The sequence below is a fragment of the Homo sapiens genome, chromosome X, assembly GCF_000001405.40.
Source record: "Homo sapiens chromosome X, GRCh38.p14 Primary Assembly".
Classification (NCBI taxonomy): domain Eukaryota; kingdom Metazoa; phylum Chordata; class Mammalia; order Primates; family Hominidae; genus Homo; species Homo sapiens.
In genome coordinates, this window is record NC_000023.11 from 46,488,130 (window position 1) to 46,549,077 (window position 60,948).

Below are 60,948 nucleotides of genomic sequence, written 5' to 3' on the forward strand. Positions count from 1 at the left end.
ATAAGAGTTATGTGGAATATTAATTTCAGCCTCAGTATCTACTAGGCCCTCAAAACTTTTTTCCTTGAATGTGTATGGTAAAGGTGGGCCATTGTTTAGAAATTACATTAATCTACTAAGTGGCCTTTTCACCACCAGAGCCCATCCCAGGGCCACGTGTGTTATCTCCTTTGTTTAAAACGATATTAGGTAGTAAAAGCAATTGAGCTTGTTTAAAGGTAGTAAAAGAAACAGGAGCTTGGCCTGGGGCGCGTAATTTATCCCAAGCTCTCATACACACCTTTGTTACTTGTTTTGTGGTAAGAGCATCAAAGCCTAATTGGGCATAAGTATCAGAGAAACTATCGGAGCCTGTGAGCTGAGCCTGAGTAGTTAGAATGCCATTAGTCCGATTTAGCTGAGCCTGCAGACGGGCCTCCTCTGCCCACCAGGCTGAGAGGGGGTTAGAACAGCTTTTGCCAAAAGGTCCGAGTGTAAAGGAAGCAAAGTGACCTCTGTATAAAAAGTTTACAATACCATTTTAACGTAAGGAGAAGTAGGACTCTACTGAGTACAAGCATCTTTAATTGTTTTAAAAAAGTAAGATTAAGTGGCGCATATTGACACAGACCAGTTGAGGAACTGAAACGACAGGAGGGTGAGGGGCTGTAGTGGATCGGGGAGGGCCTGGAGAATTATAGGTAAGTTGTAGTTTGGTCTTGGAGCCATTAGCTGACACTGGAGGTTTGAAGAGAGAAGAATTAGCATATGTATGGTCCCAGGCTGTGTGAGTCGCGGCCGCGGGAGCTTCAAGTACCGGCTCTTCATGAAAAGAAGATCATTGGGGGTAACGTTAAGCCAAAGTTACCAGAGTTAGACATTGAATTTTTAGTATTGTTAGGTGGGGGAGGAGTAGGCGAAGGGAGAGGCTGAGCAGATAACAAAGGCTGTATGGGAGAGGAAGGCTGAGGAAAAGGCAGAGAAACTGAGGAAAAGGCAGAAAACTGTGACAACTGCAGGGGGTCACGGGATCGGCACACCACCAAGACGGCACGCACCAAGGCCCAACCACCCCAAACAGTGACGATAACATAATTCCTTGCCGGGACCAGCTCCCAGAATGTTGAACCAACATGATCCCATACTTTTACATATACGGTTCCTTTTTCAGGAAACCAAGGACAGTATTTTTCCACTGCCCTGAATAGAGTGACCATATTTTCCATGGTTACTCGGACCCTTCCCTGTTTCAACAGGTCTACATCTAAGGTTCCTTTTTCAGGAGACCAAGGACAGAATTTTACCACTGCCCTGAATAGAGTGACCATATTTCCCATGGGCACTTGAACCTTTTTCTGTTTTAACCGGAGTTTAATATAGAAGAGATAAGTATAATTTTTATACTCCGTGTGACCCATAGTTAACCGGGACCATACACAGACTACTCACCAGTCGTCAGGGAGTCGAACACGTGCATCTGTGGACCCAAACCAATGACATTTCTCCGCACCTACCAAAGGGAATCGGGTTCCCACATGCACTTAGGGAAAAAGAAAGACCATGTGGGCGCCAGATATTGGGCGAAATTCACCCCCGATATTTCACGTAGGTTCTTTTCTATTTTCCCTAAGTGTCGGCCGGTCTGAGAAATAAAGGGACAGAGTACAAAAGAGAGAAATTTTAAAGCTGGGTGTCCGGGGGAGACATCACATGTTGGCAGGTTCCATGATGCCCCCAAGCCATGAAACCAGCAAGTTTTTATTAGTGATTTTCAAAAGGGGAGGGAGTGTACGAATAGGGTGTGGGTCACAGAGATCACATGCTTCACAAGGTAATAAGATATCACAAGGCAAACGGAGGCAGGGCAAGATCACGGGACCACAGGACCGGGGCAAAATTAAAATTGCTAATGAAGTTTTGGGCACACATTGTCATTGATAACATCTTATCAGGAGACAGGGTTTGAGAGCAGACAACCGGTCTGACCAAAATTTATTAGGTGGGAATTTCCTCGTCCTAATAAGCCTGGGAGCGCTACGGGAAACCGGGGCTTATTTCATCCCTCAGCTACAAGCGTAAAAGACAGCCATCCCCAAAGTGGCCATTTCAGAGGCCTCCCCTCAGGGATGCATTCTCTTTCTCAGGGATGTTCCTTGCTGAGAAAAAGAATTCAGTGATAGACCCTCTTCATTGTATCATTCCCTCCACAGTTTGAGTGTCTGGAGAACCTGTGAATACAATAAAATATCACTTCTGTGATTATGTTACTTTAAATGGCCAAAGGCAGATTGTCTGAGTGGGCCTAATGTTTTCACATGAGCTCTTTAAAAGCAGAGAACTTTCTCCTGTTGGGTGGCAAAAGAGGGAGTCACAGATTTGAAGTACAGGAGGGATTAGAACACAAGGGAGATTCTGTTACTGATATGGAGAAGGCTCATAGTAAGGAACTTTGAACAACCTCCAGGATCTGAAAGTAGCCCTTGGCTGACAGCCAGCTAGAATGAGGCCCTCAATTCTACAATCAAAAGAAATAGAATTCAGCCAAGAACCTTAATGAGCATATAAGCAGATTCAACCTCCAGATAAGATCCTAGCCTGGCTTACATCATGATTTCCACCTTGTGAGACAGAACTCGGCTAAGCCCATCTGTAATTCTGACCTACAAAACTATGAATTAATAAATGGGTGTTGTTGGCTGGATGCAGTGGCTCACACCTGTAATCCCAGCACTTTGGGAGGTTGAGGCGGGCGGATCATTTGAGGTCAGTTCAAGACCAGCCTGACTAACATGGTGAAACCCCATCTCTACTAAAAATACAAAAAAATTAGCTAGGCATGGTGGCGTGTGCCTATAGTCCCAGCTACTTGGGAGGCTGAGGCAGGAGAATTGCTTGAACCTGAGAGGCAGAGGTTGCAGTGAGCCAAGATTGTGCCATTGCACTCCAGCCTGGGCAAGAGAGTGAGACTTTGTCTCTAAATAAATAAATAGGTGTTGTTTTAAACCACTAAGTTTTTGGAGGTTTGTTTTGGCAGCAATAGAAAACTAATGCAGAAAACTTAGATGATTTTAATACTGGAATTAGCCAAAAGCACTTTAAATTACCATTAATATAACAGATGTAAAGGAAATGGATTAAAATATGAAGGATTTCAAAATATTTGTAATATCTAAAAATGAATGAAATATTTATGCTACAAACTGAAACAAAATACAGTACCCAGGAACTTACTGTATGGGTTTTAACAGCAGATTGGACACAACAGAAGACAGGATTCATGAACGTGAAGACAAGTCAATAGATTTGTCTCATGGGGAGGGAAAAAATGCAAATAACACAGACAGTGTTAGGCATTTGGGACACAGCCAAAAGGTAAAGCACATATAACTGGGGTCCCAGAGAAGAGAGAAACATTGGAACAGGAATAATATTTGAGACAATGGTTAAAATTGATAAAAATCCAGTGAAAGAGATCAAACTATGGGGTCAAGAAGCTTTGAGAATCCCAATTCAAATAATATACCAAAATTCATTTCCAGCCATGATGGAGTAATCAGGTCCAAACTTACCCACCTGCTATAAACAACTAGAAATAATATATATACACTATATGAGGTAACAGTTTTTGTATATTGAACAAAGGCAGCACAGGATTATAAAGCTGAGAAAAGGAAAACAAATGAGGTGAGCTCTATGATTGCCCTGGCTTCCTGCCTGGAGGTACTTTGCAAAATGTGATACAGGGACGGGGGTTTGAAGAAGAACATGATGGTTCACAGAGTTAAGAGGTCAGTACTCAGGAAGTCCAAAGCTACTGGAAGTTTCAGCAGAAAAGGGAGTTGTTGACAAGAGAGAATAAGAGAAATCTGCATGAGGTCCCCTTGGGTTTGTAACTGAATATTAAGCTGTGTATAGTGGAACTCCACAAGGCAAGGGAAAGAGCAGTTGGGGAGCTGTAAGCTGAAGAGTTTCCAGAGGTCACACAGGGATGGAATGTGTGAGTTCTAGCAAGTCAGAGTGGAGAGTTCTTGTCAATCACCCCCAGGCAATCAGTGGAGACCCCACGGGAGTCATGTCTTAGTAGTGGGGATAAAATAGCCCTCGAAGGGAATGGGAGAAAATTTTTGCAATCTACCCATTTGACAAAGGTCTAATATCCAGAATTTACTAGGAACTTAAACAAATTTACAAGAAAAAAAAAACCATCAAAAAGTGGGCAAAGGATATGAACAGACAGTTCTCAAAAGAAGACATTTACGTGGCCAACAAACATAGGAAAAAAAGCCCAACATCACTGACCATTAGAGAAATGCAAATCAAAACCACAATGAGATACCATCTCAGGCCAGCCAGAATGGTTATTATTAAAAAGTCAAGAACAATAGATGCTGGTAAGGCTGTGGAGAAATAGGAATGCTTTTACACTGTTGGTGGGAACGTGAATTAGTTCAACCACTGTGGAAGACAGTGTGGCGATTCCTCAAGGATCTAGAACCAGAAATACCATTTGACCCAGCGATCCCATTACAGGGTATATACCCACAAGAATATAAAGCATTCTACTATAAAGACACATGTACACATATGTTTACTGCAGCACTAGTTACAATAGGAAAGTCATGGAACCAACTCAAATGCCCATCAATGATAGACCAGATAAAGAAAACATGGTACATATACACCATGGAATACTATGCAGCCATAAAAAGGAATGAGATCATGTCCTTTGCAGGGACATGGATGAAGCTGGAAGCCATCATCTTCAGCAAACTAACACAGGAACAGAAAACCAAACACTGCATGTTCTCACTCATAAGTGGGAGCTGAACAATGAGAACACAGGGACACAGGGAGGGGAACAACACACACCAGGGCCTGGTGGGAGGGAACTTAGAGGACGGGTGCAGCAAACCACCATGGCACACGCATACCCATGTAACAAACCTGCATGTTCTGCACATGTATCCTGGAACTTAAAGTAATAAATAAATAAATTAATTAATTAATAAAAATATCCCCAGAGGGAAGGATACCATTAAACTTACCCTAACAAAGGTACAAATTAGTCTTGAAAGAATGAAGCATCTTAACCACTTGCTAGAATGAAGTCCAACATTCTTTAAAGGAATACAACAAAATCTAGCATTCAACAATGTAAATTTATTATGTAAATTTATTTAATATCCAATCAGATATTAAGATGTGAAGATATAGGAAATGTGATGCCTAGCTAAGAAAAAAATCAGATAATGAAAATAGACCAAGAAATTACAAATATGGTGGACTTTTAAAAATCTATTAAAATATTAGAACTATTCTTGAAGATTGAAAGGAAAGGTGAGGAATGGAAGATAACTTCATGTCAGAAATGATGCAACCCAAAACACAGAGGAATGAAAGCTTTAAAAGGCAGAAAGAAAAAACAAAATTGTTGATATTGAATTCAAAACCCAGAAAAAATATTCAAAAATGAAGGCAGGCCAGACACAGTGGCTCACACCTGTAATCACAGCACTTTGGGAGGATTTAAAGAAGGATTGCTTGAGTGAAGGAATTCAAGACTAGCCTGGGCAACACAGTGAGACCCCATATCTACAAAAAATTTAAAAAGTAGCTGGGTGTGGTGGTGCATCCCTGTAGTCCCAGCTATTCAGGAGGCTGAGGTGGGAGGATTGCTTGAGCCCAGGAGTTCAAAACCAGCCTGGGCAACATAGGGAGACTGTTTCTACAAAAAATTAAAATATTAGCCAGGCGTAGTGGTGCATGCTTGTAGTCCCAGCTACTTGGGAGGCTGATGTGGGAGGATTGCTTGAGCCCAGGAGGTCAAGGTTGCAGTAAGCCATGGTTGCACCACTGCACTCCAGCCTGGGCAGCAAAGTGAGATGCTGTCTTAAGAAAAAGAAATAAACCATGATCATCTCAATGGTTGCAGGAAAATCACTTGGAAAGTTAATATATATTCATGAAAGAAAATAAACACCTCTCAGTAAACTAGGAATAGAAGGGAAATTCCTCAGTCTGTTAAACAGCAGCTACAAAAAGCCACAGCCAACATCATATTAAATAGTGAAACCCTGAACGCTTACTCTCAAGCTCATTAATTCTATTATTTAAAAAAAATTTTTTTAGAAACAGGGGGTCCTGCTTTGTTGACCAGGCTTGAGTATAGTGGCATGATCACTGTAGCCTCCAATTCCTGGGCCTAAGCGATCCTCCCACCTCAGCCTCCCAAGTAGCTGGGTCTCTCTCTGTGGTGTGTGTGTGTGTGTGTGTGTGTGTGTGTGTGTGTGTGTAGAGACGGGTTCTCACTTTGTTGCCCAGGCTAAGCTGGGAATGTGTGTGTGTGTGTGTGTCTGTGTGTGTCTGTGTGTGTGTGTGTGTCTGTGTGTGTCTGTGTGTAGAGATGGGTTCTCACTTTGTTGCCCAGGCTGAGTCTCAAACTCCTTGCCTCAAGTGATCCTCCTGCCTTGGCCTCCCAAAGTGCTGGGTTTACAGGCATGAGCTACCATGCCCAGCCTCAAGCTCATTAATTCTTTTCTCAGTTGTATCAATTCTGCTGATAAGCCTGGCATTCCTAAGAGTTAAATTGATGGGTACCCAAAAGGTCAGCTATTTAATATTACAATCAGAAAAAGGAAAGATTCAAAGAGCAGGTGTCTGAGGACAACTACCTCAGTAAAATATGAGTGTTCCTTGCTCAGTTCCCAGACCTGAGCCAATCTTCAGATCTAGAACCATTTGTCTACAGAGTTGTCCATGTGCCTCAGAGGAAGAACCTTAGTTTTATGGCAGGCATAGATTATAATGCTTACCCTAGTCTCTCCCCAAAGTAACCTATGGCCATTTATTTGGGTGACTATACACTTGGGAAAGGAAATACCAAGAAATTTTTAGGACTATCAGAAACAGCTTTCAAAGTTGACATCAATACACAGACACTGAAACCATCATCATGGCCCTCCTATCATGTGGGGACTTAATGGGTCCAGGCAATAATGGTGTCCTGGCCAAGATGGTAAATTTAAAACAATATTGCACTCTAGGGGATGATAGTGTCACCATTAAAGACCTAAATGATGGAGTGGTGGTTACTATTATATTTCTGTTTAATTAATCATTCTGGCCTTTTCAAAAACCAGATAGATCCTACAGAATGACTGTAGACTATCGCAAGCTCAACGAGACCAAGTTTAATTTTGCAAAAGAGAAGTACAGCCCATGTTAAGCCTCCTTGGGATCTAAAGGTAACATATCACACGTCTAGAAGTGCTTCTCTGGCCCATATACCAAGTGATACAGAAGGCTGCCAGCTTTGAGTGGGGCCTAGAGCAGGAAAGGCTCTACAGTACACAGTCTTGGTACACACAGCCTTGTTGCTTAGATCATATGATCTGGCAGACTTTGGGGTGGAGGTGTCAGGGGTGGAAAAAATGAAGTGGGAGAGCATCCCTGGGATTTTGGAGCAAGGCCATTAAATCTGCAACAGAGAATTATACTACTTTTGAGAAACCACTCCTTGTGTTAGGCGCCATAAACCTCATTTTGTCATGCTGCTCCAGTCCATTTACTGACTAACCCACAAAATTGCCAATTTTCACTGTGGCCCAGAGCAAGAATAACTTTTAAACAGACCTGATCTGTCATGCACACTGTCTCTTGGGCCATATGACCTAGCATATCATATGGAGCTGACATGTCTGTGCCAGATGGAAATGTTGTATGACACCCTTGGAAAGTCCCTGTGTGTCACAGTACAATCCATTAGGATTTGGAAGCTGTATTAATCCATTTTCATGCTGCTGATAAAGACAGACCCGAGACTGAGCAATTTACAAAACAAAGAGGTTTAATGGACTTACAGTTCCATGTGGCTGGGGAGGCCTCACAATCATAGTGGAAGGCAAGGAGGACCAAGTCACATCTTACATGGATGGCAGCAGGCAAAGAGAGAGAGCTTGTGCAGGGAAACTCCCATTTTTAAAACCATCAGATCTTGTGAGACTTATTCACTATCACGAGAATAGCACGAGAAAGACTGGCCCCATGATATAATTACCTCCCACTGGGTCCCTCCCACAACACATGGGAATTGTGGGAGATACAATTTGAGGTGAGATTTGGGTGGGGACACAGCCAAAGCATATCAGAAGCAAAGCAATATCATCCTCTGCAGATAACTTTTCTATAGAGAAGTTTCTAGCTTGCTATGGAGCCAGTACCTTTTCTCTAATCCAGTCCCACCCCTCAAAGTTAATAACTATCCAGAATTGTAATGCCAAAGAAAAGGGAAGTTCCATAAATTAGATGGTATATTTGAGACCCTAGACAAACAAGAAAATAAACTCCAGGAAAATTTTTAAATAAGCATAAATGATTATTGAAAATAATTCACATTTTCTTATGAATGTTATATATTTCCTTGACCATATTATTCAATTATTTTAGAATCCATGATTCATAGCTTTTATATCTGAAAGGCCTGTGGGCCTGCTTCTATTGTCCACTTTTTTCTTCTGACTCTGGGTATACCTGGCAATTTTTGATTGAATGCCATTGTGCATAAGAAATTGTAGAAGCTCTAGATGAGCTTTTGTTTCTTTTGTTTGTTTAGAGACAGTGTCTTGCTCTGTTGGCCAGGCTGGAGTACAGTGGCACAATCATAGTTCACTGCAGCCTTGAACTCCTGGGCTCAAACAATCCTCCCACCTCAGCCTCCTGAGTAAATGGGACTACAGGTGTGAGCCACCACACCTGGCTACTTTTTTATTTATTGTAGAGACAACGTTTCACTATATTGTGAGGCTGGTTTCGAATTCCTGGCCTCAAGTAATTCTCCCACCTTGGCCTCCCAAAGTGCTGGGATTACAGGCATAAGCCACCACACACAGCCAAGCTTTAGTTTCTGAAGGTAATTATAGCAGGAGCAAATTACCTGAATTCAGTTAGTGAGCTCATTCAAGGTGTGGTATCAATCTTAAGATCTGGTCTATGTTTACTCCTTCCTAATTCCTAGGTACAGTCCTTCAGAGATTCCAGCTGAAAGCCTGTGGTATTTAACAAGGCCCATCATCACTGGTGGAATCTGAACTTCAAGTCTGATTTCCTTGGCACATAATTTTCTACTAAAAGCTCTGCACCTGGCTGCTGTGAATTTCCAAATCTATCCCAAGTCCCTGTGTGTCACAGTACAATCCATTAGGATTTGGAAGCTGTATTAATCCATTTTCATGCTGCTGATAAAGACAGACCCGAGACTGAGCAATTTACAAAACAAAGAGGTTTAATGGACTTACAGTTCCATGTGGCTGGGGAGGCCTCACAATCATAGTGGAAGGCAAGGAGGACCAAGTCACATCTTACATGATCTTGCTGTCTCAGTGGTGGCACATATGGAAGAAAATCCACATATAAGTGGACATACACAGTTCAAACCCATGTTGTTCAAGGGTCAACTATGTACACACTCAAACCTGTAAACTCAATCATATGGAAAACAAATAGGCAATATGTATACATATGTGAAAATGGGGTCATTTTAAGAAGAGAATGATGTTACATATTAAAGACAAAGCTGAGTGGCAAAATGGATGGGAAAAGAAAATAAGCATGCGTAATATACACTTTAAACGATATACTTTATTGGTGATTTCTGGAGACTACAATCAAAAAAATTTTTACACATCAATAATCCCCACATTCAAATGCCAATTTACTTAATAATTTGGTGTATTTCTTTCCTAGCTTTTTCCCTCCACACTACACAGATATACCTAACTTTTTGTTCCATGTGTTTATCTATACACACACACTCACCTATGAAATAGGTGAATACAAATTTATACTTAAATAAATACAAATTTATACTTATATGTGCATATAACTTTACTCATCACAAAATTTTTATATGTCAACCACCCAGAATCACTGATATAATGGTTCATATACTTCCTGTTTGTACAATATTAATCATATGGTTATTGTTTTATAATATTTTTTACCTAATGATTTACCACGAACATTTTCCCAAATTTGCCAGTAGTCTTAATTGGTGCATGTTATTTCACCTGACATACCAATTTTTAATCATCTATCATTGGATATTAAATTGTCTTATTTTTTCACTACTTTAAATAATACTGCTGTTATGGAAGATACTCTGAAAATTTTAAATCTTATATTGCTTCACCATAAAATTATTACTCTTTATTAAAACATGGAGAATTTTAAGTTCTAAGCACTGTTCCTAAGGAAAGTATGTAAAAGCTTACTATGTGCCCTTTCTGTAATGGCTTTGCATTTTTGCACTGAAGATATTGATGAATAATATACGTAAGGTCTCCTGTTTGAGATCTTTGTTTCAGGGATCCTGATGACTCATCCTCTCTTACCCTATTTCAGGAAGCATTTTTTCTATTTGTTTAGGAAAATAATCTGGGAGTTTGCCCCACATGGGATATTTTATGCTTTATACTGTTCTTTTAAAAATGTCATACTCACTGAGCGTGGTGGCTCTCGCCTATAATCCCAGCACTTTGGGAGGCTGAGGCGGGCGGATTACCTGAGGTCAGGAGTTCGAGACCAGCCTGCCCAACATGGCAAAACTGCGTCTCTACTAAAAAAAAAAAAAAAAAAAAAGAATTAGCCGGGTGTGGTGGTGGGTGCCTGTAATCCCAGCTACTTGGGAGGCTGAGGCAGGAGAATCACTTGAACCTGGAAGGCAGAGGCTGCAGTGAGCCAAGATCGTGCCACTGCACTCCAGCCTGGGCGAGAAGAGCGAAACTCCATCTCTAAATAAATAAATAATCATACTCTACTCCACAGTGAACATATCTTAAATTTATAATTGTTTGCCACCTCTACACCTCTTCCACAAAATGTTTGGTAAAGAACATGGTAAGTGTGGTGGCTCATATCTATAATACAAGTGCTTTGGGAGGCAAAGGTGGGAGGATCAATTAACGCTACGAGTTCAAGACCAGCCTGGGCAACATAGCAAGACCCTGTCTCTATTAATAAAAGAATATAGAGCATGATTCCTCTCATTTATACCATGGGTTTGTTTATTTATTTATTTGACAAGGTCTGGCTATAATGCCCAGGCTGGAGTGCAGTGGCACGATCTCAGTTCACTGCAACCTCTGCCTCCTGGGCTCAAGCCACCCTCCTACTTCAACCTCCTGAGTAGCTGGGACTAAAGGTATGCACCACTACACTCAGATAACTTTTGTATTTTTTGTAGAGACAGAGTTTTGCCATGTTGCCCAGGCTGGTCTCAAACTTGTGAGCTCAAGCAATCTGCCCACCTCAGCCTCCCAAAAGTGCTAGGATTACAGGTGTGAGCTACGTACCACGCCTGGCTACCATGGTTTTATAAGCTCACTAAATTCTTAGTTTTCCTCGGCATACATACTCTGATAAACAGTGCCATTTAAATTATTTCTGAAGGCTTTCCCACATAACTACATTCAGTTTTGCCCCTTTTGAATTATTTGACATACAGTTCTTCACTCCTGGGTGAAGAATTCTGGGTGAAAAAACTGATCACATTTATTGACACCTCTGGAATTATACTTTTGTACTTTGTATTAAGTTAAATGAACATTAACATATGAAGAATTTCCAATATTCTGGACATTTATAAGATTACTCGCCATGATTATTTGACAAATAATGAGACTAGTAATAGTCAAATGACAAATAACTACTAGTATAATTATCCCACTCTCAAGTATAATCATAGGTTTTTATCTCCTGTGTGACTTCTCTGATGTTTAATGAGAGTTGACTTCCCACTGAATGCTTTCCCACAGTCTCTGCATTCATAAGGTTTCTCTCCTGTATGAGTTCTGTGATGCACAATGAGAGTTGATTTCACACTGAAGGCCTTCCCACATTCACTACATTTGTAAGGTTTTTCTCCTGTATGAATTCTCTGATGTTTGATGAGAGTTGACTTCCTACTGAAGGCTTTTTTACAGTCAGTGCATTCATAGGGTCTCTCTCCTGTATGAATTCTCTGATGTTTAATCAGTGGTGACTTCTCACTAAAGGCTTTCCCACATTCGTTGCATTTATAGGGTTTCTCTCCTGTATGCATTCTCTGATGTACAATAAGGGTTGACTTCTCCCCAAAGGCTTTCCCACATCTTCTGCATTCATAAGGTTTCTCTCCTGTATGAGTTCTATGATGGACAGAGAGGTGTGACTTTCCACTGAAAGTCTTCCCACATATACTACATTCATAGGGTTTCTCTCCTGTATGAATTCTCTGATGAACAGAGAGGTGTGACTTTCCTCTGAAGCTTTTCCCACATTTACTACACTCATAAATGTTCTCTTTTGTATGAGTTCTCCAATGTTTAGTGGGACTGGGCTTCTCATCAGAGGCTTTCCCATGTTCACTGCACTGAGGTTTCTCACTTGTGTGAATTCTTTGATATATAAGGCTGGACGTAGTACATTTAATACCTTTATAAAATGCTTGTCTAATGTGTGTTTTTTCATGTCTAATAAGATGATATGAACTCTTAAAGGCTTTTGGACATTTGTCACATACAAATGGTTTCTCTCCTGTATGAGTTCGTTGATGTTTAATCAGAGTTGACTTCTGGATAAAGGTTTTTCCACATTCACTGCATTCATAGGGCTTCTCCCCTGTGTGAGTTCTCTGGTGTGCTATGAGGGTTGACTTCTGGCTGAAGGCTTTTGCACATTCGCAGCATTCATAAGGTTTCTCTCCGGTGTGAGTTCTTTGATGTACAACTAAGTTTGCTTTCTGGATAAACACTTTTCCACATTCAGTACATTTGTAGAGTTTCTCCCCAGTTTGACTTCTCTGACTTTTTCTAAGGGCTTGCTTTTGGTGGAGGGCTTTCCCTCGTTGATTAGGGTCAAAAAATCTCTCTGCAGGTTGAGCTTTATGAAGATTATAATGGAGGCATACTTTCCAATATGCCTTACATCCATCATCTTTCTTTCTTACATAGCTTCTATTTTGACCAAGAAAGTTTAAATGATGTTTTGAACACCTTTCCCATGAATAATATTTAGGGAGTCTTTGTTTTACAGAAACAAAGTCTGTGTTGAGATAAATGATTTTTCTACATATTTTACATTCTTGACCACTTTCATCCTTCAGTGTTTCCTTGCCTATGAATGCAGCTTGCCACAGAAATTTGTCTTGGCTTTCCTTGTAGTGATCTATCTGCTCGTCAACTTCCCAGACTTCTAGAAGAAAATGCAATGAATCATCAAACTTGTCTTCCCACTATAATTTATGAAATAACTAATCCCTAAATGCCCAAGCAGTGAACTCCTATCAACATGACTTGAGCTGATGTGGATGGAGGACCCTTCCCATGTCCCAGGCTCAAAATCAAGAAAAGAAATGTATTAGGTATCAAAATGAAGTGGGAATTTAAAGTGAGAGAGTAAACAGAACAGCTTGAGGATTTGAAGGGGACCATAAGGCACAAATGTTCAGGAATTCAGCAAAGTCAGAGTGTAATTTTGGCTTAAAGCTTATATATATATATACATATAATTGTATATATATGTGTGTGTGTGTGTGTGTGTGTGTATACATATATGAAAGGTTGCCACTGCTATGAACCTACCAATAACAAGACCAACTTTAAAAATTTTTCAGTTTATAGGCTCTGTACTATGCTTGTAATCATTTGGATTGAGTTACAGAATTAGGCTTTTGATGTCTTATATATAACATCCTTCTTGCCAATTTCTCTGGCTAGTGGGGAATCCTTCTAGTTCCTGTTTAACAAGCATGGGAGCCCTTGCAGTTATATATATATATATATACACATACACACACTCATGTCTTTATAGCTGAAGACATCACAGAACTTCTAGGGAAAACCAACTCTCATTGAGGAGTTCACAGTAGAAAATTTAAAACCTGGCTGGGCGCGGTGGCTCACGCCTGTAATCCCAGCACTTTGGGAGGCCGAGGTGGGTGGATCACGAGGTCAGGAGTTCAAGACCAGACTGGCCAACATGGTGAAACCCTGTCTCTACTAAAAATACAAAAATTAGCTGGGCGTGGTGGCAGGTGCCTGTAATCCCAGCTATTCAGGAGGCTGAGGCAGGAGAATTGCTTGAAGCTGGGAGGCGGAGGTTGCAGTGAGCTGAGATCCCACCACTGCACCCCAGCCTAGGTGACAGAGCAAGACTCCGTCTCAAAAAAAAAAAAAGAAAAGAAAATTTAAAACCTTAGAAGGAGCTGATCCATCATTAGAAAGAATTGACCGATACATTTAAATATACTCACATTCCTAGAACTGTAGATAATAGAACAATCTGTACTTTAAAATAAGTATATTTCAAATGTACAAAGATAAGGTAAGAACTAGACTATGAAGGAAATAGCAGGAAATTTTGAAAAAAGACAGATGAGTATTTTTAAGGTAGGCATTATTTAAAAAAAAAACTCTAAATAGGTTGAACAGTAGACTAGCCACAGATAAGACAGATTTAATAAATTAGATGACAGATCTTGGGAAATCACTTAGTCTCTAATAGGCTTCCCTTGGCATAAACATCACACATGTTGGTGCATCTTTGATACTGGAGTTAGAGTGTGCTCTGTGTTCATGATAGGCAGACAGCATAAGGAAGTTAGAGTGTGCTCTGTATTCATGACAGGCAGACAGCATAAGGAAGCCTGCACATGGATGCCTCCAGATTCTGCCTGTGCCTTTTTCCCTTATAATCCAGTTGTTTATCATTACTACATCACTGTAATAAATCTTACCCATGATTACAACTATATGCTGAGTTCCATGAATTTCTCTAGAGAATATCTGAGTATGGGAGTCGTCTTGGGGACCCCTGATCTAGGCAGTATTTGAAGATACAATGACTGATTCTTTTCTAAAATGGAAGAAAGGCATGTATCCTACCACTGAATGTCCAAAGTCCTTGAGTGTGGAAAATAAACAAGTCTGCACTTAGACAAAGTTCAGTGTAGCCACAAGGCTTTCAAGTCAGAAAGAAAATATTGTAAGCTACCATGAATAAGTAAAAATATCCCCTATAAAGAAATAATTATATCAACATCAGACTTCTTCAAAAAAGAAGGCAGAAGATTAAAGAATAATATCTTCTCTGTCCCGAGACAAGCTTTCATCTTAGAACTCTATACCCAGATAAATTATCATAAAGAAAGATGACAAAGACATTTTTGGACAAGAAAAGACAAAGAATTTGCCATACACAAAACCTGGCTAAGAATAATGCTTGATACTTCAGTAATTCAGAAAGATAATGACTAAAGAGGAAAAAGCGGGTAAGGAAAATCCAGCAAAGGCAAGAAAAAAGAAGTAATGAAAAGCAGGCTATGTAGAAAATATACTAAAAGAAGAAATACAAATATAGTAATTTCACAATAACTATATATTAACCCTATTAGTTAAATGCCAACCATATCAAATTGCATTTTAAAAAAATCAGCTCCATGTTTTCAGAAGACAATTAGGGCAAAATGACAGAGATGTGTTGAAAATAAAATTACGGGAAAAGCTACATCTGGCACTTAGTAACCAAAATAAAATTGGCAAGATAATGCTTATATGCCAAAAGCAAAGAAGGATAAAAGACGAGAATATTATAAAGCAATTTTCACTTACAAAGATGTGAAACTCTTAAATATACATGGCAAATTGATTCCACTTATGACGGATAAGAGGTAATACATTTAGTATTATTGAAAATATACAGCCTGGGCAACATGGCAAAACCCGTCTCCACAAAAAAATACAAAAAATTAGCTGGGCATGGTGGCGCACACCTATAGTCCCAGCTACTTAGGAGGCTGAGGCAAGAGGACTGCTTGAGCCCAGGAGGTCAAGGTTGCAGTGAGCCATGTACACAACACTACACTCTAGCCTGGGTGACAAAGTAAGACCCTGTCTCAAAAAAAAAATACACACATGTGCACACATGCACACATATACACACATACACACACATGCCTTACTACCTATTCCACTTGTAGTTCATACCATAGGGAAATTATGGCAAATTTTAACATGTACAAGAATGACAACAAAATTTTAGAAACCACCAAATATCCACCAATAAAGGTATGGAAAGTGAACTATGACACTCATATTTCCGCTAGCACAGCAGTTAAAATAAATGATCTAAATCTAAAGTATCAGCATAAAGCTCAAAAGGTAATACTGAACACAGAAAGCAAGTTGCAGAAAGATCCCTATAATTTTTTTTTTTTTTGAGATGGAGTCTCGCTGTTGTCACCCAGGCTGGAGTACAGTAGCGTGATCTTGGCTCACTGCAACCTCTGCCTCCTGGGTTCAAGCAATTCTCCTGCCTCAGCCCCCTGAGTAGCTGGGATTACAGGCACCTGCTACCACGCCTGGCTAATTTTTGTATTTTTAGTAGAGACGGGATTTCACCATGTTGGCCAGGCTGGTCTCAAACACCTGACCTCATGCGATCCACCCGCCTCGGCCCCGCAAAGTGCTGGGATTACAGGCGTGAGCTACCGTGCCTGGCCAAGATTCCTATAATTTGAGTGTAACAATCTGGTAATTTTACAAAAAGAATTCTGTATTGATTACAGGTACAAATATATGTAGCAAAAGTATAAAAACATAGTTTAGAAGGATACTCACAAAATTCATGATACTGTTTACCTGGGGAGGAGATAAGAGGAATAGGCCTCAGGAGGGGAAAAATGGGACTTCAACTTTATTTGTAAACCTCTGTTTCTTTTCTTTTCTTTTTATTTTTTTAATTTTATTTATTTATTTATTTATTTTGAGATGGAGTCTCCCTCTGTCGCCCAGGCTGGAGTGCAGTGGTGGGATCTCGGCTCACTGCAACCTCCGCCTCCCGAGTTCAAGAGATTCTCCTACCTCAGCCTCCTGAGTAGCTGGGATTACAGGTGCACACCACCACACCTGGCTAATTTTTGTATTTTTAGTAGAGACGGGGTTTCACCGTTTTGGTCAGGCTTGTCTTGAACTCCTGACCTTGTGATATGACCGCCTCGGCCTCCCAAAGTGCTGGGATTACAGGCGTGAGCCACCGTGCCTGGCCTGTTTCTTTTATTTTTAAAAAAATGACAAAATGTTAATATTTGCTAATACTGGGAAGGAAGTACAAGAGTGTTTGTTAAAATTATGATTTTCTGTACTTTTTTGCAGTTTTAAAAGAAAGGCTTTTAGGCTGGACTTCTGAAATGACAGAGTGAGAGGAAGGACCTCAGTAAATCCTCTTCCCCCAAAAAGTAATGAAAATACTGGCAAAATCAAAAATTATCAAAATCAATCATTTCACGACTTTAGAAATTAACCAAAGGCAAACAATCAATTAAAAATCATTTATTCAAGAAAAACTATGCCAGACGTGGTGACTCATGCCTATAATCCCAGCGCTTTGGGGGGCCGAGGCGGATGTATCACCTGAGGTCAGGAGTTCAGGACCAGCCTGGCCAACATGGTGAAACCCTGTCTCTACTAAAAATACAAAAATTAGCAAGGCATGATGACAGGCGCCTATAATCCGAGCTACTTAGGAGGCTGAGGCAGGAAAACCGCTTGAACCTGGGACACAGAGGTTGTAGTGAGCCAAGATTGTGCCATTGCACTCTAGCCTGGGCTAAAAGAGCAAAACTCTGTCACACACACACACACACACACACACACGAAAAAAAAAACTAGTAAACCTCACTAAGAACAGCCAGGTCATGGTTCACTTGGCACTACTACTACTCTTCCTGCTCTCCCACTGGCTCCCCAGCTCCATGAAAACTGGTAGCCTCACAGCTACCCAAGGGGATGAACTGTTTTGGAGCTCTACCAAAAGCCCTATCCCCAGACAGCTGTTGCTATTTGATCTAACTTAAAGCTCAGCTCCAAGAAAATAAAGGACACTCTATGGTAACTCAAATCCACACAAAGAAATAAAGAGCACCAGTAAAGGTAACCTGTAGGAAAGTGTTAACACAGCAGAACTGATCTTTAGAAGGACCTGCTCACAGGGCTGGCTCCTGGCTAAAGTCTGGGAACTTGGCTTGTGAAATATTCCCTATGTTGATATGATGGTTTTGCCTGCCTAGGGCACTGAACACCTGTTTTTCTTCTGGGAGTCTGGATGCCCGAACACTAGAGGCTGATGATTTTCTGGTATGATGTGCCTATTTTTAGTGGGTCAAACTGGACTTGCCCACAGACAAAGTGAAAGGAGCTTAACAAAAAAGGCCTAGCTTGCCACTTGGATGTGCAGTGCAGCTGTCTGGCCCTGTAGCATCTTGGCTTTGCATGGGAAAAAAAAAAAAAAAACTATCCCTGTGGGGATTTATTTCCTATCAGGCACCCAGAACTACTGGTGGCAGTGATCCCATATGGGGATATGTCAGAGCACCTGAGATAAAGGGGGTAAAATCTTATAAGCTGAAACAGAGAAAAAAATTATATCAAGTATCAATAATCAGAATAGCTTTACACTGAAAATTAGATGACAATGGAGCAATGCCTTCAAAAGTCTAAGGGAAAGACATTTCCATCCTAGAACTCTACTTCAAGCCAAACTCTCCATTAGGAGTCAAACACTTGTAGACATCCAAAAATCTCAAAACTTCATCTCCCATGGACCTACATCCTTTCTTACGAAAGTACTTGAAGACTGTGCTCCAACCAATGAGGAAGGGGGCATGGCATAAAGAAAATATGGAACCCAGCAATGCAGAGGGTGAAGGGAATCCCCAGAGTGACACTGAAGAGCAATGTCAGGATGGTAGCTGTACAAGAAGGAATGAGGGTAATCCACCCAGATGAGAGCAGGTCAGAAGGCTCTAGAAAAACTCAGGGATATGACACTGAGGAAACCCTTGATATCTCCAGAAGCGCTCAGAGTCACTCTAGACAACTGGTGATAAGTATATGGAGAAAGAAACAAATGAAAGAAACAAAACAAGCCAGGAGAAGTGGTTCACTCCTGTAATCCCAGCACTTTGGGAGGCTGAGGCAAGAGAATGACTTGAGTCCAGGAGTTTGAGACCAGCCTAGACTCTCAGTCCAGTGAGACCCCGTCTCTATGAAAAACTTAAAAAATTAGCTGAGTGTGGTAGTGCACAGCTATAGTCCCAGCTACTCGGGAGCCTGAGGTGGGAAGATCGCTTGAGCCCAGGAGTTTGTAGCTGCAGGCTGCAGTAAGCCAAGACCATACCACTGCACTCCAGCCTGGGCAACACAGCAAGATTCTGTCTCAAAAAAAATAATTATTAACCAAAGGAACACAGTTATGCAGGGAAGGTAAATTAATCATAGATTACTATGTGGCTTGGCTGTGTATAGTATTTATATATACAGTTAGCCCTCTGTATCCATGGGTTTTACGTCTGTGGATTCAACCAACCAAGGATCAAAACCCACAAATACGGAGGGCCAATTATACCATGCCATTTTATATCAGGGATTTGAGTATCAATGGATTCTGGTATCCATGGAGGTTCTGGAACAAATCCCTTGCAGATACAGAGAGCTAACTGTATAGTCATATTGTAAAAAATAGTACTGATGGAAAACAAATTTATGGTATAATCACATTGGGACTATTGGGAAACAAGAAGTCTATGTACATACGCATGCCTTTGGGTGGGTGACAGGAGCAGCGTGGTGAGTTCAATCTTAACCTTCCACAGTGAAACATTTCAAATAAGTTTTGTAAAATATATGTAAGTTATAAAGAATAGTAATACCAAAAATAATACCTGGGTATCCACCACCCATTAAAACTAATTATAGTTATCTTTGAAGTTCTTCATATGCCCGTTTCATTTTCTTTCTTTTCAGATAATCAATATCCTAAATTTTATGTTTATCATGCCCTTCACTTTCTTTACAGTTTCACCACATTTATTTTATTCTTTAAACCTCAGGCATGACCTACGTTAATAAAACTAAGAGTTTTTTTTTTTAAATCAAGAGAATACTGCCTTAGGTTGGTAAATCGGACATCTCAGATGAAACATAATGGTCTAGAAAAATGACCAGAATTGACAGAAAATACAAGAAGCTTGAATAATTCAATAATTGTTTTTTTAAATGATAAAAACTGACTCCATAATCAAGTCTTGCCATATCCAGATGGTTTTGAAAATGACTAGTATCAAACTCTCATGAAACTAAATTTCAGTCACAGTTTCAAAAATTACAAGAAGGAAAAGTACTCAGTTTATTTTATGCAGCTAGTATAACCTTGGATACCAGAATAAGAGAAGAAAGTACAAAAAAAGAAAATCTAAGATCTATTTTACTTCTAAACATTAATGCAAAATTCATAGGTTAAATACTAGTAAAATCAATTCTAAATTAATTTTTTAAAGTAGTTTTTTTCCAATTCTGTGAAGAAAGTCATTGGTAGCTTGATGGGGATGGCATTGAATCTATAAATTACCTTGGGCAGTATGGCCATTTTCACGATATTGATTCTTCCTACCCATGAGCATGGAATGTTCTTCCATTTGTTTGTATCCTCTTTTATCTCATTGAGCAGTGGTTTGTAGTTCTCCTTGAAGAGGTCCTTCACGTCCCTTGTAAGTTGGATTCCTAGGTATTTTATTCTCTTTGAAGCAATTGTGAATGGGAGTTCACTCGTGATTTGGTTCTCTGTTTGTCTGTTATTGGTGTATAAGAATGCTTGTGATTTTTGTACATTGATTTTGTATCCTGAGACTTTGCTGAAGTTGCTTATCAGCTTAAGGAGATTTTGGGCTGAGACAATGGGGTTTTCTAGATATACAATCATGTCATCTGCAAACAGGGACAATTTGACTTACCAAAACAGAGATATAGATCAATGGAACAGAACAGAGCCCTCAGAAATAATGCCGCATATCGACAACTATCTGATCTTTGACAAACCTGAGAAAAACAAGCAATGGGGAAAGGATTCCCTATTTAATAAATGGTGCTGGGAAAACTGCCTAGCCATATGTAGAAAGCTGAAACTGGATCCCTTCCTTACACCTTATACAAAAATTAATTCAAGATGGATTAAAGACTTAAATGTTAGACCTAAAACCATAAAAACCCTAGAAGAAAACCTAGGCATTACCATTCAGGACATAGGCATGGGCAAGGACTTCATGTCTAAAACACCAAAAGCAATGGCAACAAAAGCCAAAATTGACAAATGGGATCTAATTAAACTAAAGAGCTTCTGCACAGCAAAAGAAACTACCATCAGAGTGAACAGGAAACCTACAAAATGGGAGAACATTTTCGCAACCTACCCATCTGACAAAGGGCTAATATCCAGAATCTACAATGAATTCAAACAAATTTACAAGAAAAAAACAAACAACCCCATCAAAAAGTGGGCGAAGGACATGAACAGACACTTCTCAAAAGAAGACATTTATGCAGCCAAAAAACACATGAAAAAATGCTCACCATCACTGGCCATCAGAGAAATGCAAATCAAAACCACAATGAGATACCATCTCACACCAGTTAGAATGGCAATCATTAAAAAGTCAGGAAACAACAGATGCTGGAGAGGATGTGGAGAAATAGGAACACTTTTACACTGTTGGTGGGACTGTAAACTAGTTCAACCATTGTGGAAGTCAGTGTGGCGATTCCTCAGGGATCTAGAACTAGAAATACCATTTGACCCAGCCATCCCATTACTGGGTATATACCCAAAGGACTATAAATCATGCTGCTATAAAGACACATGCACACGTATGTTTATTGCGTCATTATTCACAATAGCAAAGACTTGGAACCAACGCAAATGTCCAACAACGATAGACTGGATTAAGAAAATGTGGCACATATACACCATGGAATACTATGCAGCCATAAAAAACGATGAGTTCATGTCCTTTGTAGGGACATGGATGAAACTGGAAATCATCATTGTCAGTAAACTATCACAAGAACAAAAAACCAAACACCGCATGTTCTCACTCATAGGTGGGAATTGAACAATGAGAACACATGGACACAGGAAGGGGAACATCACACTCTGGGGACTGTTGTGGGGTGGGGGGAGGGGGGAGGGATAGCATTGGGAGATATACCTAATGCTAAATGACGAGTTGATGGGTGCAGCACACCAGCATGGCACATGTATACATATGTAACTAACCTGCACATTGTGCACATGTACCCTAAAACTTAAAGTATAATAATTAAAAAATAATAAATTTATTAATTTTTTAAAATGCTTCACAATTAAGTAGAGTTTAGCACAGGAACACAAGAACACTTCAATATCAGAAATTTATTCACGTAATCTACCACATTAATAGATTAAAGGAGGAAAAACTGTCTTCTCAACATATGCAGAAAATAAGCATTCAAGAAAATACAACACTCATTAGTGATTTTTTAAAAAGTCTTATTAGGCCGGGTGTGGTGGCTCACGCCTGTAATCCCAGCATTTTGGGAGGCCGAAGTGGGTGGATCACCTGAGGCCAGGAGTTCAAGACCAGCCTGGCCAACACGGTGAAACCCCATCTCTACTAAAAAATATAAAAAATTAGCCAGGCATGGTGGTGGATGCCTATAATCCCAGATACTTGGGAGGCTGAGGCAGGAGAATTGCTTGAACCCAGGAGGCGGAGGTTGCAGTGAGCCGAGATCGTGCCATTGCACTCCAGCCCGGGTAACAGAGCGAGACTCTGTCTCAAAACAAAAACAAAAACAAAACAAAACAAAAGTCTTATTAACAAAATAGGACTAATAAAAGGGGCTCTTGATGAAAGATATCTTTCAAAATACCACAGCAGATATCATATTTAATAGTGAAAGCTATAGAAGTTACATCATTTCTGTGCCTCAGTTTTTTTCATATATAAAACAGGGATAACAACCAGCCTACTTTACAGGGTCATTGGGAGGATTCAACTATTTAATATGTGCAAAGCATACAGAACAATGCATTTGTGGCACATGGCAAGCATTCAAATGCTGCTTATTATTTTATTACAATCATTGTCTTCATGATTATTTCCACTAAAATCAGAAACAAAGAATGCAATATCATTGTATCTATTAAACATTGTACTACAGGTCCTAATTCATTGAGAGAAGAAAAAGAAATAAAATGTATAATTGGAAAAGACAATTGCCTTTATAAAGATAATTATTCACATAGAAGACCGAAGAGAATTAAAAAAGATTAGTATTAATAAAAGCCTTCAGAAAGATTTCTGTACACATGATTTTATGAATATCACTAGCATTCTCATATACTAATATTAACCAATTAGAAGATGTGATAGGAAAGAAGATCCCAATCACAAATGCAACAATAACTCAGAGGTATCTAGGAAGAAATTCAACAAAAAATGCACAAGATCTTCCTGAGAAAAAATTTGAAACATTATTAAATGACATAAAAGGATAACTGAGTAAGAGTTCACTGAAAGGAAAATTCAATAGTATAAAGATGCCAATTCCCAACCCACTCCCAACTCATTTCTAAACACATGCAATTGCAATTGGAATCCCAGAGTTTTCCTTGGAACTCAACAAACGAATCCTAAAATTCCTATGGGAGACCAAAGGATCAAAAGAGATAAGGGGACTAAAGCCTATTAGCTCTTAACAGCATTAATTGATAAGAATGGTACAACAGGCCGGGCGCAATGGCTCATGCCTATAATCCCAGCACTTTGGGAGGCCGAGGCAGGTGGATCACCTGAGGTCGGAGTTCAAGACCGGCCTAGCCAAGATGGCGAAACCCTGTCTCTACTAAAAATACAAAAATTTGCTGGGCAGGGTGGTATGTGCCTGTAATCCCAGCTACTCAGGAGGCTGAGACAGGAGAATTGGTTGAACCCAAGAGGTGGAGGCTGCAATAAGCCAAGATAACACCATTGCACTCCAGCCTGGGCAACAAGAGTGAAACTCCATCTCAAAAAAAAAAAAAAAGGGTGCTTGCCTGGGCACAGCAGAGCAACTGGGTTTTGGCCGGGCGCCACAGTGGCTCACGCCTGTAATCCCAGCACTTTGGGAGGCCGAGGCGGGAGGATCACCTGAGGTTAGGTGTTTGAGACCAGCCTGGCCAACAAGGTGAAACCCCATCTCTACTAAAAATACACAAAATTAGCCGGCCGTGGTGGCACATGCCTGTAATCCCAGCTACGCAGGAGGCTGAGGCAGGAGAATCATCTGAACCTGGGAGGTGGCAGTTGCGGTGAGCCGAGATCACGCCATTGCACTCCAGCCTGGGTCTCTAAATAAATAAGTACATAAATTCCAGGCAGGTTTTAAGAAAATAAACAGCAAATATTTAAATTTTTAAAAAATTATATAAAAATATTTTTATGTGCTCAGCCCCCCAAAAAAAATACTTAAAATTACACAAAAAGGGTCGGGCATGGTGGCTCATGCCTGTAATCCCAGCACTTTGGGAGGCCGAGGCAGGAGGATAACCTGAGGTCAGGAGTTCGAGTTCAGCCTGGCCAACATGGTGAAACCCCATCTCTAACAAAAATATAAAAAAAATTAGTTGGGCATGGTGGCACATGCCTGTAGTCCCAGCTACTCAGGAGGCTGAGGCAAGAGAATCACTTGAACCCGGGAGGCAGAGGTTGCAGTGAGCCGAGATGGCACCACTGCACTCCAGCCTGGGTGACAGAGTGAGACTCCATCTCACAAAAAAAAAAAAAATTACACAAAAAGCAAACTAAAAATTGATACATTTGATTATTTTACAATTAAAACTTCTACTCAAAAAGACACCATAAACAACCTAGACTAAGGAAAGATATTGACTATACACAAAATTGAAATCTAGAATATACAAAGAATTCATATAAAGCAATAAGAAGAGACAAACTCAACAAAAACATGAATAAAGAATATGAACAGGTGGCTGGGCACAGTGGCTCATGTCTGTAATCCCAGCACTTTGGGAGGCCGAGGCAGGCAGATCACGAGGTCAAGAGATCGAGACCATCCTGGCCAACATGGCGAAACTCTGTCTCTACTAAAAATACAAAAATTAGCTGGGCGTGGTGGCACACACCTGTAGTCTCAGCTACTCAGGAGGCTGAGGCAGGAGAATCACTTGAACCCGGGAGGCAGAGGTTGCAGTGATCTGACATCGCGCCACTGCACTCCAGCCTGGCAACGAGTGAGACTACGTCTCAAAAAAAAAACAAAAACAAAAACAAAAAAAGAATATGAACAGGTAAGCCACAGAAGAGGAAATCTAACTAGTCAATAACATATGAAATGATAAATACTTTCAATAGTAATCAGGGAAGTGAAAATTACAATAATATACCAATTTACCCTTGCCATATTACCAAAATTCAAAATCTATAATTCTGTGTGTGTGTGTACACGAGTCTAAATCACACACTATCTGTAACATTAATTTTGCCACATAAGGTCATAGAGCTTTGCATTTTAACATTGATGATTCCTATTCAAAAGCTGAATTCCATACATTTCACGAAGCTGTATCTGCCCACCTGGCTGCAATCCATGCTTTTAGGGGATTAATTTGACATGATGTTAAAACCAGCTCTTTTTATTTCAAAGACTGGTAATAAAATACTATCAAGTATTTTCCCAGTCCGCAGGCCTTTACGGGACTCAAAAGGAATAGGTCAAAACCACTTAATGTCCTTTATCTCTAACATACCCTTTAAAAGCATAAGAGTGTTGGCCGGGTGTGGTGGCTCACATCTGTCATCCCAGCACTTTGGGAAGTGGAGGCAGGCAGATCACTTGAGTCCAGGAGTTCAAGAGCAGCCTGGGCAATATGGCAAAACCCTGTCTCTACCAAACAAACAAACTTAGCCAGGTGTCGTGGCATGTGCCTGTAGTCTCAGCTATTCTGAAGGCTGAGGCAGAAGGATCAATTGGGCCCAGGAGGTTGAGGCTGCAATGAGCCAAGATGGCGCCATTGCTCTCCAGCCTAGGCAACAGAGAGAGACCCTCTCTCAAAAAATTTTAAAAAGAAGAAAAACAAAGTATAAGAGTGTTAAGGTTAAAGACGCTAAGGAAAATAATTTCTTTAGAGATAGCCATTGGAAAGCTGCGGCATTTTCTCTCTCCAATAGGTGAGTGAGGAGTGTGTTCACCCCACCCCAATCTGATGAGAAGGATTTCAAAGAGATGACCTGTTCGATGTACATCCACTAGACTTTAGGGGACACAGAGAACTTGGCACCTGTCTTTCATGTAGAAAAACTATAAATGACAGGCTGAGGCAGTCTGTGGTAGTAGAGAAGAGGTTGCGTGGGGGTGAACTGTGGGTCTTACTCCCACAATCACACACACTCCACAAGCCAGATGTGGACCCTCTGGACATGAACAGGCTGGGTTACTTTAGAAAGAGGGCTTTTTGCTAGCATCAAGGTGACCTCAGCAAAAGGAGACTGAAGGTACACCATGGGGCCCGGGGATATATTAAATAACTGGTTGGGAAAGTGGCCCTTCCTGCATCAAGGAAATTGCAGTCAGGGGACTCCAGCTAGGACATCTCCAAGGAAACCATAAAGTGTCAAGAACAGGAAGAATCAGTCTTTGGAATCTGCAACATAGAGAGGGCATCAGTATTAGATTACAACTTTGTTAGTTAGGTCAAACTTTTTTTGCCCATTGTATCTCCTTCCTTCCTTCCTCACCCACTACACTCAAGGGCCAGAGATGGCCTAGGTGTTGAGTGGGGGAGAAAGGGAAGGGAGAAGAGCTAGCTGGAAGAGTAAAGAAAGAAAACACTGAGCATGTTCTTTTTGCCACTAAAATCTTTCAGCCTGAAGCAGGTATTTGCTGGGAGAGAGCTTTTCCTTTAAATGAACTTTATTGTTTTCAATACTATATGTGATTAGACTTACTTTAAAACTAAAATAAGACTACCACTGACCCTCAGAAATTGAAAGGATAAGGGAATATTAAGAACAACTTTATACTAATAAATTTGACAGACGAAACTGATAAACTCCTTGAAAGACACAAATTATTGGCTAGGCGTGATGGTGCATGCGTATAATCCCAACACTCTGGGAGGCCTAAGTGGGCGGATCACATGAGGTCACGAGTTCAAGACTAGCCTGGCCAACATGGCAAAACCCCATCTCTACTAAAAATACAAAAATTAGCCAGGCATGGTGGTGTACGCCTGTAATCCCAGCTACTCGGGAGGCTGAGACACGAGAATCACTTGAACCTGGGAGGCAGAGATTGCAGTGAGCTGAGTTGGTGCCATTGCATCCTAGCCTGGGTGACAGAGCGAGACTCTCTCAAAAAAAAAAAAAAAAGGAGAAAAGAAAGACACAAATTATGAAAGCTCATTCAACAAGAAATAGATCATCTGAATAACCCAGTATCTATCAAACTTTTAAGGAAGAAAGAATACAATTCTACATAAACTCTTCCAAAGAATTGGAAAGAGGAGGGAATACTTCCCAGCTTGTTCTGTGATCTTATTATCTTGATTGTGGTGATGTGATCCTGGGTATATACATGTCAACACTTACCAAACTGTTTGCTTTATTTTTTATTTTTTGGAGACAGGGTCTTGCTCTATCACCCAGGCTAGAGTAGAACAATCATAGCTCACTGTAACCTCAAACTCCTAGGCTCAAGTGATCCTCCCACCTTAGCTTCCTGAGTAGCTACGACTACAGGCATGTGCCACCATGCCCAGCTAATGTTTTTTATTTTTGGTAGAGATGGGGTCTTGCTATGTTGCTTAGGCTGGTCTTGAACTTCTGGTCTCAAGCAATCCCCCCCACCTCAGCCTCCCCAAGTGCTAGAATTACAGGTGTTAGCCACTGTGCCCATCCCTGTTTAAGTACGTATAATTTCTTGTATGCCAAATTAAACCACAGTAAAGGGTTTAAAATAGCTAAATCAGTACTTAGAGATAGTTATGGCATTCACAATGCTTATATTAGAAAAGAAGGGTCTCAAATGATGACCTAAGCATCCACCTTATGAAACTAGAAAAAGAGCAAATTAAATTCAAACTAGCAGAAAGACAGAAATAAAAAAGATAAAAGCAAGAATGAATGAAATCGAGGTTTCCATTTCTAGCCACAATAGAGTAAGTCTACTACAGCCTCTCCTACTGATTATTGCAACAAAAATCTCTGAACAAAATACATAAAGTAACTACCCGAGGACTCTGACAAGTCAACAAAACCAGGAAGACTACGGAGGTGAGCCAAAAAGTAGAGAAGCAACTCATACATCAGTGGGTTCCCCTTTTATCCCTCATATTCTCTCTCAAGACTCTGACCCAAATACAGGTCCCAGTGACTTATGAACATACAGAAGTCCTGAGTTCATCCAGGAACTCTTCACTCAAGAGAAAGCAAAGCTACATACCAAGCCTTGAGAACTGAACTAAGATTTAAGCCACAGCTCAAGTCTGAGACTAACACCTGAGTGACAAATGTAAGCAGGGCAGTGAAGGCTTTGAACACTGCACAAAGACTGAACCCACCACTCGAGTCTCTAATCCCTAAATGGCACATGCACACGACAGATCAAAAGGCTTTGAAAACTGAACTGGTTGGAACTGACACCCATAGAAGGTGAGACAGACCTAGTGGTTTATTACCTGATAAAGATGAAAAGCAATAATGGACTGGGCGCGGTGGCTCTTGCCTGTAATCCCAGCACTTTGGGAGGCCAAGGCGGGTGGATCACTTGAGGTCAGGAGTTCAGGACCAACCTGGCCAACATGGCGAAACCCGTCTCTACTAAAAACACAAAAAATTAGCCGGGCATGGTGGCAGGCACCTGTAATCTTAGCTACTCGGGAGACTGAGGCAGGAGAATTGCTTGAACCTGGGAGGCAGAGGTTACAGATTGCAGTGAGCTGAGATTGTGCCACTGCACTCCAGCCTGGGCAACAGAGTGAAACTCTGTCTCAAAAAAAAAAAAAGAAAAAGAAAAAAGAAAAGCAATAACGACACAGTCCACCACTATCCAGGATGGAATCCAAAATTATTCAACATAAAAACCAATCACAAAGATGTGACCAATTCTCCAGGGAAAAAGACAATAACAGATGCCAATCCTGAAATAACCTAGGTGCTGGAAATATCAAAGACATTTAAGTAGTTATGACATCTAAGCTCCATGAGGTAATGGCAAACACCTGAAATGAATGGATAAATAGAAGTTCTCAACAGAGAAACAGAAACTGTAAAAATAAAAAAATTATAAAAATGATTGGAAAAAAAAACAGGGTCTCTGGGGACCTGCAGGACAATACCAAAAGGTCCAATGTTCATGTTATTAGAGTCCTCAAAGAAGGAGAAGAAGAGACTACTGTAGAAAAAAAATTGCAAAAAATAATAACCAAAAACTTCCCATATTTGGAAAAAGACATATATTTACAGACTCAAGAAGCACAGCACACCAGAATCAATATAAACTCAAAAGAAACACCAGAAACATTATAATCGAAAGCCTGGAAAGCCAACTTAAAACATTTCTAATGCAGCCAGAGGAAAAAAAGGTACACTGCCTACAAGGAAACAAGGATTCAAGGACTGCAAAATTCTCATCAGAAACAGTGGAGGTCAGAAAACAATGGAACATCTTAAAAATACTAAAGGAAAAGAAATATCAATCCATAATTCTACATCCAGCAAAAACACCCTTCAAGAATGAAGACAAGTGCTCACTGTCTAAAATTGGAACATATACTAAAATTGGAACAATACAGAGAAGATTAGCATGGCTCCTGTGTAAGGATGACGTGCAAATTTGTCAAGGGTTTCATTTTTTTTATAACACAAAGGATAAATGCTTGAGGGGATGGATACCCCATTCACTCTGATATGATTATTACACATCATATGCCTGTATCAAAATATCTGATGTACCCCATAAACATATATACCTACTATTTACCCATAAAAATAAAAATTAAAAAAAAAAGAAGACGAAATGTAAAAATTATCAGGTAAAGGAAAATTAAGAGATTTTTGTCAACAGCAGACTTCTTCTAAGAGAAATGCTGTAGGTTCTTCTTCAGGTGAAGGGAGATGATATCAGAGGGAAACATGGAACTTTGGGAATAAATGAGGAGCAACAGAAATGGCAAAATATATGGGTAAATGTAATGTATAATTTTTCTCCTTTTGAATTCTTTAAGATATATATGATAGTTGAAAGCAAAAAAATATAACACTGTCTGAGGGATTTAAAATGTTATTAGATGTAATATGTTCGAAAACTGTAACATGAAAGAAATTAAAGATATCTATACTGTTGTAAAGCTTCTACATATTACTTGAAGTATTAAACTATAAGTAGAATGTGAAAGGTTGTGTGTGACTATCTTAGTATCTACAGCAGCCACTGATTTTAAAAAATAACAACCAGGCATGACATCACACTTCTGTAGTCCAAGCTACTTGGGAGAGTGAGGCAAGAGGATTGCTTGTGCCCAGGAGCTCAAGATCAGCCTGGGCAACATAGTGAGACCCCATCTTAAAAAATAAATAAATAGGCCAGGCACGGTGGCTCATGCTTGTAATCCCAGCACTTTGAGAGGCTGAGGCGGGCGGATCACGAGGTCAGGAGATGGAGACCATCCTGGCTAACATGGTGAAACCCCGTCTCTACTAAAAATACAAAAAAAAAAAAAAAAATTAGCTGGGCATTGTGGTGGGTGGCTGTAGTCCCAGCTACTCGGGAGGCTGAGGCTGGAGAATGGTGTGAACCCGGAAGGCGGAGTTTGCAGTGAGCTGAGATCGCATCACGCCACTGCACTCCAGCCTGGGTGACAGAGCGAGACTCCGTCTCTAAATAAATAAATAAATAAATAAATAAATAGGGCAGGACACAGTGGTTCACGCCTGTAATCCCAGCACTTTGGGAGGCTGAGGTGGGTGGATCACCTGAGGTCAGAATTCAAGATCAGCCTGACCAATATGGTGAAACCTCGTGTATACTAAAAATACAAAACTTAGCTGGGCGTGGTGGTGTGTGCCTGTAGTCCCAGCTACTCGGGAGGCTGAGAAAGGAGAAACGCTTGAACCTAGGAGGCAGAGGTTGCAGTGAGCCAAGATTGCACCACTGCACTCCAGCCTGGGCAACAGAGCGAGACACCATCTCAGATAGATTAGATAGATAGATAGATAGATAGATAGATAGATAGATAGATAGATAGATAGATAAAGATAGATGATAGATAGATAGATAGATAGATAGATAGATAGATAGATAGATAGATAGATAGGCCAGGTGTGGTGGCTCATGCCTGGAATCCCAGCACTTTGGGAGGCTGAGGCGGGTGGATCACTTGAGGTCAGGAGTTCGAGACCAGCCTGGCCAACATGGTGAAACCCCGTCTCTACTAAAAATACAAAAATTAGCTGGGTATGGCAGTGTGCATGTGTAGTCCCAGCTACTTGGGAGGCTGGGGCAGGAGAATCGCTTGAACCAGGATGGTGGAGCTTGCAGTGAGCCAAGATTGTGCCACTGCACTCCAGCCTGGGCGACAGAGCGAGACTCGCTCTCAAAAAAAAAAAAAATAAATAAATAAAAATAAATACATACATACATAAAAATTTAATTTAAAAACAAGGAGACAGTGACAAACAGTAAAGAGGTATGTTTAAAATATAATATTTAAATTATAATTGCACTACTGGAAATTCATCCCAGGGAAATAAAAACTTATTACAAAAACCTACAGAGAAATGTTTGTAGCAAATTTATTCGTAATAGCCCAACACTGGATACAACCTAGATGTCCTTCAACAGGTGAACGGTTAAACAAACATGCATACCATGGAATGCTACTCAGCAATAAAAAGAATCAAGCTTGATACATACAACAACCTGAACGAATCTCTGGAGGATTATGCTGAGTGAAAAAGAACTAATCCCTTAAGGTTACATACAGTATGATTCCATTATATAACATTTTTCAAATGACAAAATTATAGAAACAGAGAACATATTAGTAGTTACCAGGCTATAAGAGGAGATGGGCTGGGAGAAAATCGGTATGACTATAAAAGAGTGACGGTCAGGTGTGGTGGCTCGCGCCTGTAATCCCAGCACTTTGGGAGGCCAAGTTGGGCAGATCACTTGAGGTCAGGAGTTCGAGACCAGCCTGGCCAACATGGTGAAACCCCATCTCTACTAAAATACAAAACTTAGCCAGGTGGTGGCGGGTGCCTGTAATCCCAGCTACTCGGGAGGCTGAGACAGGAGAATTGCTTGAACCCAGGAGGCAGAGGTTGCAGTGAGACCAGATCGCACCATTGCACTCCAGCCTGGGCCACAGAGCGAGAATCCATCTCAAAAATAAATAAATAAATAATAAAAAGAGTGACATGAGGGATCCTTGCAGTGACAGAAATGTTCCATATTTGATCTGTATAGATGTCAATATCCTGGTTGGGATACTGTACTACAGTTCTGCAAGATGTTACCTACCAATGGGGGGAATTGGATAAAGGGTACATTACGATCTCTTTGTATTACTTCTTACAAGTGCATGAGAATGTATAATGATCTCAAAACAAAAAGTTTAAGAAAATATTCAAATGTTCCAAAGAAGAGAGGAATGGGAAAATAGAATAACAACAATCAGCAAAAGGGGGACAAAGAAGAAAGAAATAATAAAATGGTAGACCTACATCCAACAATATCAATAATTACAAAAACACACCAATTAAAAGGCAGATTGTCAGTTGAGATTAAACACACAAGATTCAACTATATCATGTCTACAAGAAACGCAATTTAAATATAAAGAATCTGTGTTCAACAAGAGACACAAGAAAGACAGTGAAAAGACAATCTAGACTGGGCGCAGTGGCTCACGACTCTAATCCCAGCACTTTGGGAGGCCGAGGTGGGTGTATTGCCTGAGCTCAGGAGTTTGAGACCAGCCTGGGAAACATGGTGAAATCCCATCTCTACTAAAATACAAAAAATTAGCTGGGCATGGTGGTGCATGCCTCTAATCCCAGCTACTTGGGAGACTGAGGCGGAAGAATCGCTTGAGCCCGGGAGGTGGAGGTTGCTCAGGAGGTGGAGGTTGCAGTGAGCCAAGATCACACCACTGCACTCCAGCCTGGGTGACAAAGCAAGACTCTATCTCAAAAAAAAAAAAAAAAAAAGACAATCTAACAAAGGGACAGTATGCTTGCAATAAAGCATTGATTAATATGTACTCTACCGAAAATAGTGCCACTAGGCATGGTGTCTCATGCCTGTAATCCTAACACTTTGGGAGACTGAGGCAGGTGGATCGCTTGAGCCCAGGAGTTTGAGACCAGTCTAGGCAACACGGCAAAACCCCATCTCTACAAAAAAATACAAATATTAGCTAGGTGTGGTGGTGCATGCCTGTAGTACCAGCTACTCAGGATGCTGATGAGGAAGTAGGATCACCTGAGCCCAAGGAGGTTGAGGCTGCAGTGAGCCATGATTTCCTGGGCAACAAAGTGAGACACTGTCTCGAAAAAAAGAAAGAAAATAGTACTATGGGCCGGGCGCAGTGGTTCACACCTGTCATCCCAGTACTTTGGGAGGCCAAGGCGGGGGAGGGGGGGGAGGTGGATCACCTGAGGCCAGGAGTTCAAGACCAGCCTGGCTGACATGGCAAAACCCCATCTCTACTAAAAATACAAAAATTAGCCGGGTATGGTGGCACATGCCTGCAATCCCAGCTACTCGGGAGGCTGAGGCAGGAGAATTGCTTCAACCCAGGAGGCAGAGGCTGCAGTGAGCTGAGATCTCCCCACTGCACTCTACCCTGGGCGACAGAGCAAGACTCTGTCTCAAAAAAAAAGAAAAGAATAGAATAGAATAGAAAAGAAAAGAAAAGAGTGCTATGAATAAGTAGGAGGAAGGCACATACCATAAGAAATAAATGAGTTGAAGACTTACGCAGGCACCGTGTAAGATTTACACAAGTCACTCAAGTTCTCTATAAAATATGAAATGAGGATCAATTACATTACTAATCAAGGAAATGAAAGTTTCAATCACAATAAGATACTAATACACACCTACCAGAATGGGAACAAATAAAAGTCTGACAAGCAGAAGTGGCACGGAGGGAGCATCTACAAATGTTTTACAAACCAACAACATTTGGCCTTATCTATAAATTATTCACACCTCCAGAACCCAGACACCACAACCTAGGTATATACATAGGAAAGCTCTCACAGCAAATGTTCCTAGCAAACATGTAAAATAATGGCAGTATTATCATTAACTATACTAGCCTTAAACCGGAAACAACCCAAACACCATCAAGAGAGTAAATACTGGCTGAGTGCAGTGGCTAATACCTGTAATCCCACACTTTAGGAGGCCAAGACAGGAGGACTGCTTGAGGCCAAGAGTTCAAAACCAGCCTAGGTGACATAACGAGACCCCATCTCTATATGAAAAACAAGAATAGCTGAGCACAGTGGCACATGCCTATAGTACTGTCTACTCAGGAGGCTGAGGCAGGAGGATTGCTTAAGCCCAGGAGTTCAAGCCTGCAATGAGCTATGATCACACCACTGCACTCCAGCCTAGGTAGCAGAGTGAGACCCTGTCTCTAAAAAATAAATAAATAACTTAAAAGAGAGAAGAGTAGGTACTTTTAATTGTGTGATACCCAAACTAGAACACTATCCTGCAATGAAAATAAACATCATGGCTGAATCTCACAACTATAGTAGTGAATAAAAGAAATAAGTCACAAAATAATTCATATGGATGATTCTGTTTTTACAAAGCTCAAAAAAGAAAAGTTCAAACTAAACAATATATTGCCTGTGTATACAAATATAGATAGCAGAAGCTCTAACAAAAATCTTAAAAATAATTACCCCCGAATTTGGGATACAGGTTACATCCAGGAGAGAGGTAGGAGGATGCCATCTGGAAGGGGTAGAGTCGTAGTTCTCAACCTGAGTGGTGATTATCCAGGTGTTAGCTATATATTTCTTCTGAAAAGTACGCACGTGTTCTAAATGCTCTTCTGTATGCAAGATATAGTAATCAATAAGGATTTCTTTCTATCTCAAAGAAATAGAAAATGAAAAACACAAAAATAAACACAATCAAAAGCTGGTTCTGTGAAAAGATCAATACAATGGATAAATCTTAAGTCAGACTGATCAAGAAAAAACATACATTATCAATATCAGGAGAACAACATTACAGATCCTACAAATATTAAAAAATAATAAGGAAATCTTATGAAAAAAACTTTATTTTATTTTATTTCTTTATTTTTTTGAGATGAAGTCTCACTCTGTTGCCCAAGCTAGAGTGCAGTGGCACGATCTTGGCTCACTGCAACCTCCGCCTCCCGGTTTCAAGCGATTCTCCTGCCTCAGCCTCCCGAGTAGCCGGTACTACAGGCACGTGTCACCATGCCCGGCTAATTTTTGTATTTTTAGTAGAGACAGGGTTTCACTATGTTGGCCAGGCTGGTCTTGAACTCCTGACCTCGAGATCCGTCTGCCTAGGCCTCCCAAAGTGCTGGGATTACAGGCGTGAGCCACCCCACCTGGCCAAAAAAAACTTTATATCAAAAACTTGGTAGTTTAGATGAGACAAATTCCTTCCAGGCCACAAACCACCAAAGCTTGCTCAAGAAGAAAAGAGTTATCTGAATATACCTATAATTATAAAAAAACAAATTTGTAGCCGGGTGCAGTGGCTCACACCTGTAATCCTAGCACTTTGAGAAGCCGAGGCTGGTAGATCACCTGACATCAGGAGTCTGAGACCACCCTGGCCAACATGGTGAAACCCTGTGTCTACTAAAAACACAAAAATTAGCTGGGCATGGTGGCGTTTGCCTGTATTCCCAGTTACTCAGGAGGCTGAAGCAAGAGAATTGCTCGAACCAAGAGGTAGAGGTTGTGGTGAGCCGAGATCGTGCCATTGCACTCCAGCCTGGGCGACAAGAGCAAAACTCCATCTCAAAAAAAAAAAAAAAGAATTTGTAGTTCAAAACTTACCCTCCAAGAAAACTCTAGGCCCAGATGTTTTCACTGATGAAGTCTACAGAACATTTAAGAAATAATGCTAGTCCTATATAAATTTCAGAAAACAGAAGAGGAGGAAACACTTCCCAACTCATTTTATGAGGCCAGCATAACCCTGACGTCAAAACCAGACACAAACAGTGTAAGTGAAGAAAACTACAAATGATTATGACACATAGCATAGATGCAAAATAACAAAATATGAGCAAAAATAAATAGGAGCATATCAAAGGAATGATAGGTCATTATCAAGAGGGGTTTACACAGGTAATGAAAGGCTGGTTCAGTATCTGCAAATTGGCTAGGCATGGTGGCTCACACCTGTAACCCCAGCACTTTGTGAGGCCAAAGCGGGTGGATCACCTGAGGTCAGGGGAGTTCGAGACCAGCCTGACCAACACGAAGAAACCCCGTCTCTATATATATACACACAAAAAAAATTAGCCAGGCATGGTGGCAGGTGCCTGTAATCCCAGGGATGCTGAGGTGGGAGAAACGCTTGAACTTGGGAGGTGGAGGTTGCAGTGAGCTGAGATCGTGCCACTGCACTCCAGCCTGGGCAACAGAGATTCCGTCTCGAAAAGAAAAAAAGAAAAAAAAAAAAAAGAAAAATCTGCAAATTGACTAGGCATGGTAGCTCACACCTGTAATCCCAGCACTTTGGGAGGCTGAGATGGAGGATCACTTGAGGCCAGGAGTTCAAGACCAGTCTGGGCAACACAACAAGACCTCATCTTTACAAAAAATTTAAAAAATAGCTGGGCATGGTGGTACATGCCTGTAGTCCCAGCTACTCTGGAGGCTAAGGCAGGAAGATCACTTCAGCACAGGCGTTCGAGGCTGCAATGAGCTATGACCATACCACTGCACTCCAGCCTTGGGAACAGAACGAGACTCCATCTCTAAATATAATAATAATTAATTAATTTAAAAATAAAGGAGAAGAAGTATGATCATATTCATTGATGCAGAAAAAGCATTTGCAACATTCAGCATCAATTCATGATAAAAATTCAAAAAACTAAGATTAAAAGGAATAATCCTCAAGCATTGTCAGCCCACCAATGGAAAACTCTACAAATAAAAAATTATACTTAATGATGAGAAAGTGAGTACTTTTGCCCTAAAATCAGGAATAAAGCAAAGAAGTCATTCTCACTATGCCTATTCAACACAATACTAAAGATCCTAGCCAGTAAAAAATGGCAAAAAGAGGCCGGGCATGGTGGCTCATACCTGTAATCCCAGCACTTTGGGAGGCCGAGGCAGGCAGATCACCTGAGGCTGGGAGTTCGAGACCAGCCTGATGAACATGGAGAAACCCCATCTCTACTAAAAATACAAAAAAAAAAAAAAAAATTAGCTGGGCATGGTGGTGCATGCCTGTAATCCCAGCTACTTGGGAGGCTGAGGCAGAAGAATCGCTTGAACCCAGGAGGCGGAGGTTGTGGTAAGCCAAGATCATACCATTGCACTCCAGCCTGGGCAACAAAAGCGAAACTCCTTCTCAAAAAAAAAAAAGAGGGCAAAAAAAGAAGTAAAGGACATCCAGATTGGAAGGGAAGAAATAAAACTGTCTTTATTTACAACTACATGATTGTTTACATAGGAAATGTCAAGCTATCTACAAAAAAGTTACAAGCTATCTACAAAAAAGTTACAAGTTTTAATATGTACACTTAGAAAGGTCCCAGGGTACAAGATCAATATACAAAAATCAATGGCATTTCTATAAGATAGTACTGGCCAATGGGAAATTGAAATTAAACAAAATACCACTTATAGTATCTTATAAGAACAAAAAAAGCTGGTATTAATTAAACAAAATGTGAAAGACTTATGCATTCAAAACTACAAAACATTGAGATAAAATTTAAGAAGATCTAAATAGAGATACATGCTATTCATTAATTGGAAGACTCAATATTGTCAGTATATCAATGATCCACAGATTCAGTGTAATCCCATACAAAAATCCCTGCGGGCTTTTGTGTACAAATTCACAAGCTGATTCTAAGATTTATATAAAAATACCAAGGACCTAGAATAGGCAAAACATTAGGAAAGGAAGAACAAAGTTGGAAAACTCATACTTCCTGATTTGAACACTTAATGTTAGGCTACAGTAATTAAACAGTGTATTAATGATGTATAGACAGACACATCTCTGTTCAACTGTTTGGTTTTTTTTGAGACAGGGTCTTGCTATACCCCAGGCTGGAGTGGCAGTGGCGTGATCACGGCTCACTGCAGCCTCGTCCTCTCGTGCTCAAGCAATCCTCCCACCTCAACCTCCCAAGTAGTGGGGAGTACAAGTGCATGCCATCATGGTTGGCAAATTTTTTAAATATTTTATACACGGGGGCTCACTATGTTGCCTAGGCTAGTCTCAAGCTCCTAGGCTCAACTGATCCTCCCACCTCAGCCTCCCAAAGTGCTTGGATTACAAGTCTGAGTCACTGTGCCCGGCCATTCAAAGGTTATCAGCAACGATGGCAAAGTAAGTCAACAACAACAACAACAACGAAGAGTATTTTCAAAACTGCTGCTGGAAAAATTGGATATACATATGCAAAAAGCCCCCTGACCCTCACCTCATGTCAGATTTACAAACTTAACTCATTCTTTGTCATAGGTCTAAATTTAAGAGCTAAAATTATAAATCTTCTGAAAGAAGGCATAGGAGAAAAATCTCCATTGCTCTGAGTCAGAGATTTGTTAGATAGGATACAAAAGGCATGAACCATAAAAGAACTTGATAAACTCAGCCTTATCAAAATTAAAAACGTCTACTCTACAAAGCACAGTTAAGAAAAAAAGAAGCCATAATCTGGGAGTACATACTTAAAGGACTTGCATCAAGAATATATAAAGAACCTGCTGGGCACAGTGGCTCACACCTGTAATCCCAGCCCTCCAGGAGGCCAAGGCAGGTGAATCACCTGAGGTCAGTTCGAGACCAGCCTGGCCAACATGGCAAAACCTCGTCTCTACTAAAAATACAAAAATTAGCTGGGCATGGTGGCGGGTGCCTGTAATCCCAGCTACTCGGGAGGCTGAGGCAGGAGACTTGCTTGAACCCAGGAGGCGAGGTTGCAGTGAGCTGAGATTGCACCACTGCACTCCAGCCTGGGCAACAGAGCAAGACTCCATCTCAAAAAAAAAAAAAAGATATATAAAGAACCTTACAATTTAATAGCAAAGAAAAATGGCAAAAGATTACAACAAATACTTCCACAAAGAAGATATAAAGATAGCAAATAAGGGCTCAACAATATTCATCATTAGAAAAATGCAAAATTAAATCACAATGAGATCCCCCTACACACCTACTAGAAAAAAGGACTAACACTAACAATACCAAGTGCTGGCAAGGATGTGAAACACGTGGAACTCACATACATTGCTAGCGGAAAAAAAAAGTGGTATAGCCATGTTGGAAAACAGTTTAGCAGTGTTTTATAAAGTATTCCAACCTGGGAATAATGTTCTCTCAAGTTTATTTTTGAATAAATAAAGAGATAATATAAAAAACAAGAGTTGAGTGGGAGGAAGGTACTGAAAACAGGAGGAATCTGAAAACAGGTGGCATCAAGTCAGATTTGTAAGAGTCTGGGAAGGAATACAAAGAGAAAATAGAAAACAGTGTGAGGTTTACAGTGTTTACCACAAAATAAGAGCAGGCAAGAACATGGTGGGTACCAGGCTGGGTAGAGTAAAGGTCACCAGCAAAGCTTTGTTGCCTATACCAACTCCAAAAAATAATGTATGATAATTTCCTTGAGTCTAAAAAAAAAAAAAAGACTCCAACTTTCAGCCTGAAAGGGCCCACAGTATGCCCAATAAAGAGGAAATGCTGACATTTGCATCTAGTCTGGTAAAAATACATAAGCACAAGAAGGGAGAAAAAGTTCTAAAAGCTTCCAGAAAGGACAGGGTGAGAGGAATGAGAAGGGGCTTGGCACTTCTCACTAACAAGCCAGGAGGCTGGAAGGTAGAAATGGGATCTCAGAACAAGAGTGGCCACAATCTATGTGAATGCCAAGCAAAGAACACAGAGCCTGTAACCGGCGGCCAGGCAGAAGCCTCATTTGGACATGACAACAGTTCTGCTCATCAGAGCCTAGGCATGTCCACAAGTCCGAGGCTCTGAGAAGAGCTCCTGAGCACATCCCAGAGGCCAAGCTCTCACCAACCAACCTGGTCCCTTTTCCCTGGCCTGACTCACCTGGCCTGTCCTCACCTGCACAGGTCCGTACCGGGGTCCCTCCATCTGCCATCCAGGACTCGTCACCTGGTCCCAACCTGAAGATCACATCTGGCTTCCCAACTAGATGCCCTGTTTAGGGGACATGACATAGGACTTTGTTATTAATGCTGAGGAATTCCAGAACCTAGGCCCACCCCTGCAGGCTGAAGGTGGCACGGCCTCGGTGATGGCCCCATGCACACAGCTATCTGCCCCTCAGTACAGAACATTCACATAGCAAGCAAGGGCACCAATATGCTCTCCAGTGTCCAAAGGAGACTACAAATACTACACAGTGGGCAGTAACCCAAACTCACTGAGGGTGGTAACCCACACTCATTGTTCCTAGGCCCCAGAGCTTGGAGCAGCTGAGAAAGAAACACAGTACTGGAGGCATTCTGCATCACCCTGTGGCGCGGTCCCTCACCCACGGACACCAGGTGGCTGTAGTTCTCAAGCATGACATCCCTGTAGAGGTTCTTCTGGGCAGAGTCCAGTTGCTGCCACTCCTCCAGGGTGAAGTCCACAAACACGTCCTTGAAGGTCAATGATTCCTGTAACGGCACATTCCTCTTTAGCACCCCAGGACCAGCCTGGGGCACTGGGACATGGCACCTCACACACACGGAGGGCTTACTCTGTGCCCTTTGAGGTCCTTTACATGTACTAAAGATTTCAGTCTTCGCCGCCACCCTAGAAGGAACTTGACAGATGAAGAGTGTGAGGCACACAGAGCCTAAATAACCAGTCCAGGTCACACAGCCAGGAATGAGGGATTCGAATCCACGCAGTCTGGCTCCCGCATCCACGCTGGCCTTTCTTTATATAACTGTTCTTATGCCAGTCACTAGTCAGTTTGGCATAGCATATTACATAGAGTATATGACTAAAATCATTTTGAACTTTATAGGAGAAAGAGATAGAGTATGAGAAATATCTTACCCTGGAAATTCATTCATTCAACACATGTTTACTGAATAGAGGCCAGGCTGGTAAGTCCTGTGACATAAAGATTGATACAAAATGACACCTTGGCCGGGCGTGATGGCTCACGCCTGTAATCCCAGCACTTTGGGAGGCCTAGGCGGGCGGATCACAAGGTCAGGAGTTCAAGACCAGCCTGGCCAATATGGTAAAACCGCATCTCTACTAAAAATACAAAAAATAGCTGGGCATGGTGGCGGGCACCTGTAATCCCAGCTACTCGGGAGGCTGGCGTAGGAGAATCGTTTGAACCCAGGAGGCGGAGGATGCAGTGAGCCAAGATCACGCCATTGCACTCCAGCCTGGGCAACAGGGCGAGACTCCATCTCAAAAAAAAAAAAAAAAAGACACCTCTTAAACTCAAGGAGCTTCAGTTTAGTGGAGGGAGAAAAGCGACACTTAGACACTCATAGAAGAAACAGAGGCAGCGAGGAAGCCTGCCTCACAGGGACAGTGACAGATGTAGGACGGGGTCCGGGTTGTCCACAAAGGAAGAAGTCAATTCTGCTTAGCGCTGACAGAGCAGGCCTTGCAGGGGACACAGAGCTACAACAAACAGTTCTAAACATAGCTAATCAATCATGACAAACCGTTCTAACCTTCACTCATCAATCATGAAACAAAGAACAGGAAGCCAGAGGTTTGTGGCCTGGGCAGCTGACTGAAGCAAAAGGGGAAAGGTCTGTGCTTGGCCTTGTCACCACCAAACAAGAACTCACTTCTACAAGTGCCCCCAATTCCTTGCAAAGACTAATAACCCGCCTGTTTCTGCTCCAGATCCTATCCTGTAACGCCCACACTTGGTGGCCTTCAATTCAAGCCACTCGCTGCACCCATAAGGCCCAAATCAGCCACAGTGGCACCAGTTTACCCAGCTGTGCAGGAGAGGGGCAGGAAAGCCAGTGTGCCAGAGGGCGGGGACAGGCAGGTTTCTCCAGCAGGAGGGCTTCTCAGAGCAATCCAGGAGCTGTTAGCCCAATCTGCCCCTCCCTCGTGATAGCTCCGGTGCTGGGGAACAAAACCACACTGCGGAGTGCTAGGATGATGTTGCTTGGAAGCCCTAACCTGTTCCATAGACCAGTATCTCTTGTAATGGTCCCAGTGGCATGGCTTCGAGGATCCCAGCAAAAGATGGGCCCAGTTACATATCACTGAGTGACAATGTGCTCAGAAAACCCCAATCCATGGCTTCCTACCAGCCAGTCATAGTTTACTCAGTCCTCCAGTCCAGATGCAGTTTGTTTAACCAATCCAGAGTCAATTTTATCTGGAGTAATGTCACCTGGTTTGATATTGTGAAATATATATTTGGTTTTTGTCCTGTCTCCTGGCAAGAAGCTCCTGCAACCCTTGGAATAGCCTCTGAAGTGATCAAAGTGTCTTTTATATGCTAATGAGATGACTGTTAGCTGGCTGCCCCTAGGTAGCTTCTGGATGGAAGCTGGTCACCAGAAAACCAGACAGGATTAGAAGGTTGGGAATTTCATCTCCATCCTCAAAACTCCTGGGAGGGGAGAGGAGATGAAGGTTGAGTTGATCACCAAGGGCCAATGATGATCATGCCTCTGTGATGAAGCCTCCGAAAAACCCCACTGTGGCTGGGTGTGGTGGCTGGCTCCTGTGATCCCAGCACTAAGGGTGGCTGAGAAGGGAGGATCACTTGAGGCCAGGAGGTTGGGCCTGCAGTGAGCCAAGACTGCACCACTGTTCTCCAGCCTGGGGGACAGAGCAAGACCTTGTTTCTCAAAAACAACAACAAGGACAACAACCAAAGGGCTGGGTGGGTTCAGACAGCTTCCACACAGCTGAACACTTGGTGGTTCCCGGATGGTAGTGAGTCCAGAGAGGGCATGAAAGGTCTGTGGACCTTCCCACATCCCTTGCCCTATGCATCTCTTCCATCTGGCGGTTCATCTGTATCTTCTGTAATATCCTTTATAACAAATAGGGGAAATTCAGTTTCCGTTAGTTCTGTGACTCACTCTAGCAAATTAATCAAACACCAGGAGGGAGTCAAGGGAACCCCTGATTTGTGTCCCATCAATCAGATGTATAGATGATACCCTACTCGAGACTGGCATCTCAGGTGGGGGTAGTCTTGTGGGACTAAGCCTCAACCTGTGGGAGCTGACGCTAACTCCAGGTAGATGGTGTCAGAATGGAATTGACTTAGAGGAGACCCAGCTGGTGTCCACTGGAGAATGACTTGGTATTTGGGTAAACAGCCTGGGGCCTGGGATTACATCTCGTGTCAGGAGTGTTGTGTCAAGTGAGAGTAGACAGTAGGAAAAACTTGGGTTTCCTTCCTTATCTCTCAGACCCAGTAAAACAGCCATCATTCCACTGTCACGTTTCTAGTCACACACAGCTAAATATGACAATGATGATGAAAGTTAATAACCACTAACAGATCCTCTGAGTAGAGTGTCAGAGGTTACTTCATAAAAATGATACTGCCTGTGCACATGTACCCTAGAACTTAAAGTATAATAAAAAATAATAAAATAAAATAAAATAAATTAAAAAAAATAAAACATATGTATGTGGCCAGGCGCGGTGGCTCACGCCTGTGATCCCAGCACTTTGGGAAGCCGAGGCAGGCGAATCACGAGGTCAGGAGTTCGAGACCAGCCTGGCCAACATGATGAAACTCCGTCTTTACTAAAAATACAAAAATTAGCCAGGCGTGGTGGCGGGCGCCTGTAATCCCAGCTACTCAGGCGGCTGAGGCAGGGGAATCGCTTGAAACCAGAAGGTGGAGGTTGCAGTGATGAGCCGAGATCACGCCACTGCACTCCAGCCTGGGCAACAAGAGCAAAACTCCGTCTCAAAAAAACAAAAAACAAAACAAAACAAAGTATGTATGTGACTCTCTTAACAACTAAACCTCCTCTATTAGGAATCTTACTACTGTGTTACTTCATCTCAAATCTTTTAATAGTCTCCTGGTGACTTTGAGAAGTATCATGCAGAAAACCTCTGCATTTTCACTCCACTTTGAAACTGGTCATGTCTTGGGAACTGACTCATTCTACTAATCATATAGCAAAGAGAAAAAACATAGTTCTTAGTTTAAAACATGAGCAATTCATTGTGTCACATATCTTTGTGTTTTGGTAAATTCATCATTAGAGAGAGAGAAAAAACATCAATGGAGTTTAAACCCTTTGTCTCGTTAAGTCGCAAAAAAAATTATTGGACTAAATAAACCACGCAGTGTCAAGTTCAAAAAAGAATGATACTGCCTTCACAAAAATTGTAAGAGTGAGAAAATTATGACATTGAAAGAGATCTGATCTAACCAACCCCTATCTTGCCTTTAACCTCCAAATTACCCTTAATCATTCCTCGGCCTGGCCCAAGAAAACTTTGAGAGACATTTGTTTTATAGTTTAAAAGATAATAGACCACAGGTGTCCAATCTTTTGGCTTTCCTGGGCCATATTGGAAGAATTGTCTTGGGCCACATATAAAATACACCAACACTAAAGATAGCCGATGAGCTAAAAAATAAAAATCACAAAAAAAGTCACAATAAGTCTCATAATGTTTTAAGAAAGTTTACAAATTTGTATTGGGCCGCATTCAAAGCCATCCTGGGCCGCATGTGGCTCATGGGCTGTGGGTTGGACAAGCTTATAATAGCCTTCTGCAAAACTCAACCACCTTTGTAAAGCTGAGAGGCCACAAGGTTAGGAGGATATGAGGAGGCTAAAATCTGCTAACATGTAGACATAAAAGATTTCCAGCTATTATTCCGGAGGTCACAAGATTTGGAACTCCCCAATTACTCCCGCAGATAATATCACCATTATAGAACCTAAGATTGGCCTTTTGAGGCATTTTTTCAAGTTTTTGCATTTCTGACGACCAGTGGCTCCACCAGGACTGGCCAACCTCCACCAACCGGTCCTATGGCCCCACCCAGAAGCTGAATCCATGGCCTACCAAACTATCCTTGAAAAACCCTACCCTCCAAATTTTCGGAGATTGATTTGAGTAATAACTCCATCTCCCATGTGGCATGGCCAGACTTACATCAATTAAACTCTTTATTGCAATGCCGTGGTCTCAGTGAATTGGTTTTGACTGTGCAGTGGGTGGGAATAACCCACTGGCTGGTTACAGCAAAAATAAATCAGCCAGACACGGTGGCTCACACCTGAAATCCCAGCACTTTGGGAGTCCGAGGCGAGTGGATCACTTGAGGTCAGGAGTTCGAGACCAGCCTGGCCAACATGGAGAAACCCTGTCTCTACTAAAAATACAAAAATTAGCCAGGTGTGGTGGTGCACGCCTATAATCCCAGCTACTCGGGAGGCTGAGGCAGGAGAATCACCTATAATCCCAGCTACTCAGGAGGCTGAGGCAGGAGAATCGCTTGTACCCGGGAGGTGGAGGTTGCAGTGAGCCGAGATCATGCCACTGCACTCCAGTCCTCCAGCCTGGGTGATAGAGTGAGACCCTGTCTCAAAAAAAAAAAAAAAAAAATATATATATATATATATATATATACACACACACACACATAAAATCTATGCAGAAAAGATGACATTAGGAAAATCTGGTGGATTAGTCCGTTCTCATGCTGTTGATAAAGACATACCTGAGACTGGCTGATTTATAAAGGAAAGAGGTTTAATTGACTCAGTTCAGCATGGCTGGGGAGGCCTCAGAAAATTTACACTCATGGCGGAAGGTGAAGGGGAAGCAAGACACCTTCTTTACAAGGTGGCAGGAAGGAGATGTGCAAGCAGGGGAAATGCCAGAAGCTTATAAAACCATCAGCTCTCATGAGACTCACTTATTATCATGAGAACAGCATGGGGGAAACCGCCCCCATGACCCATTACCTTCACCTGGTCCCGCCCTTGACACGTGGGGATTACAATTCAAGATGAGATTTTGGGTGGGGACACAGCCAAACCATATCTTCTGGCTAGGTATTTATGGAGGAAAATAACTCAATAAAACTGAATTACCCATCTCACTCTGAACCCTCAAATAAATTACACAGGGATGAGACAGGTCTCCCTCTGTCATCCAGGCCGGAGTGCAGTGGTGAGATTATGGCTCACTGCAGCCTCAACCTCCCGGGCTCAAGCGATCCTCCTGAACTCAAGTGATCCTCCTGCCTCAGCCCCGCAAAGTATCTGGGACTCCAGGCACACGCCACCTCACCCAGCTAATTTTTGTATTTTTTGTAGAAACGAGGTTTCACCATATTGCCAGGCTGGTCTCGAACTTCTGAGCTCAAATGATCCACCCGTGTCAGCTTCCCAAATTGCTGGAATTACTGGTGTGAGCCACCGCACCCAGCCTTAGAGATTTAAATGTGTACAAGATAACCATAAAATAGATCAAAGTTTTTATAATTTTACAGTGGCTAAAAGCCTTTCTTTTCTGTGTTTTTTTTTTCAAGACATAGTCTCACTCTGTTGCCCAGGCTGGAGTGCAGTGTTGTGATCTCAGCTCACTGCAACCTCTGCCTCCTGGGTTCGAGTGATTTTCCTGCCTCAGCCTCCCAAGTAGCTGGGACTACAGGCACCCGCCACCATACCCAACTAATTTTTGTATTTTTAGTAGAGACGGTGTTTCACCATGTTGGCCAGGCTGGTCTCGAACTCCTAACCTCAAGTGATCCACCAACCTCAACCTCCCAAAGTGCTGGGATTACAGGTGTGAGCCACCGCTTCCAGCCGGCTAAAAGCCTTTCTAAGCAATCCCCAAATTCAGAAGACATACAGTCACAGACTGATCAACATGACTGCCTAGACATTAGAAATTTCTAAATAGCAGAATGAATTTTTTTTCTTTTTTTTTGGAGACAGGGTTTTGCTGTTGTTGCCCAGGCTGGAATGCAGTGGCATGCTCACAGATCACTGCAGCCTCGACCTCCTGGGCTCAAGCGATCCTCCCACCTCAGCTTCCCTCGTAGCTGGAACTATAGGCACGCACCACCACGTCCAGCTAATTTTTGTATTTTTTGTAGAGACAAGGTTTTGCCATGTTGCCCAGGCTAGTCTCAAATTCCCGAGCTTAAGCAATTCTCCTGCCTCAGCCTTCCAAGTGCTGGGGTTACAGGCATGAGCCACAGCACTTGGCCAAAAATTATATTATGAAACATCAATATCAAAGTGAGAAAAGTATTAGAAATATACAAAACAATGGGCTAATTTCCTTTATACACTAAAATTCTAACAAATCATTATGAAAAAGACCACAACCTAACATATAACTGAATGAATATAAAATAAATATATAACTTACCATGTATCCCTTTCATAGTCTTAAAAACTAAAAAGGTTAATAATACTTAGTACAGTCAAGTATGTAGAAAAAACACCAAAGAAGTTATAAACTATTTACAGCATTTTTGGGAGGAATAATTGGTTAATATATATCAAATTTTACATTGCAAATACCGTTTAACAAAGCAATGACCTTTCTAGGATTTTACCCTATACCTTTAACACATCAGTAAGAAGAGACAGCCCAACAGTATGAATAAAATGCTCATAGCAACAGAAATGTTAGAGGCCTAGAAACACAAAAAGATTATAAGCCTCACTAAAAGTCACATATATGCTCATTAAATAATAAGATATTGTCTTTTATCCATAAGAGTCACTGCTGATGAAGAGTATTAGAAATTAAATACTCTCATATAAAGGCTGATTGATACATAATTTGGTTATACCTATTAAAGGTATTTGTTTCTTACTTTAACCAGCAGTTGCATTTACAGGACTCTATTCTAGTGAAATATTTATGTGTACATAAGGATGTCCAAGGCAGTCCTATTCGTATTAACAAAAAGTAGAAGAAAGCTCTAAAAGGTCTGGCACAGTGGCTCACACCTGTAATCTCAGCACTTTGGGAGGCCAAGGCAGGTGGATCGCTTGAGCTCAGGAGTTTGAAACCAGCCTGGGCAACATGGTGAAACCCCATCTCTACAAAAATAAAAAAGGGCTAGGCGCAGTGGCTCACTCCTATAATCCCAGCACTTTGGGAGGCTGAGGCAGGCGGATCACGAGGTCAAGAGATCGAGACCATCCTGGCCAACATGGTGAAACCCTGTCTCTACTAAGAATACAAAAATTAGCTGGGCATGGTGGCACGCACCTGTAGTCCCAGCTACTCAGGAGGATGAGGCAGGAGAATCGCTTGAACCTAGGAGGCAGAGGTTGCAGTGAGCTGAGATCGTGCCATTGCACTCCAGCCTGGCAACAGCAAGACTCCGTCTCAAAAAAAAAAAAAAAAAAAAGTTAGACGGGCATGGTGGTTTGTGCCTGTAGTCCCAGCTACTCAGGAAGCTAAAGTGGAAGAACTGCATGAGCCCAGGAGGCTGAGGTTGCAGTGAACCAAAATCATGCCACTGCACTTCAGCCTGGGCAACAGAGTGAGACTCTGTCTCAAAAAAAAGGAAAAAGAAAAAAATAAAAGAAAAAGAAAGAAAACCCAAATGTCCTGTGTTCCTGGGAACCCCAAAATGGTAGAACAACAGCTGTATTACCAGGTGACATTGCTTATGAGAAAAATGACCCCTGATTGGTAAATAATCTGCATGTGGACTAGGACTAGAGCGTAGTTAAATAAATTGCTCCATCTATACTCTGGAACTGTCATGATAAAAATTGACTCACACAGGACGGGTGTGGTGGCTCACGCCTGTAATCCTAGGACTTTGGGAGGCCGAGGCAGGTGGATCAACTGAGGTCAGGAGTTTGAGACCAGCCTGGCCAACATGGCAAAACCCCATCTCTACTAAAAATACAAAAATTAGCTGGGCCTGGTGGCGTGAGCCTGTAATCCCAGCTACTCAGGAGGCTGAGAAAGGAGAATCTCTTGAACTCGGGAGGTGGAGGTTGCAGTGATCCGAGATCGCACCACTGTACTCCAGCCTGTAGAGCAAGATTCTGTCTCAAAAAAAAAATTGACTCACACATAAGGATGCCTGGGATACTTTTGTCTAAATGAAAAAAAAAAAAGCAAATTTCAGAAAAGCACAGTAGGAGCATATTTTCATTAAAAACAACCCATGCAAAATGTTGTGGTTTTGTATATATATAAAACAAAAAAATTCTGAAAGGCAAACAGTAGAAGGGCTGAGACTGGGTTCATTTGTTGGAATGCAACAGAAAGGGAGGAATGAAAATTGGCCCTGTTTTCCTGGCTTGAAAACTGGAAAAAGTAAATATCCTTTCAAATGGCATCATATTTTTTTCTTATAAATTGCCTGCCTTATCTTTTTGACTCCTTTCTACCACATTTTTTTGTTTTTTAATCATTGTTCATATTACATACATAAATCCTCTGTGTATTATATGCATTGCAGGTATTTTCTCTCAGCTTCAAATATGTCTTCTGACTCTACAGGTTTTAACATTTTAATACAGTCTAATCTGACAATATTTCCCTTTATGATTTCTGGGTTTTCCATCTTCATTAAAAATGTTTCTTGCAGGGCCAGGCGTGGTGGCTCACGCCTGTAATCCCAGCACTTTGGGAGATTGAGGCAGGCAGTTCAGTTGAGGTCAGGAATTCAAGATCGGCCTGGCCAGCAGGGTGAAACCCCGTCTCTACTAAAAATACAAAAATTAGCCAGGTATGGTGGCACATACCTGTAGTCTGAGCTACCTGGGTGGCTGAGGTGGGAGAACTGCTTGAACCCGGGAGGCGGAGGTTGCAGTGAGCCGAGATCGTGCCACTGCACTCCAGCCTGGGCCACAGAGGGAGACTCCATCTCAAAAAAAAAAAAAAGTTTCTTGCACTGCATAAAGTTATCCATATATCCTCCTAAATTTTTACCCAATTTTTCAAATATATATTTAGGTCTACAACCAATCTAGAATTCACTTTTATATGATATAGAAGAGTCTTTGTTTCCATACAGATACTCAACTGTGCCACCATCATTCAGTAACCACTTTTTCCACATAACTGAAATACCATTTTTATAATCTTGACTCACAGAATCCTATATAAGCAATAAAAGAAATCTAGAAGTCACAAAAGATTGTGAAATTAGACCACATTAACAAAATGTAAGTGTCCACTCCCCAAAATTAATAAGACAAGTCAAAGCAAATGAAGTATGAAAAAATATTTGCAACATATATGATAGAGATCTTATTTACTTGAGTTAACATAAAGGGCTACCATCCAGCAATCAAATTAATTCCACACCCAAGAGAAAAGGAGGCAAATGACTAGAATAAATAATTGAAATAAGGAAGTACAAATGATGGTTAAAAAAAATGAAAAGAAGACTGGGCACAGTGGCTCACACCTGTAATCTCACCATACTGGAAGGCGAGGGTAGGAGAATTGCTTGAATTCAGGCATTGGAGAACAACCTGGCCAACACAGTAAGACTCCAGCTCTACAAAAAATTGAAAAATTAGCCAGGTGTGGTGGCATGTACCTGTATTCCTGGCTACTTGGGAGGCTGAGGTGGAAGGACTGCTTGAGCCTGGGAGGTTGAGGCTGCAGTGAGCCATGATCACACCACTGCACTCCAGCCTGGGCAACACAGCAAGACTCTGTCTCAAAAAACAAATAGCCCAGTGCAATGGCTCCCACCTGTAATCCCAGCACTTTGGGAGACCAAGACAGGTAGATCACTTGAGCTCAGGAGTTAGAGACCAGCCTGGGCAACATGGCAAAATCCTATCTCTACAAAAAATACAAAAATTAGCCAGGTGTGGTGGCACACGCCTGTGGTCCCAGCTATTCAGGAGGCTGAGGCAGGAGGATCACCTGAGCCTAGGAGGTCGAAGCTGCAGTGAGCTGTGATCGTGCCACCATACTGTAGCCTGGGTGACAGACTGAGACCCTGTCTCCAAAAAACAAACAAACAAAAAATATGAAAAGACACTAATTTCAGGAAATGTGAATTAAAATGCACCATTCTTATATGCTGCATCATGGCAAAAATCAAAGCATTGGATAATGCACTGTGATTGCCCACTTACGTGAAAAGGCATATACTGCCGCTAGGAGTACACATCAGTATATTCTATTTGGAGGGCAAATTGACAGTTCTGAATCAAAATTCATGATGCACATGAATCTGACCTAGAAATCTCACATCTGACATACTCACATGCAGGCAACGGAATGTACTGTACATTGCTATGCTGTTTATAGCAGCAAAAGACTAGAAATGTCCTAAATGTTCATCACTAGGAGAAAGGTAAATGAATATTGGTGTTCCCATGCAATGAAATACCAAGCAGTTGCTTTTGCAAACAAGGTAGACCACTGGTTTTAAACATTGGATAATTCTCTCCCCTAGGGGATATTTGGCAATGACTACAGATACTTTGGTTGCCAAAACTTGGGGAGGGATTCTACTGGCACCTAGTAGAGATAGAGGCCAGGGACCCTGCTACACATACAATGCACAAGAAAGCAGCCACAACAAATAATGATCAGAACCATAATGACAATAGTGCCGCAGTAAGAAACCCTAGGGACAACTAAATACAAGTAAAGTGGAATGATCATGAAGACAAGACCAGAAGGACCAGAATGAGCTCTAATTTGTTAGAGAAAAAGCGTGTCAGAGTGAGAACTAGCACACACAGGAGTGAGCAGACAAAGAGATTCATACATCCTGGCCGGGTGCGGGGGCTCACGCCTGTAATCCCAGCACTCTGGGAGGCCGAGGAGGGCGGATCACGAGGTCAGGAGATCGAGACCATCCTGGATAACATGGTGAAACCCCGTCTCTACTAAAAATACAAAAAATTAGCCGGGCGTGGTTGCAGGCGCCTGTAGTCCCAGCTACTCGGGAGGCTGAGGCAGGAGAATGGCGGGAACCCAGGAGGCGGAGCTCGCAGTGAGCCGAGATTTTGCCACTGCACTCCAGCCTGGGCGACAGAGCGAGACTCTGTCTCAAAAAAAAAAAAAGAAAGATTCATACATCCAGACAGATAAGCATACATATTCTCTGAAAGACTGTACCAAAAAATGAAGGAATCTTGAGGATGGGAGAATTATTTTTTGCCTTTTCTTGAACAAAACTTTCATTTGAATTTTTACTATGTGTATGCATTACTTTTAAATGTTCAATTTTTTAATGCTCTATTCAGAATACTTTTACATTTTGACATCCATGTTCTTAAGGGAAACTGGTCTATAATTTTCTTTTTTGTAGTATCCTCTTCAAATTTCAGGTTAAGTGGCTTCACAAAATGAACTGGGTACCTTTTCATCTTTAATAGCCTGGAAAAATGGAACGCAGAAATTATCTAGTCTTTACATTTAGTGAAAGGAGTAATTATGAAGGATTTCGGAGGGCAAATTTAAGTCTCACTACCTTTTAGTCAAAACCCGACTTCCAGGTATAACCTCCATAAACACTGGTACTACAGAGCAAGTAGATACAGAGAAAATTGTTCATGAGGTACTGTATACAATAGTAAAAAAAAATTAGGCCAGGTGCAGTGGCTCATGCCTGTAATCCCAGCACTTTGGGAGGACGAGGTGGGTAGATCACCTGAGGTCAGGAGTTCGAGACCAGCCTGGCCAACATGGTAAAGCCCCGTCTCTACTAAAAATACAAATATTAGCCGGGTGTGGTGGCACGTGCACGTAATCCCAGCTACTTGGAAGGCTGAGATAGGAGAATCGCTTGAACCTGGGAGGCAGAGGTTGCAGTGAGCCGAGATCACGCCACTGCACCGCAGCCTGGGCGACAAGAGCAAAACTCCATTTAAAAAAAAAAAAAAAAGGCCAGGCACGGTGGCTCACACCTGTAATCCCAGCACTTTGGGAGGCTGAGGTGGACAGATCACCTGAGGTCGGGAGTTCGAGACCAGCCTGACCAACATGGAGAAACCTCATCTCTAGTAAAAATACAAAATTGGCTGGGCATGGTGGCACATGCCTGTAATCCCAGGTACTCGGTTGGCTGAGGCAGGAAAATCGCTTGAACCTGGAAGGCGGAGGTTGCAGTGAGCCGATATCGCACCATTGCACTCTAGCCTGGGCAACAAGAGTGAAACTCCGTCACAAAAAAAAAAAAAAAAGAAAAAGAAATTAAAAACCTAAATATCTGTGAATAGAAAAATAGTTACATGATACATCCATACTATGAAATAGGAATTAAAACAATCTTTATATATTGACAAGGAACACCACCCAGGATATAATCAGGTTCAGAAAGCAAGATGGGTATGGGAATATGATGCCATTTGTGTAAAAGCATAAAAAAAATATATACGTGTACGTTTTTAGTTCATTAAACTGACATAAATGCATCTACCCCACAGTTTCACCCAACTGTTAACAGTGGACATCTCTAAGGAGGAACGTGGTACTGGGGGGAGAAGAAATAGAAACTTTATTGGCTACTAGTTTCTTCTATGTACATTAAAACATTATACACAAACTTATTCTCTTAAACACAGTAAAAAAGACCAAGCGATCTAGAAGTGAAGAAAGAGGAAAAAGCAAGGTGAATCTATGTATTTAAACAATTCTTCTCTGAGAAGAAGAAGAAAAGATGAGGTACAGTTTCTGGAAGAACAAGTAGAGAGAGGTATCTTTTTGTTTTTCCTCTCTCCTGGTGAGGGGAAGGATTAGAGAAACCAGAGGCTGAGGACAAGTTGAACAGAAAACAGCCAGAGAAGAGGGGATAATTGGTATTTTCAAGTTTATTATATAGATTCCAAACTTTGCCTCAATTTCACTGGAAAAAAAGTAGGGGTACATTAGAACTCACCTGGGACATGGCCATCTTGTTGTGCTCCTGCAAAGGATGGAGATCTACAAATACAGAATTAGAAGGGTTGAGTTCAGTGGGTATAGACATAAGATCATCATCACCACCCTAATAATAATTACCTTTGCACCCTGGGAAGAATCATCTAAAAATAAGGCCTGGTAGCTTCAGCCTATTCCATGGGACGCTACTAAGATCATGTGGGTTTTGCACATGAAACTTTGTCTCCCTTACTGGACAGATGTATGACTTGTGTCCAAAGCCATCTACATGTCAGAAACCAGTAACAACTTAACATCTCCTTTATCTCAAGAGTTCTATTCCTAGCACAAAGATGCAAAATGTTCACCATTGTCATTTCCACTATGAAAAATCTGCCTATAATCCCTGCATGCGGGGGGCGCTGAAGGAGGATTGATTGAGGCCAGGAGTTCAAGACCAGCCTAGACAATATAGCAAGGCCTTGTCTCTACAAAACCGAAAATTAAAAAAATTAGCTGGCGTGGTGGTGCATGCCTGTAGTCCCAGCTACTCAAAAGGCTGAGATGGGAGGGTCTCTTGAGCCCAGGAGTGCGAGGTTAGTGAGCCATGATCACGTCCCTGCACTCCAGCCTGTGTGACAACGTCAGAGCCTGGCTCAAAAATAAACAAAAAAATAAAAAAATCTTCGAAGCAACTAAATGTGCAGCAAAGGGGACTTAGTAAAAAAATATGACACGTGCAAAACAAGCATACTACACAGGCTTTAAAGATGGTTTCTGAACTTTGTTTTCAGTTCCTGGGTGTTTAAAGGGAGGTTCCAACAAAGCAACTGCAGTGTAATCTCATTTTTGTTAAGCAATATGTACAAATATGAAGTCTCAAACAGCATTTATTCTTTTTTTTGTTTTTTTTTGAGATGCAGTTTTGCTCTTGTTGCCCAGGCTGGAGTGCAGTGGCATGATCTCAGCTCACTGCAACCTCCACCTCCCGGGTTCAAGCGATTCTCCTGCCTCAGCATCCCAAGTAGCTGGAATTATAGGCATGCACCAACATGCCCAGCTAATTATTTTTGTATTTTTAGTAGAGACGGGGTTTCATCATGTTGGTCAGGCTGGCCTCAAACTCCTGACCTCAGGTGATCCATCCGCCTCAGCCTCCCAAAGTGCTGGGATTACAGGCATGAGCCACCGCGCCTGACCTCAAACAGCATTTATTCAAATGCTGACATTGGTTACATTGTTCGGTGATTTTAATTTTCTTGTTTATTTGCATTTTTGACAAGGAATATTAATTACTAATGAAACAAAAATTAAAATTTATTAAAAAATCACTTCTTATCAAACAGAGCCCTAGAGGTGAAAAGACACTCTCCAAGTGTGTATGAGTAAGATCTCTTCATGTGGTTTGGAGGAAGGAGCCCAACCAGGGCTCAAAGGGCCGCAGGGAAGGAGAGGTGTGGGGCTGGGTGGGTAACAGCCAAGCACTGTCAGTTCTGTGAGGGGCTGAAAACCACTGTGCCTGCTTCCCTGCATCCACCTCTCTAACTGGCCACCTACCCTGCTCCCACCCCACCACTTCCTCCTTTCCCATGATTTGCATTTTGATTGCCATGCTCCTCCTTCTTTGGCAGATTTTCAAAAGAAAGTTCCAGCAAGGAGATTCTGTGCAGAGTAACCATTTCATACTGCAGCAATCACTGTGATACCATCAGGACAACAGGGTTCAGCTCCGTGTAGCTTAGCAGGTCATGTCCCCTGGCCCACTTTCATTAAGCATTGAAATAAGGCAGCAGAGCTGGATGACAGCATACCTAGAGACTACTCTGAAATTCTATAAACTAAAAATATATTTTCTGCACTTTGGTCAGGATGAACGGACACTCAGCATTTCCCCTGGAAGCAGGTGCCTGGTTGATGGTGTGGGGCTGACTCAAATTCAGAAATAGCCAATGGCAAGAGAAGGAAGCATGGGGGTGCACAAATAGGTGTGCTAGGAGAGGCCAATCCTCTGTGGCTGGCTGTGATCCTTCCCAGCCTCATCCCGCCTTTGCAGGTACTACAGCAGGGCACCTGCCCCCATGGGGGACATCCATGCCTCCATCCACCTGTGACTTTCACCTGTCCCTCCTCCAGCAGGAATCAAACTGCACTGTCACATGGTCCTCCATGGCACCTGGAAGTAGAGCCAGCTTTGCTCTGTCTCAGCTGAAGTGAGGGACAAAGGCCACTACGGGTCCAGCTCTTCTAGGACCTGCTGTCCCGTGAGCCTCCTTTGCTCTGAGGATCTGGGTCTGGGCTCTTGCTGAGGCTTCTCCTCCAACTCGCCTCAGCTCAGCGTACCTCTCTTGTGTCCAAGGCGGCAGGACCAAGGGATTCAGAGACAAACACACCCCAGTTGGGGCCATCACTATAGCACTAGATCTCTGCCTGTGACCCAGGGAACTCACCTCTTCCTGGGGCCTCAGCCTAAGTCTTCTGCGACTAAGTGGGGAAGCCGAGGCACAGATAAACTGGAGTCTGAAATCGGTGAGCAGTGGTCTCAGGTCTGCACTCTGACCCTGGAAACACAATGACCACAGGAGATTCAATTAGCAACACCTATGCTCCCTTCCATGCAGTGAAGTTGAGTGAAACCCAAAGGTTTTTACCCAACAGAAGAGGGACAACCCCTCATTCTAGTTTTAAGAGTTAACATTCATGCACAGCTCAATTATCCTCAGTGAGCGAAACCCTGCCTTCCTGAGTCCGGGCTTTGGAATCAACTGACTGGCTGCTGTGCCACTTTTATTCACTGAAGAAATGATTGCCTTCCATGAGCCGGTTCTCCGTGTTGCAAATCCATCAGTGAACAAAATCTCAAATTCCCAGCTCCAGATTTCTAGTCTGGAGGAAGAGACACACTGGAAACAATAAACATGATAAACAAAGTACAGGAAAAGAAAAAGAAAAAGGATTCCTCGGGTTTGCTACCTACGGGACTTTGGACAGGTTGCCAAGCCACACTGTACCGTTTTCTCTCTATAACATGAAAATAATCATCGTAACACCTCACAGGGCTCCTGCTAATGTGAAACATTTGCAAGAGTGTCTGGCAGTTACCACCGGGTGAGGATACAAGCGCTGAGTGACTCAATCAATTAGTCACTCGCTGGCCCCGAACCTCGCCCCCAACACTCACGCCCACCGCCTGTGTCACTCAATCCCCACAAGGACGCTCACCCGTGGCCCCATGACCCCACGGCCCCGTAAACTCCCGTCATTCCTCCCGTCCCCCCTTCCCCCGATCAAAACCATCACCACCTCACCCTCCCGCTTACTTCACTGCCGACAGCCTGAAACCTCAGGGGCGGATGACAACAGCCAGTGTGAACGAAGCGCCACCCTCCGGGTCAGCCGAGCATTTCCGCTTCCCACAGCCCCCTGGGAACGTGAAGTCAAAGCAATGCGCACGCGCAGTGGCTTTGAAGGCGGGGCAACAAAGCCTGTGGCCGATGTGGCGCTCCTCGGCCCGCGCTTCAGTGGTTATGACAGTGTTCGCTCTAAGGGGAGAAGGAATGTGTGACCATTTCCAACGGTAAGTCGTACAAAAGGTCCGGGGAGGCGTACCTGGGCGGCGAGAGGCGAGAGAACTCCGCGCGGGCTTTCCAGTGCCCAGGCCCCTGCCGGCTCCGAAGCCGAAATCCCTTCTTCCACTTCGTTCTCTTGCAGTGGACGTGGGGTGTTCCCACCCCTCTGTCCCCAAGGCCACTGTTTCTGTCTTCCGCTCCTAGGAATAGGAAAAAGAGTCGCGCCTCTGGCATCTGTGGCAGCTCCAGAGCGCGGCCCTCTAGGGTCCAGGCAGGCCACATGGAGCGGGGCCCTAGGCCTGGCTCAGAGCGTCCTAAGAGCAACAGGTCTGGCTCAGTCGGGGAAGTGGCCTGGAAGAGGGGCTTTGGAGCCGGGCTTCAGAGCCAGCAACCTCCCGAAGTGAGGGAAGAAAGCCTCATTCTGATTGTTCTCTACCCAGTGGTGGGGCTCCGGTTCCTAGGATCTTAGACACCCTGGGAGAATCTGGATTTTACTTTTTAGCGGAGAGGTGTTTTCTCTGAGAATGCCAGCCAGTGGCAACATGGCCCGCTAAAAAGGCCTGTAGTAAACTTGAGGAAAGTTTTCTGTTTCCTGTCTGGGTCTGGGAGAAAGAGAACAAGTGTTGTTCTCCATGCTTACTATGCCTGCCTGGTCACCAAGCGGGCCTCTTTGGGTCAAGTATGACAGAGTCTCCCTCAGGTACACAGCAAACCCTTCTGTGCTAGAGCCAGCTGGTGCCAGACACTGTTCATAGATGTGTCCAAGACATTTGTGTAATCTATCAGACACGTATTTAATTTCCATTTGAACATGAGTGTTTTTCCTCTTTCTCTTTCTCCTCTCAGGTTAACTTGCATTCCCCAGATAGTTTGGATGAGTTACAACCTAAATCTGCAAACTCAATACAGCCAGACCCTGGGAAGTGACTCTCTCCAAGCCTCCTGTACAAGTCCCAGGAAAAGAGCCTGTTTTCCCTTGGACATGTGAGCAGTGAATTACTGCTCATTCAGAATTTCATGTGTATGTGTTACTGATGGCCAGGTTTAGAGATACCAACCTATTTATTTCTAGAGGAGAGGTGATTTGATAACCTTTTCAGATATCACTATCAGTAGGCAGAAAAGGGTTAATAGTATGATAGGGTTAATATGTCCTGAGGAGAGTAAAGAAATTGCAAACTGCAGAAGCACCTGATCTGTGGCCCTGGCCAGCATCTCTCCATATCCTGATTCTGTAAGATCAAGTGTTTATGCAGAAAGAGAAGGGACTGATGATTTGAATGTGACCAGATGCAGGGCATGCCCTTATTGCCATGCCAGCATTTGCTATTCATGATGTTAGTATTCAAAAATCAAGAAACACCCTTCCTGGGCCATTGGTGTCTACTAATCCATTGGAAGAAAAGACTGGAATCCACCACTTACTAGCTTCTTGGGCCTCAGTCCCCTCTTTTCTGCCATAGCTAAGGACCACCTAACCTAGATGGCTGTTGTTATTGTTCAAAGGGACATCTTTAGAGCCTCAAGCCCAGGAATAGCCCGTGGCAGGCACCTGGTAAATGTTAGTTTTCATTGTCCTATCCCAACACTATGAAACATGCAGCACTCTCTGCAACTGCCCCTGTGGATTTCCATAGGCAGGAGAGTATCCAGTGTTGAGTGGAGCTGGTATTCTCAGAAACGAAGCCCCTTTCCTCATTTTGCGCCAATCTCTTCAGTCATTTTTACCCTAGTAGTATAATGCTTTGTCAAAGTCACTGTCATCTGATGTTAACAGTTGTTTTCGCCAGATGACTTTTCAAAAGGTAACTTCACCATAATACCGGTTAATGTGATAAAAACACTGCATGTAGCCAATTTTTTTTTTTTTTGAGATGGAGTTATTGGCTCTTGTTGCCCAGGCTAGAGTGCAGCGGCGTGATCTTGGCTCACTGCAACCTCCATCTCGTGGGTTCAGGTAATTCTCCTGCCTCAGCCTCCCGAGTGGCTGGGATTACAGGCACACGCCACCATGCCCAGCTAATTTTTTTGTATTTTTAGTAGAGTCGGGGTTTCACTATATGTTGGCCAGGCTGGTCTCGAACTCCTGACCTCAGGTGATCCGCCTGCCTCAGCCTTCCAAAGTGCTGGGGTTACAGGTGTGAGCCACTGCACCCAGCCAAATATTTTCTTATTTATTTATTTATTTTAGAGACAGGATGCCATTATGTTGCCTAGTTTGGAATGCAGTGTCTATTTAGAGGCGTGATCATGGCATACTATAGCCTCGGCTCAAAGGACCCTGGTCTCAAAGGACCCTGCCACCTTAGCCTCCTGAGTAGCTGGGACAAGTGTGCGCCACCACACCTGGCTAATTTTTTAAATTTTTTGTAGAGATAGTGTCTCGCTATGTTGCCCACGCTGGTCTGGAATTCCTGGACTCAAGGCCTCTTCCTGCCCTCAGACTTCCAAAGTGTTAGGATTACAGGGTGAGTCACCACGCCCAGCCAGTGTGAATTTTCTAATGCTGAGTAAGTTGTGATCCAGAAGTAAATGTATCTGCAAGCTGATTTAAATTGTAGATTTTCTCTTCATTGCATATTTTCTGATGTTGAATAAAGTCTGAGTATTAACTAAAGTTTTTGCTTCTTAAATATGTAAGAATTGTCCTCAAAATCTCTATTCTTGAGCACAGTAGTAAAAATATTTTTACATACATTGTATTTCAAGGGTTCTGCATAAGCAACCTTGTTTTATTGTGACAATTTATTTGGGAATTGTATCAAATATATAATACTGAGATGTTCTCATTCCTTTTGTGAAAATACTTTTGTTTAAAAACCACTGCCTTCAAATGAAAACCACTAGGTTTGTTATGCTTGCCTCATCTTTTCTCGGTGTTTTTCTTTCATTTTTTAAAAATACATGTCTTTCTTTTTTATACCTAAAACAGTGGGTTTTTAAAATGTGATATGTGTATGCGTTGTATAATGGTTACCACAATCAACTAATACATCCATCACCATCCATACTGTACCTTAGATCTGCAGAACTTGTTCATCGTAGAATGTTTTTACCTTTTAGGTCAGACGTGGTGGCTCACGTCTGTAATCCTTGCACTTTGGGAGGCCAAGGTGGGTGGATTGCCAGAGCTCGGGAGTTCAAGACCATCCTGGGAAACATAGTGAAACCCTGTCTCTACTAAAAATACAAAAAATTACCCACGTGTGGTGGTGCGCACCTGTAGTCCCAGTTACTTGGGAGGCAGAGGCACGAGAATCATTTGAACCTGGGAGGCAGAGGTTGCAGTGAGCTGAGATCGTGCCGCTGCACTCCAGCCTGGGCGACAGAGCAAGACTCTGTCTCCAAAAAAAAAAAAGAGTGTTTTTATTTTTTGACCAACATCTCTCCATTTCCTGTCTCCCACTCCTGCATCCCCAGTCCTTGGTAACCACTGTTCTACTCTCTGTTTCTATGAG

At 42.1% G+C, this 60,948-nt stretch overlaps 1 protein-coding gene, 1 long non-coding RNA gene, 1 other non-coding gene and 1 pseudogene across 6 annotated transcripts, besides 2 other annotated features; 3 read left to right on the top strand and 1 right to left on the bottom strand.

The window, feature by feature from the left end:
• Positions 9,596-57,292, bottom strand: ZNF674 (zinc finger protein 674). 4 transcript variants are annotated; one of them, NM_001146291.2, is made up of 6 exons: positions 57,242-57,292; positions 56,372-56,482; positions 53,944-53,987; positions 40,654-40,780; positions 40,221-40,316; positions 9,596-13,203 (listed from the first exon to the last, which is right to left on the bottom strand). In NM_001146291.2, the coding sequence occupies exons 3-6, from the start codon at positions 53,956-53,958 to the stop codon at positions 11,714-11,716; spliced, it is 1,728 nt and encodes a 575-aa protein (NP_001139763.1). In that variant the 5' UTR covers positions 53,959-53,987; positions 56,372-56,482; positions 57,242-57,292; the 3' UTR covers positions 9,596-11,713. The 4 variants fall into 4 exon arrangements, with proteins under 4 accessions (NP_001139763.1, NP_001177346.1, XP_011542245.1 ...); NM_001190417.2 differs by having other exon boundaries at positions 9,596-13,206; XM_011543943.4 differs by having other exon boundaries at positions 40,206-40,316.
• RNU6-50P (RNA, U6 small nuclear 50, pseudogene) lies at positions 29,394-29,871 on the top strand (annotated as a pseudogene).
• LOC124900488 (U6 spliceosomal RNA) lies at positions 29,637-29,739 on the top strand. Its single transcript, XR_007068419.1, has one exon. It is a non-coding gene; the product is annotated as a U6 spliceosomal RNA (small nuclear RNA).
• Positions 56,666-57,865: an enhancer, noted in NCBI's record as "BRD4-independent group 4 enhancer chrX:46404230-46405429 (GRCh37/hg19 assembly coordinates)". NCBI's record gives its function as "activates an origin of replication core promoter dependent on BRD2, P300/CBP, MED14 and CDK7 cofactors, and independent of BRD4, by STARR-seq in HCT116 cells {active_cell/tissue: HCT116}" and the evidence as "EXISTENCE:reporter gene assay evidence [ECO:0000049][PMID:35650434]".
• ZNF674-AS1 (ZNF674 antisense RNA 1) lies at positions 57,361-60,346 on the top strand. Its single transcript, NR_015378.3, has 2 exons — positions 57,361-57,498; positions 58,337-60,346. It is a non-coding gene; the product is annotated as a ZNF674 antisense RNA 1 (long non-coding RNA).
• Positions 57,481-57,630: an enhancer, noted in NCBI's record as "active region_29570". NCBI's record gives its function as "activates an Ori minimal core promoter by ATAC-STARR-seq in GM12878 lymphoblastoid cells {active_cell/tissue: GM12878}" and the evidence as "EXISTENCE:reporter gene assay evidence [ECO:0000049][PMID:35858748]".

Excerpts from the sequence above, each read along its gene's own strand:
- ZNF674 (NM_001039891.3), bottom strand. Across the intron at positions 40,317-40,653 it reads CAGCCACCTGGTGTCCGTGG|GGCATCTAGTTGGGAAGCCA; the intron begins GTGAGGGACCGC and ends TCCCCTAAACAG. Across the intron at positions 13,207-40,205 it reads TGCAGGTGAGGACAGGCCAG|AAGTCTGGGAAGTTGACGAG; the intron begins GTGAGTCAGGCC and ends ATTTTCTTCTAG.